Source organism: Bos indicus, chromosome 27 (genome assembly GCF_029378745.1).
Source record: "Bos indicus isolate NIAB-ARS_2022 breed Sahiwal x Tharparkar chromosome 27, NIAB-ARS_B.indTharparkar_mat_pri_1.0, whole genome shotgun sequence".
Lineage (NCBI taxonomy): Eukaryota > Metazoa > Chordata > Mammalia > Artiodactyla > Bovidae > Bos > Bos indicus.
The window spans coordinates 15350660-15416417 of NC_091786.1; the positions used below are offsets into that span (position 1 = coordinate 15350660).

Sequence of the window (65758 nt, forward strand, 5' to 3'; positions counted from 1 at the left end):
CTTTGTGACCCCATGGATTGTAGCCTGAATACTGGACTGAGTAGCCATTCTTTTCTTCAGGGGATTTTCCCAACCCAGGGATCAAACCTGTGTCTTCTGCATTGTAGGCAGATTCTTTACTATCTGAGCCACCTAGGAAGCTCTTTGCAATATATACTTACTGTTTAAAAAAGAAAAAAGAACTCATGGAAAATTTAGAAAACAAAAATCATTCCTCACCCATCTCCCAGGGGCAAATTGCACTTTTATATAAATCTTTCCTGCTTTGTTATATATATGAATATATGTACATATATATGTGTGTGTGCATGTATATATATCCCATAATTGGGATTCATATGTTTTCCTGTAGTCCTTTTTGGATTCAACATTATAATCATGAGATTTTTGTCCATCTTACTGAAAAAACTCTTTAAGGACAGTATCAGTAAAGGCTAATATGAATGGACCATGATTTCTCCAATCAGTTCATATTATTGAACATTTCAGTTGAGCTCAGTGTGAAGTGTAACAGAAGGGAGAGTTGTGTGTATGTGTGTCACTGGTTGAGTGTGTCATTGGTTGAGCTGCTGTGGTGTATCTAAAAGGAGGTGCGTGCCTGGACACCCTGCTCTGATCTCCTCGAGGGGACTGCTAAGGATGGATCTGCTCTCAAATGTCGTAAATCAGTGGCTGTGCGTTTGGTCTGAGCCTATTTTAAGGACTGCTGTACCTCCCTGCCTCCAGATAAGGACCAGCTCTAGCTGGAGCAGGAGGTCTCTCATTCCATGTGCCTTCCATCCAGGGGGGAGCATAATATCCTGATTTGCCTGCATGGTCCAGCTGATGCCAGTCATCCCTGCACAGTTACTAATAGCTCTCTTCTTCACCTTTCAGAGTGTTTGTATGTGGAAGATCAATCACACAGTCACCACCTATACCCCGCCTGCTTTACCCACCCAAGTTCCTGCCACGGAAGCATCTGAGGTGACAGTGTGCTCCTGTCCTCTCTGGGGCAGTGGTCCCCAGGGCTGCAGGGATTAGAAGGAGCATCAGGGCCATGTGGATTCCCTAAAACTGCAGCCTAACTACACTGGCCCTGTGGGTGTGCATAAAGCTTTCTACCTTCCAAATACACACAGCATATGACAAAAGCAGTTCTACTGGGCTGCCCAAGTAGTGCCAGTGGTAAAGAACCCACCTGCTAAAGCAGGAGACATAAGAGACATGAGTTCAATCCCCAGGTTGGGAAGATCCCCTGGAGGAGGGCATGGCAACCCACTCCAGTATTCTTGCCTGGAGAATCCCATGGACAGGGGAGCCTGGCGGGCTACAGTCCATAGCGTTGCATAGAGTTGGACATGACCGAAGTGGCTGAGTGTGCATGCGTGCATTGAGATTGGTAGAAATATGATTTTAGAGCTTATATTCTTATGTATGTTACATAGATTTATTACAATTCAAGAGTATAAATATTTATCTGTCTTATTTTTAGTTTCCTAACACAGCACACTATGCATACAATGGATGCTCAATTAATGCCACAAATTCAGTCTCTTAAGATCAACATTTAAAAGAAACAATAAAATTGGTGACAATTCTGATATGGAACAACCTCCTGCTAGACAGAACTAGAAGAAGCAACAGTTGAACTGGACTGTTGACAATGCATTTTGAAAGTGAGCACTAAAATGGAATATTTTGATATTTTTTTAATCTGAGTAAGTCAACATGGCATTCATTTTTTAAGAATAAAAATAGTTCTGTTTTTGTCTAGTATGAAAGTAAATATCACCAATAACTCCATCCTCCAAAATAGGCACTGCAAACATTTTGGTTCATATCCTTCCAGAATATGTACTATAAATGCAGTCACCAAATAGATGTGGGATGGGCCCCCATCCCCTCCCCTGGTGGCATCCAGTGGGGACAGAAAGTCCCACACAGCGTTCTCTATGTAAAGAAGTAGTTGGAAATCGGCCACACTTTCCCTCCCGCAAGCGTCCCTGCTGGATGCCCCTCTGCCACCGCCGGCTTCCACCATTGCCCATGTTGCCGTGTGGGGACCCACGCTGGGGTCCCTCCCGCTGGAAACTGGGCCGAAGTTCCAGGTGAGGATAGAGGCCTACGACCTCCCCTTTGCCACCTGATCCTTTTCATCTCCCCCAGAGTAGCACGCCAGACTGCAAGGTGAGAGCAAGCGTAAAAATGAATCGCAAGGACTCACCGATGTTTATAGCAGCTCTATTTACAACAGCCAAAGGTGCAAACAACTCAGATGTCCATCGACAGATGAATGGGTAAACCAAATGCGGCATATACACACAATGGAATATTATTCAGCCTTCAAGAGGATTGGAAGTTATGATACAGGCTACAACAGACATGAACCTTGAAGACATTACACTAAGGGAAAGAAAGGAAAGGGAAGTTAGTTGCACAGTCGTGTCTGATCCCATGGACTGTAGCCCACCAGGTCCTCTGTCCATGGGATTCTCCAGGCAAGAGTACTGGAGGGGGTTGTCATTCCCTTATCCAGGGGATCTCCTGACCCAGGGATCGAACCCGGGTCTCTTGCACTGCAGGCAGTTTCTTTACCAACTGAGCTACTAGGGAAGCCCCAAGAGAAAGAAACTAGACACAAAAGGACAAATACTGCATGATTCCGTTTGTGTGAGATCCCCGAAATAGGCAAGTTCAGACAGACAGGAGAACAGTGGTTCCCAGGGGTTGGGGGAAGGGGAGTTGCTGTTTAATGGGTACAATATTTCTCTTGGGATGATGAAATGCTTTGGAAACACAGTAGGCAGCAGTGATGGCTGCACAGCAATGTGAAGATACTTAATGCCACCGAATCTTACACTTAAAAAGGGTTAAAATGGCAAATTTTATGTTACATATATTTTATTACCAAAAAAAAGGAATTACAATATAAGAGAGTGAGTGCTCAGGTTCTACCTACAGACAGTCCTCCTCGTGGCCCCAGTGACCTAGTCACTCCTGGGGGATGCCCAGGGCCCTTCCACCCCCTGCAAACCTGGCTGTCTTATCCTGTTTGCACCCCCATGTGCCCTTCATTCCAACATAGCCCCCACTGCTGCCAGTGTCACTGTTTAAAAATTCATCCCATCCTCTGAACAACTCCACGCCTGCCCACAGGGTGCACCCTCGCTGTGGGTGCTTCTCCACACTCAGGGCGCCAGGTGGGCTGCAGGCCTGGTGGGGTTCTGGCTGTTCTAGTAAGACAAATACACCTCTTAGAGACAAGTGATTCTTCTTCCTGGACACAGCAGAGTTGAACCCATTCTGAGGAGCTCCTCAGTTAGTAAAGCCCTCGCTCTGCTCTTGAAGCCAGTGGTCTTCATCCTTCAGTGGAAAAGAGCTGGGTTTCTGATGTTCTTCTGAGGAATCTCTTGTTGGAATCACAAAAGACCTTATTTCCCTGTAACGTCTGCTCTTTCCTCCCCTAGGAGGGTCTCAGGACTCCAGGGCCATTTCGTGTAAAAGGTGGCAGTTTCTTCTGTCACACGAACAGAGAAACTCTGGCAACAGAGTTTTGATTGCGCCAAAGCCTCAGATATGCTGATGTGGGGGAGATGCAGAGACAGTCCAGTTGCCGGGGACAAGCCAAGCTCCTTAAAATCAAGGGATGTCAAAGGATACTTGAGAGACCATCCAGCCACAGTCTTGATCTGTCAGAGGCTCCATGGGAAGGAACTTGTATCCTGTCCAAAGCTGGGATCCCAGAGCATGTGCAGCAAAGTTGGATGGGCTTTGTAGGGCCTGACAGACACGAGGTCTGCACCGACTCCCCAGAAGACTAACTCCGCACAGCTGGGGAAGGAGGGGTGAGAGAGCCAGAGTCAGCAGCAGGATGGGCCTGGGGCTCTGAGTCTCTCAGGGTTGTGGGTGATGTGCCCTGACTCATCCCTAAAGTGGGGCCCAGGCACCCCAGGAAGGAGATTACTTGTAAAGAATTAACTAAACCAAAGGATGATATTCCTGGGAGTTCAAGTCACTGGGATAAGGAACCTGCTAAAAAGGCTAGTTTGGAGAGGTGGAAGGGACCCTCCCACAGGCTGAAGCAGCTGCAAGTCAGCAGAGTCAGGGCAGGTTACAGGAGAACAGACATCCAGGGTCGCCAGAAGTCATGGGTGGCTGGATCATGTGAGCAGCTCAAGAGTCAGGAGGAGGCAGGCCTCACCAGGGACACCCAGGGCTGTGAGACAATCAGGGCCACAGAGGGACAGCATGGTTATTTGTGAAACGCCTGTGTCTTTCTTTATCACCACACTTTGCCTTATCTTCAGTGTGCGCATGCTTAGTTGCTCAGTCGTGTCCTACTCTTTGCAATTCCATGGACTGTAGCTCGCCAGGCTCCTCTGTCCTGGGGATTCTCCAGGCTAGAATACTGGAGCGGGTTGCTACGCCCTCCTCTAGGATTTCTTCCCAACCCAGGGACTGCAGGTGGATTCTTTACCATCTGAGCCACCAGGGAAGCCCTTTCTCTAACCCTCAGAGAAGCTGGAAAAAGGATATTGCATCTTTCAGGGGCTAAATTTTGAACTGGGTGACCTTGATAAAAACTAAATAAACATCCTTCTGCTCTGTGGATGCTCCCTTATACATACAAATAAAAGCGAAACACAATAATAGCAATAAGGTATATGAAAGATCTGATCTAGACTCTGCTGCAGGGAGAAAGGCCTCTTTTAACATATTCATTTCTATCACCCAGGTCACTGCCACCTGAGTGCTATCTTCACAAGACATCATTTGCCCTCCATGTTTTCATCATCAGGTTATCATGCCATTTCTTTTGAAAGATGACATGATGTGCATTTGAACACAAAACCAAGGGGAGAAATAATGTATTTCTTAAAAGGGGGTAAGTGTACTTCTTTTCTCAAGCACCTTGAAAACAGACGGCCGTCTGTGTAAGCATTGCCAGTAAGCAGCAAGACACCCAAGGAAGGATCAAATGAACAGAAACCTTAGAATATGCCACACATTTTCTGCTCCCAACTGATCTAGCCACAGTGCCACAAGCATGGCTTGGGCAGCCCTCTCCCCAGACAGATAAGGGACGTAGTAAAGGAGCCTCCAGGGAACCAAGAGTGCCCACGTGTTGCAAGAGCAGAAAGAGCACAGAGGGCATGATTTCATCCCAGAATTTCATTGCTCGTTGGCCAATCTGTGTAGCTGGCATGAGACCCTTCCCACAGCCGGCCTGGCTGAGCCACAGGGCAGTTTCTAGGAACTCCAGGGTACAGTTATTGTGTTAATTTGTCCTCATACCCATGCCAGCATGGAGCCTCTGCTCTCTGACTTCTCAAACTGAACTGACAGCCAGGGCCGGGAAGTTGGCCAAAGGGGTCACAGGAACAAGTACCAAATGCAGCCAATTTCAGCTGGTGCGCGTGGAACACATTCACAAGCACATTCATGTCCATTCTGCTCCACCATTACAAGTCCCTGCCTTTGATGGGGGCTCGGGTGAGAGTAGGGCTTCCCTGGTGGCTCAGTAGTAAAGAATCTGCCTGTCAATACAGGAGATACGGGTTAAGTCCCTGGGTCGGGAAGATCCCCTGGAGGAGGAAATGGCCATCTACTCCAGTATTCTTGCCTGGAGAATCCCATGGACAGAGGAGCCTGGTGAGCTAGCAAAAAGTCCATGGGGTGGCAAAGTCAGACACTACTGAGTGACTGAGTGCACACAGGAGAGACTGTGGCTTTTATCCGTATTGCAGCATGCCTCCCATCATGCCTGGGTTGCCAGATGTTGGTGTCCTGGTGTCTTAAAATACTTTATTCCTCATTCTAGAGAAGAAGGAGATAGTTCATAGGAACAGAAAATGTTGTGTTAAATGGGAGAAGGTGGCAGAGATGTCCCTAAGAACCGAAGAGTGGCATCTGCTGTATCAATACTGGCTATAGCACTGTAATTCACTCATTCATTCATTGTTTTATTTTTTTAAATTGTATATATGTGTGTGCATGTGTGTGTGTGCGCTCATGAGGCACAGCACACAAAGGTGACTTCTTTCTGCGCTGTTTACCAGTTTACTTGAGGCCACAAGACTTTAAGTAGATGGATGGGTGGCAAGCTGGATTAAAGGAATGCTTAAGGCACAGTGGTTTATCTCTGGGCTGAAGACAGATTTAGGCTTTCCTGAAGTCTGTTTCAGTGCCGCTTTAGGTAATAGAGATGGAGGAGTGGACCTAGAAAGGCTGGAGAAGTTTTAAAAGAGAGACTGACTGAGGTCACCCATTAGAAAAAGGATGAAATCCTGCCATTTGCAGCAATGTGGACAGAGGATGGACCTTGAGGGCATTTGTGAAGTGAAATTTGAGGGGCCAGATCCATATGATACCACTTATATGTGATATTTAGGGGAAAAAAAACAACAGCTCATACATAGAGAACAGACTGATGGTTGCCAGAGGCAGGGCTGGGGGAAGTGGATGAAGATGGTCAAAAGTATAAACTTCCAGTTATAAAATAAATAAGAGACAGGAATGCAAAGTGCAGCATGGTAACAATAGTTAATAATATATAGTGCACTTTTGAAAGTTGCTAAGAGTAGATCTTAACATTTCTCATCACAGGAAAAAAGTATACCTATGTATGGTGATGGATGTTAATTAGACATTGTGATGGTTATTTCACAATATATATACATATTGTCATTATGTTGTATACCTAAAATTAACATAAGATGTCAAATTTACCACTTTTAACAATTATTTTTAGTAAATTATTAAAAGAGGAAGAGAGACTGAGGGAGCATAGCTGCCATAGGGAATGGGAATTTGGGAGAAGGGGGTTATGTTTCAGAAGGCTTTAAGGGGCTTTAGTGATTTGTGGTGTTAAAGCCCTCTTCCACAGGCCAAAGAAGCTGCCATTAAAAATCCATGTATTTAACACTGTAAAACGATGTAAACAAGAGGACGGGGCTACCTCTGACCTGGGGAGTCAGGAAAGACTTAAGAAGCAGCCTTCAAACTTGATCTTGAAGGGTGGGTGGGAATTTTCTAGAAAGAAAAAGATGAGCAGGGAAGTGGGTTTCAAAAGCAAACCCTGGACAGATGCTGGTGATTAATTTTTTCACCAGTCTGAGGAAAATAAGAAAAAAAAGGGTAATTGTTTCCAAAAGCTAGATATACTCAATTTAAAGAAATTTTGGTTTGAGATGAGGTTTCTCCCTACCTTTGAAATGTGACAGTTTTTCTTTTTCTTATGAAACCAAGATGGTAATGCTGTTAAGTCACTTCAGTCGTGTCCGATTCTGTGTGACCCCATGAATCGCAGCACGCCAGGCCTCCCTGTCCATCACCAACTCCCGGAGTTCACTCAGACTCACGTCCATCGAGTCAGTGATGCCATCCAGCCATCTCATCCTCTGCCGTCCCCTTCTCCTCCTGCCCCCAATCCCTCCCAGCATCAGAGTCTTTTCCAATGAGTCAACTCTTCGCATGAGGTGGCCAAAGTATTGGAGTTTCAGCTTTAGCATCATTCCTTCCAAAGAAATCCCAGGGCTGATCTCCTTCAGAATGGACTGGTTGGATCTCCTTGCAGTCCAAGGGACTCTCAAGAGTCTTCTCCAACACCACAGTTCAAAAGCATCAATTCTTCGACGCTCAGCCTTCTTCACAGTCCAACTCTCACATCCATACATGACCACAGGAAAAACCATAGCCTTGACTAGACGAACCTTTGTTGGCAAAGTAATGTCTCTGCTTTTGAATATGCTATCTAGGTTGGTCATAACTTTCCTAGGGCACCATTAACCAAGAGAAACAATCAGTGCATCCAGGTGTATCTGAGGATGTCTCAGATCTGAGTTGTAAAGGCTGCAAACAGCCTATCGATCCTCTAGACTCAAAAATTCCAGTTCCTCAGTCAACCTGAACAGTTCAGAGCACCAAGGTCTCCACCAATTCACATCAGCTAGGAAAATGTGCATTTGGGGGCATCAGTCAGGACTGGCAATAGGGAACGGTGGAGACTGTGGGAAACCAGAGCTCACATGACCTGTCTAAGGAGCAGCTGCTATTCTGCACCAGCCATCACTGAAACATGGGAAAGAAGGCAGGTCTTCTGATATTTTTTCAACAAAGCTGGAAACCTGGATTTGTGTTGTCAGCTAATTCAAGTTTAAAAAACAACCACAACATTATGGGAGTCAAAATCCATTCTATTTGCAAGCTGAACATATTTGACTGACCTTTAATCTGAGATCTTTGGACTGGGAATTAGATAACTATTAAGCTAATACAGATCCACAACAAAACCTCAAACAAGGAAGAAAAACATGAAGTCGTTCAGCAAAACGGTTAAGTTCTGAGTCATCTGTGATAAGAAATAAAAGGATATGAGATATTTTTAAAATTCAGAATTAACAAACAGCGATCTCAATTCTCCACCTCTGCTTCCAGAAGATGTAAAAATAGGTTTTGGATAGTACACTTGTAACCTCCAAGCAATGCTATTATAATGATGATCACATTTGTTTTTCACAACTGCTTTCTATGAAGGCAAGACAAACGTTATCATTCTCAATGGATTGATGAGAAAACGGAGGCAAAATGAGGTCTGCAGTTTCCCTAAGACGCTGAGTGTGGCGGGAGTGGGGCTGAAGCTACAACCTTGTCTGCTGTCACTACCCGAGACATCAGGCCACACAGCCACTCTGATGGGCTCCCCTGGGATGTGGGGATCATCAGGTGTATCCCCTCTCAGAACAGAAAATCCCTCTCTGCAGCTGATGGTCTCTGAGAATGGCAGAGAACAACAGCACGGGTAGATAGGCTGGGAGAGAGTGTCCAGGCAGCACAGGGCTCAACGGGAACGCTCATGGTCCCAGGCTTGGCACTGCCTCAACACAGGTGTGTGTTTGTGTGTGTGTGTGTTAGTCGCTCAGTTGTGTCCGACTCTTTGCAACTCCATGGACTGCACCCCACCAGGCTATTTTGTCCACAGAATTCTCCAGGCAAGAATACTGGAATGGGTTGCCATCCTCTTCTCCAGAGGATCTTCCCGACCCAGGTAGGAACCGCAGATGACAAAGCAGGTGTGTGGAGAGAGACCTCTCCTGTCTGCCTCCCTCCTCAGGGGCTGCCCTGTTCTCTCCACCTGCAGGAGGCCAATGGGATTCCTGTCTTCAGAACTGGGCAGGGGCTAGAGGTAGCACTTCTAGCTCAGTTGGTAAAGCATCTGCCTGCAATGCAAGGGACCAGGGTTTGACTCCTGGGTCGGGAAGGTCCCCTGGAGAAGGAAATGGCAACCCACTCCAGCATTCTTGCCTGGAGAATCCCATGGACAGAGGAGCCTGATGGGCTACAGTCCATGGGGTTGCAACAGTTGGACAAGACTGAGTAACTAAACCACCACCACCAGAAGTAGGGCTGCTCTGCTGTTCCCTAGGTTCCTAACTCTAGGGTAACTTATTTTGCTTTTAAAATTAATTTATTTTTAATTGATATATAGTTGATTTATAATATAGGGTTAGTTTTTGGTGTACAGCAAAGTGATTTGGTTGTGATTTGACTCAGGTGAGGGAAGACAAGGAAGAAAGTCTGGTCAGAGGGAAATGGCAGTTTGTGATTTAGTTTCTTCAAAGGCCTCAGCCAACCCTGCAAGGAGTTCTGAACCTCGTCAAACCTTTCCCGGGTTGTCCCGAGTTGGGGTGGAGGCCTCTGTAACCCACATGAGTCAGGCACTGGGCACAGGCTGCACCCAGGAAGGCAGGATGCATCCGGCAATGTGGGGTTTAGTCAAGAGCAAGAGCCTGAGAGGGGCTGACACCGGAGAGCGGTCTACAGGCACCAGTCCCCCTGCTGGTGGAACAAGCCCTTCAGTCTGGAGTGAAGATTGGGGAACGCAGCAAAGCATCCACTACAGATAGACTACCCACCAACCCAGGCAAGTTTCCATCTTCGCATGGAAAACACAGTAGAAGTGATGGATGCATAACTTTCAGGTATATAGGTCACTTCCTAATTTTCAAAGCACAAACAAAAATAAATGTATAACCAGGTAATTACAGAGTCACAGATGCTAATGGGCATTTTAGCATCCATCTCCTCCAATTGCTTTATTTATGAATGAAGCAAATTGAAGAACAGAGAGGTTTAATGCCTGCCCTAGGTCAAGGCAGAATCTAGATTTAAATTCAGGCCACTGGACTTCAAGTTCAGTGCCCCTGCCACCATGTCACCGTAAAGCACGTTGTAACAGGAACAGCAAATAGATTCCATCTTTCACGCCAACTCTAGTGAATTCATAGTGGCTGCTTGGGTGACTGTGTTGAGAAGGAAATTTCAAATTAGAGCTTCAAGAGAATAATCTCTCTAAAGTCCTGTTCTGGGTTCTATAACCTCCTTGGCCTAGAGATGAACAGAAAAACTACAAGCAAGTTAAAAACAGGACTTTTAGAGAAAAGCAGACTTATTATTCTGAATGGAAGAAGGCCAAATGTAATTTATTTATAACTCTAAGGTGTCTAGCTGGATTACTTTTATTCCCACAGAAGGTGGTTCCTTGAGGTTTATTTCCTCTTCCTCACTTGTCAAGTGAGGGTGATGTGGATGCTCTTTTTAGCATCCAGAAATCTCTGTTGATGAGATGAAGGCCTGGGTTGCTTCCTGGGACCACGGAGAAGACTGAGAACATTTCCAACCCCCCGAGATAACTATATGAAGGTGAGCAGGAGCACACATCTTCATTCTTCATAGAGATGAGAGATTTAGGGCTTCAGCACCAAAGTTTATGGGAATAAACTTTTTTTTTTTTAATGTTTTTACTGTCGTGAAATACACACAACATAGAAATTCGCATTTGGACCATGTTTCAATGTATAATTCAGTGTGTTAAGTCCATGTCAGTATTGCTTAACCACCACTACTCTCCGTGTCCAGAACTGTTTCATCCTCCCATGCTGAAACTCCGTACCCAATAAACACTAACTCCCCTGTCCCCTCTCCTCTCAGCCCCTCATAACCTCCACTCTATTGGGCGGCCCAAAAAGTTCGTTCAGGTTTTTCCATAATATCTTACAAAAACCTTAAACACATTCTTTGACCAACGCAATACTTTCTGTGTCTATGAATTGCCTATTCTAGGTATCTCATTTAAGTGGAGTCATATAATATTTTCCTTCTCTTTCTAGCTTATTTCACTAAAGGTAATGTTTTCAAGATTCATCCACATTGTACCTATGTCAGTACACACTCCTTTTTCAGGCTGAATACTATTCTGTTGTATGTCTATGTCACATTTTCTTTTCTTTTGTTTGGTTAGTGTGAATAATGCTCCTATCAACATTGGTGTGGGAATAATACTTTTTGCACCCAGTTCATGCCTGAAACCTTAGAATCATGAAATCACTGGAGATTACCTATTGCTCATCTTACAGATGAGGAAACAAAGGCCCAGAAAGACCCACCCCTCAATCGTGGCAGGTTTAACAGGAGACACCAATACCGTGAGATCTAAAACTTAGATTCACTATCTGGTACAATAATGGTAAAAACTATTCTTTATAATCTTTGTTCAGTTTATCTAGAACAGATAAGGAGAGGTAGGCTTTTAAAATAATATGACTTACTTATAACTGTTCAGTGTTTGTCAAGCCAAGTGCTCTAGCTACCTACCGTTTTACACAAGCCATCCTAAAGTTAGCAGCACACTATTTTGTTATGCTCACAAGTTCTCTGGGTCTGGAATTTAGACAGAGTGTGGTGGGGACTGCCTGTCTCTGCTCCACAATGTCTCAGGCCTCAGCTGGGGAGACTCAAATAGCCGAGAGCAGCTTGAACAGCTGGGCGCTAGAATCGTCTGAAGATGTCTTCATTCATAGGTCTGATGCCTGAGCTGGAATGCCTCAAAGCCTGGGCTGTTGACTCCTGCATCTACATTTGACCTCTCCATGTATATTGAGCTTCCCCACAACAGGGTGGAATCAAGGTATTCATGCTTCCTTAGGTGGCATCTCAAGGCTCCAAAAATGAATATCCAGCTAACAAGTTAGAAGCAGCATGAGCCTTTGTGACCTGGCCTTAGTAGTCATATAGTATCACTTTTGGGGCTTCCCTGGTGGGGCTCAGATGGTAACGAATCTGCCCTCAATGCGGGAGACCCAGGTTCAACCCCAGGGTTGGGAAGATTCCATGGAGAAGGGAATGGCTATCCACTCCAGTATTCTTGCCTGGAGAATTCCATGGACAGAGGAGCCTGGAAAGCTACAGTCCATAGGGTTGCAAAGAGTTGGACATGACTGGACGATTAAGACACACACACACAGTGTCACTTTCGTTGAATCCTATTAGTCAAAGAAGTCATAAGACTGCTCACTTTCAAGAGAACACAAACCCCATCTTTCATGGGCAAAGTGTAGTGATTTAAAACCACTGCACCAATGCAAGCTAGCATATATAGAATGGATACACAACAAGGTGCTACTGTATAGCACAGGGAACTATGATAAATCATAATGCAAAACATATAAAAAAGAATGTGTGTATATATATATATATATATATATATACACACACACACACCTACATACATACATGTATAAATGAATCACTTTGCTGTTCACCAGAAATTAATACAACATTGTAAATCACTATTGCCCCCTTTCAAGTGAACACCAACTGATTATTGCCTCCTTCAAAGGAGTCTCATGAGGATACCATGTAAATGCTCCAGGGCTATCATCCTTGCTCACAGCTTTCTGTTGTTGTTGCTTCGTCACTCAGTCATGTCCAGCTCTTTGTGACCCCATGGACTGTAGCCCACCAGGTTCCTCTGTCTTTAGGGATTTTTCAGGCAAGAATACTGGGCTGCATTGCCATTTCCTTCTCCAGGGGAGCTTCCCAGATCAGGGATCAAACCCATATCTCCTGACTGGCAGATGGATTCTTTACCCACCTGGGAAATCCAACGTTCCCAGCTTTCTGGGAGTGCCTTTTTGGAAACCCAGCTAGACTCTGCTGAATGTCCTTTTGACTTACTGGTGCTGGTGAGTCTTTAAAGGTGGATTTGATTTGGGGGCAATCCAGTGATGGAAGTGGATTATTAACAACATGCATCAAAGATTTCGTGAACCACCAGAATGTGTTGGGCAACAGGGAGTGACATATCAATATACAGTTCATTTTCCAGTCAAGAACTAACAGACTTGAAGCGTGACCCCTCCCCAAAGCTAATCAGATTGATTTTGTCTAGTACGTTTAGCAAATGTCCACAAAGGTACTTTCTAAAAATGAACACACTCAGCACCACTAATATTTTAGGCAACAGTCGTGCCCTTGCTCTCCCCTATTGAAGGAAAGCCATCATGTGAATAGGTAAATTCTGATCTCCTGGGACGTCCCTGGTGGCTCAGGGGCTAAGACTGTGTTCCCTATGCAGCGGGCCTGGGTTCCATCCCTGGTCGAGGAACTACATCCCACATGCTGCAATTAAGAGTTCACACATCAGAACCTAAGATCCCGCATGCCCCAGCTAAACCCCGGCACAGTCAAATAAATAAATGAATTAAATACTTCTTTAAATGTTAAAAAAGGATCACCTTCCATTTTCTAAATCATACTTTTCAGGATGGTAGTACACTAACTGGACACGAGCTATGCCTCCATTTGCTACTTTTATTCTGGAGTCATCGGAATGGTGGAGCCGTGTAAGGGAAAACAAGAAGACGTGTTCTTCTACTCAGGCAGATCACATCAGATCAGTCTTGGTCTGTTGACTGTCAGGCTGCCTTCCTGAGCATAGGCCTCAGGGCTTTCGTGTTTCAGAGATAAACGCTGTCAGAGAGCGTAAGCACACAAAGCCATCTTCCTACAGACCTTGGCCTTGGTGTCCGCCTCCTGTCTGTTTGGAGCCTTGTCCTAGGGGGCTGTCAGGTTGCCAAGGCAACCAGCAGTCCTCTGTGAAACGTTCCCAGCCTTTCCTGTGAATACTGAATTTGTGTCTGTAGCTTATTATCTGACTTTTTACATAAGCGCACAGTAGGTGTAGGTTGAAGAGATAATTTCCACCTTGCAAACTAAGTGATAGCCTAGAGGCTAGATCAATAAACAGGGCACAGAGGGATGGCAGAGCCCACGCTTTCCCACCCTAAAAGTGATTCACAGCTCTGGTTTTCAAGACAGCCCAAGCTGTATCACATTTTGCATCTGACTTGCCCAAAGGCTCAAAACACCAAATTTGGGTGTTTCTTCAACTATACCAATCATGGTGTGCTTAGTCACTCAGTTGTGTCAAACTCTGTGGCCCCATGGACTGTAGCCCGCTAGAGTCCTCTGTCCACGGAATTTTCCAGGCAAGAACACTGGAGTGGGTTGCCATTTCCTTCTCTAGGGGATCTTCCCGATCCAAGGATCAGACACAAGACTCCTGTGTCTCTGCATTGGCAGGCAGTTTCTTTACCATACAGTGCTACCTGGGAAGCCCTATACCAACCATAGAGTTGTCCAATTAATGTTCTGCATATTAGTCCTACTTGAAATGGGGTCAAAGAAAACAAAAAACCGGAAGAGTCAGGACACAGGCTTTGCTAAGACGGCAATCTGGCTACTTTGTTAGCCTGAGCCCTTAATCTGTCATGATGCTTCTAGAAAAAGGTGTATCATTGTGATAAGAGCACTGAGCTAAGGATGAAACCAGGCCTCCTCTTACTGCATGACGTTCTCATCTGAACCTCAGATCCATCAACAATAAGATGGGAATTGTTACAAGCTTCACAAGTCCTTTGTAATATTGGATGCATTCCACAGATTAAAAAAAAAAAAAAAACCTTTAAGATTGTTCACTTTAAAAATGATGTTCAGAAGCTTTTAAGGTTAATTAGGTCCCATTTGTTTATTTTTGCTTTTATTTCCAATATTCTGGGAGGTGGGTCATAGAGGATCCTGCTGTGATGTATGTCGGAGAGTGTTTTGCCTATGTTCTCCTCTAGGAGTTTTATAGTTTCCGGTCTTACGTTTAGATCTTTAATCCATTTTGAGTTTATTTTTGTGAATGGTGTTAGACAGCCTTCAGAATGGGAGAAAATAATAGCAAATGAAGCAACCGACAAACAACTAATCTCAAAAATATACAAGCAACTCCTACAGCTCAACTCCAGAAAAATAAACGACCCAATCAAAAAATGAGCCAAAGAACTAAATAGACATTTCTCCAAAGAAGACATACAGATGGCTAACAAACACATGAAAAGATGCTCAACATCACTCATTATCAGAGAAATGCAAATCAAAACCACTATGAGGTACCATTTCACACCAGTAAGAATGGCTGCGATCCAAAAGTCTACAAATAATAAATGCTGGAGAGGGTGTGGAGAAAAGGGAACCCTCTTACACTGTTGGTGGGAATGCAAACTAGTACAGCCACTATGGAGAACAGTGTGGAGATTCCTTAAAAAACTGGAAATAGAACTGCCTTATGATCCAGCAATCCCACTGCTGGGCATACACACTGAGGAAACCAGAAGGGAAAGAGACACGTGTACCCCAATGTTCATTGCAGCACTGTTTATAATAGCCAGGACATGGAAGCAACCTAGATGTCCATCAGCAGATGAATGGATAAGAAAGCTGTGGTACATATACACAATGGAGTATTACTCAGCCATTAAAAAGAATACATTTGAATCAGTTCTAATGAGGTGGATGAAACTGGAGCCTATTATACAGAGTGAAGTAAGCCAGAAGGAAAAACATAAATACAGTATACTAACGCATATATATGGAATTTAGAAAGATGGTAACAATAACCCGGTGTACGAGACAGCAAAAGAGACACTGATGTATAGAACAGTCTTATGGACTCTGTGGGAGAGGGAGAGGGTGGGAAGATTTGGGAGAATGGCATTGAAACATGTAAAATATCATGTAAGAAACGAGTTGCCAGTCCAGGTTCGATGCATGATACTGGATGCTTGGGGCTAGTGCACTGGGACGACCCAGAGGGATGGTATGGGGAGGGAGGAGGGAGGAGGGTTCAGGATGGGGAACACGTGTATACCTGTGGTGGATTCATTTTGATATTTGGCAAAACTAATCCAATTATGTAAAATTTAAAAATAAAATAAAATTAGAAAAATTAAAAAAAAAAATGATGTTAACCACATTTTTCAAGTAAAATACAAAACAAGAAACTCCCAAAGTTATTTTTGCAATTTAAGCCAAGCACAAGATGATAGAGATTCTCTTAGATCTTGAACAACCTACCATTCTCTGAATATCAGAATTAGGAACTAAAAAGCAGGGATTGATTCATAGGGATTAAGTACCTGAGGTTTACTTACTGCTGCTAAGTCGCTTCAGTCGTGTCTGACTCTGTGCGACCACATAGACGGCGGCCCACCAGGCTCCCCCGTCCCTGGGATTCTCCAGGCAAGAACACTGGAGTGGGTTGCCATTTCCTTCTCCAATGCATGAAAGGGAAAAGTGAAAGTGAAGTCGATCAGTCGTGTCCGACTCTTCGCGACCCCATGGTCTGCAGCCTACCAGGCTCCTCCGTCCATGGGATTTTCCAGGCAAGAGTACTGAAGTGGGGTGCCATTGCCTTCTCCGTTTACTTACTAGGTAGAGGCAATCCAGGAGCTCGCTTAGACTGTATTTTGCAAAGAGTAAACCAGTTACATACCACTTGAGACACTGGACACAGAGCACAAAGAAAGGGAGGCATATGTGCGCAGCAGGCTGCTGAAACAATCTTGAATTAGGTGAATCTGTAATGTGGTCTGAAAAATTCTCAAGCAAACTATTTTCTTTACTTAGGAAAAAAACAAAAAAACAACAACCCTACATAATAAGACTACTAACACTAGCCTGCTTGAATCCACTTGAGAAATACAAATAAGTCAAAAGAGTCAGAGCAGTTCCTTGGATATAGAATGAAAAAGCAAGAATTTTTAAAGATTATGGTCCTGACAAGTGTGGTGAGGTCATTTGGCATCCTGAATTCAAGTTTCCTCCTCCTTTCCCCCATTTCTCAATGCCTGACTGCCCAAGGAAGGGTCTTTGTTCTCCTTTCTTCTCTAAATTCTCATTTCCTTGGTGATTTCATCAATCCATAGCTTTAAATACTGTGCGTTTTCCTACCCTGACAACACTCAAATGTATATCTCCAGCTCAGACTTCTTCTAAAGGGTAAGCTGAGACGCATCTACTCAGATGTCAAAGAGAAATATCAAAGTTCACAAGTTTAACACTGCTTCCACCCTGAGAATTCCCCATCCCAGTTAGTGGCAACTCTATGTTTCAACTGCCCAAAACATTCTTGACTCCTTTATCTCATACACAGGGTGCAGACCTTAGGAAATCATGTTGGGTCTACCTTCAAAATATACTATGTATCTAAACAGCTCTTGCCACCTTTCCTGTGATGCTCTGGTTCAGGCTCTCAAATTCTCGCTTCAGGGGGACTGTTACAGCCTCCTGGTAGGTATCCCTGCAGCCATCCTTTAGTTTCTCATCAACACAGTTTACATGTATTTTCAACACGTTTAAGTTAGATCATGTTGCTTCTCTGTTCAAAATTCTCCAGTGGTTCCTTATTTCACACAGAGGAAAAGCTAAATTGGAAGGACTTATGCGAAGCTGAAACTCCAATACTTTGGCCACCTGATGTGAAGAACTGATTCATTGGAAAAGACCCTGATGCTGGGAAAGATCGAAGGTGGGAGGAGAAGGGGACGACAGAGGATGAGCAGGTTGGATGGCATTACCGACTCGATGGACATGGGCTCGAGTAGACTCCGGGAGTTGGTGATGCTGGCATGCTGCAGTCCATGGGGTCGCAGAGAGTCAGACATGACTGACTGACTGAACTGAATTGATAGATAGGGCATTAAGACCAGTTTCCATTATCTCCCCGACCTCATCCCCACCACTATCATCCTCCTCAAACCCTTCTCTCCCGTCACACCCCAGAGGATGCCCCACTTTGCTACAATCTGAGTTCTTTGAGGCAGGGAGCTCCGTACACGTTATTCTCCATTGTATCCAAAACTCACACAATGGAGTCTGGCATAGCAGTGGGCTGTCTAATAAGCATTTGCTAAATTGAGGCATGAATTTTGGGGGGTTTTAGCTCTGTTGCATGGCACGGGGGATTCTATTTCCCCAACCAGGGATCAAACCCATGCCCCACCCCCACAGTGGAAGCACAGAGCCCCTAATAACTGGACGACCAGGGAAGTCCTTGGATACACAAACTAACAAATACATAATTCTCAGGCATCACCTGAAAAGAGTGAAGGAAAGCACGCTCAGGAAAGTGCATTTCCTTACCTCTTTGACTCCAGAGCAGGGGTGGCCAACCTGTAGCATGCAGGCCCACCTGTTTTTGCAAATAAACATTTCCTGGAACCACGGCCAAGCCCATTTGTTTGCACACTACATGTGGTTGCTTCCCCATGCACTACACCAGCAGAGCTGAACAGGTGCTACAGAAAATGTATGGCCCACAAAGCCTAAAATATATACTATCTGGTTCTTTATAGAAAGTTTGCTGTCCCTTGACCTAGAGGGTGCATGCTGAAAGGGAGAATTCTTGCATGCACACTTGTTGTTCATACAAAAATCCAGCCACGAAACCCAAAGAAGAAAGCACACTCAGACTTGGGTAAGTGAGGTAGGCAGTGCATCAGTACCATACAAATATGCCTCAGCCTTGCTCTGGGGCCATGGCAAACCTAGACATGCTCCTGTCCCATGCACAGGCCATATTCTGTCTGTTGAAGTGGCAAAAAGTAGCCCTGTCTGCCCACACACGTCACCAATGGGAAGATGAGGGAAGTCAGGTCTATTATTTTTATATCTACATCCATTAATGTCTCAAGAGTTAAGAAAGTTCCCCTGCCTATTTTTAATCATGTTGCTACAGAAGGGTCATTTGTATCCTATTCTTTGACTCGATGACTCATTTCAGTTCCTTAAACTAGAGTCAGCTCTCATCCATCTTGAAGACAGCTGCTCAGAACACTGACTGGCACAATGGATGAGCTGGGAGCTCAGCAGGACTCGAACACCCAGACTTGCATGAGGTGAAGGTGGGCAGTGGGACCCTCTCTGAAACGAGCCTGTTTGGCAGGCAGGGACCCTGGCTGGAGGGCTTCCCCAGGAAGTTGTCCTGCCCTCAGGGTGACTCAGGGTTGGGACAGCTGTGGGCCTCTCCTGGCCTCCCTGGGGACTGCTGGGATGTGGAAGGACTCTGTATGGAGGAGGAGACTGAGAACCAGGAAGAAGATTATACTCTTGGTAATGGCAGAACCACACCAACCTCCCAGCACCCTGTGACCCTGGACCCACGAAATGTGGAATTTGCTGTTTTTGCTTTAGTCACTGAGGAAAAATATTCCTATTTCTCCACTTCTCAGGCAGAACTCTTCTTCTGGTTATATCTCCCATGGTCTTGGGTCCTCCCTTAAGAAGAAAGATAAAAATCTGTAACATGAATAAGAGAAGATCAATAGATCAAATGGTCCTCAAAGATGGTGCAACTATCACTTTATAAAACAAAACAAAACTCTGTAGACTTTGAGAAATGAAATGTTTCCTGCCATATCAGTAAACAAGGATGTCACAGTCATGAGCAATTGCAGCGCTCCAAAATGAGCTGGTGAGCCCTGAGAGAACTCAGGAAGGAAAGAATTCCTGCCATTTAGCAGCCATCAGACTTTAGCCACTCCCTATGGTGTGCCCTGAGTAAACTCCGGATGTGAAAACAAAGGGTACTGGCCCCAGATACTTGCAGCGCATATTCCTCTGAAAGGAATGATATCAGAGACCCCAGATTCTGGCATCTTCCGATACAAAGAAAGGGGCTTCCCAGATAGTGCAGTGATAAAGAATCCTCCTGCTAATGCAGGAGATACAAGAGATGTGGGTTTGATCCCTGGGTCAGGAAGATGCCCTGGAGTAGGAAATGGCAACCCACTCCAGTATTCTTGCCTGGAAAATTTCATGGACAGAGGAGCCTGGAAGACTACAGTCCATGGGGTCATAAAGAGTCGGATGTGGCAGAGCACACACACATACAGAGACAAGTGATAAATTCCTTAAATTGAGGTATCTGGTTTTCCTTTCATTAAAAATAATCTTTTGACATTCAGACTACCTGTTCTTTGTTGCACAACTTCTATGTAATCTGGCTCTCCACCCCTCCTTGGGACAGTTCTCTCAGGGTTATTTGAAATGCTGCTTCCTGGGCTTGAAGTTCTAAAATTTTTCACCAAATAGAGCAAAACTCTCAACTTTTAGATTGTGAATTAGATTGTGAATTTTTAAGTCTACAACTTCAATGCAAGGTGAAGACTTTCATTTAGAGGTAAATTCCACCTGATAGCCATAGAAAACACCAGATTAAAAGCAGATTTGAGGAACACTCAGAATTGTTTGTTTACCAGAAAGACAAGCCTTGAAAGAGAGTTAACCAAAACAACAGAGTCTGGAGTTCAGGTCCCTCTGGGTGGTGATGGAATCCTTTATTCTTTGGAGACTGATAAAACCAGGCTGGTTCAGCCAGTTTGATTTAATCTTATCCAAATCCAGAGAGCTGAGAAACTTCTAAAACCTCTAAATCTAAAACCAGAGAGTTGGGGAAACCTCTAAACTTCTCTTGAACTCCATGCTTCCAAGAATGATGACAGTTAAAAGGAAATTCAAGGAGAAAGAAGAGGTGGTCTGCGCTTCCAGCACTCTGCCCCGAAGCCTCTGTTTTCCACCCCAGCTATTGTTAATGACAATAGCTGATGCCATTGTCATTAACATCATGACTTAACAGGGGAGATGGCTTATTTTCCAACAGGAATGCTGGGGAACCAGAGGAGCTTCCTAACAACCTTTCAAAGTCACCTTGGACAAGACTTTTGCCAGGGGGATGTCTCTTTTCCTCTTTGGATAAAGGGAGATGAATGACGGGAAAAAACTCAGTGGGGACTTTCTTGCATGCATTACCTGAAAGTCAAGAAGAGAATAATCCCTAGACTCTGTTCTGACTACTTTTCAGGCTCCACCAGGAAATAATAAGAATTTACAGTCATCTACTTACTAATACACTAGAAGTTTATTTTGTTGGGAGCCTTAACTTGGCATGTGTTAAGTAATAAAGTTAACAACCTTTACAGAGTAAGTCACCAAACGCCGTGAGAGGAGAAAGTAGAAAAGACCCATGAGGGAAGACTCACAGAGATGCACAGATAATTCTATTTTTAAGTAAGGTGTTGAAGTTCTAGTTGCTTTTGACATTAGGAAACATACCCATACACAAAGTCACAAAGAATTGGGGCTGGAAACTAGGGCACTCGCATGATTATTTGAATGTACCCCATCACCTTCAACACAAGTGGTGGGAGTGCTATAGACTCCGCTGACTGAGGGGGGCACCGCCTTGCTCCTGGGAAGGTCTCTGGCCTACAGAGGAGTCTGTAGTAATATTCAGTATGAGCATTTTTAAAGACACTGTGGTTTCTTCTTAAGACATTTCTCCCTGGGGTGCCACACTGCTTCTGTGCCCCTACATGTTCTGTGCCCCTACACGTATCCAGGCCAGGGACCAGAACCTTCTCTGGGGAAACCCAGCCTCTCCCCTAATGCTAAGGGAGCCCCAGTCTCTTTGGAGTCTGGCAAACTCAGGAGCCTGGAGTTGTGGCCAGCCACCAGTGTGCTTCTGTCTTGGCTTCTGCAGGCTTCCAGGAGGCTGGGAAGGAGCTCAGTTCTGTAAGAGGAGAGGGCAGAGTGGTGAGCCTGTGGAAGACTTTGTCCAAACCCATCTCTCCACCCACAGCCAGTGCTGCTGGTTGCCCAAGTTTACCTCATTACCAGAACTGCCTGCTTCTGACAGTGGCATTTAGTTTCACAGGAGGGAGGTACATTCCTCAAATTAGCTGTGACTTGTACCTACTGTGCCCATTTTAATTTCAAAACACACTTCCCTCCTTCCAATTATCGGCAAGTTCCTCTGTCTGAGCCCTCTGGAAGGAAGGCTCCACCCCAAGTCATTTGTCCCCTGCAGTGAGGTGAGAGTGGTGGGGGCACGTGTGGTCTTGGTTTCTCACCACACAGGGCTTTCTGTTTCTGTCTGGTGTCTCCTGACTGGGCCCCCGTTTGCCCTGAGTCCTGCGCTGACCAACAGGACACACGGCTGCCTGACTTCAGACTGTCCTCCTGGGTCTGGCCCCTCTCGGCTCCAGGCTGAGGTTTCTCCCCTGTGAAGCTGGCAGCTGCACCCGTCTCCCCAAGAACAAGCCTGTGAACAGTGTCATGAGTGTGCTGTTCCCGGATGTGGGTGAGGACAGCCACCGCGGACTAGGAGAGGGGAGGCCCCTTTCACCTCCTCATCAGGATGGAGTGTGGCTTTCCCCTCCCAAACTGGAACCTTGGTACTTGTGAGCTGGAAGAAAACTTTGACTCACAAGTGAGGAAACCAAAGTCCACAGCTCAGGTCAAAGAGCTGAACTTGGCCTCTTGACTCTTAATCCATGTAAATTTTCACTGTAGTGAATTGCCTCAAGCTTTCATTTCTGGTCAATTAATCTCTTCATTCTAAAAACTCTTGGGGCTCACAGAGGGAGACAAACTTTCCAGTGGGTGATCCGGAGTGGACAGAGCTGGAGAGAGGTAAGGGAGGTTTCCTGCTGCTCTGTGCAAACCCCCCAAGTGCTCTTCTAGAGTCACCATCTCTGAGCCTGGCCCCAGCTCCCCAGAAACTCATACCTACCCGCCAGGGCCTGTAGGCCGGGGAGCCTCTCCGAGGTCTTGGCTGCTGTCCCAGCAGGTAATGGGGCTTCTTAGCTGATGAGATAGCTTCAGTATTAAAAGCTCCTTCTTAGTGATAGCTTTCCTGGAGAATGACCCATGTGCCCTCGGGCACCGACTAATTTTTTTGTTCCTTACTCCTTGTCTTTCCTGTTACCCATGACCTTGCATTAATCTGGCTAGGTGTTTGCTGAACTCCTGGTTGCCCAGCAGACAATACCTTTGACCCTCTGATCTTCTGTATGGCTCTGGCCTCACTCTGGACACTCAGGCTGTGACTGCTCACATCCGGGTCCTTCTCCAAGCCTGCTCTTCACCTGCACCTCCATCTTTCACAGCTCTCCCTACCCTGCCAAGTTCTGAGAACTGCTTGATTTCTATATGGGTTTAAACCAGCCTGACCTTAAATACAAAAGCCCGAGAAACAAGCTTATTGTTATTGTTGCTATGATTATGTCACCGAATAGTACCATGGAGCTGGTCTGTATAAAACTTGACATGTGAAATGCAAACTTTCCAAACAAATACACCAGGAGGTATTTGAATTTTTTACAAAAAGACTCGAAACATTGACAAGTTAGATTTGGAAGGGACATTAATAATACTTCAGTCTGGAGCACTTCCCAAAGTGCATTCAAGGAAAAAAAAAGAGGAACATACATTCATATATTACTCAATGAAAGAGTCCTGCGCTCAAGTGAAGACACAGCATATGACAGCCCTCTCACTGGGATTGAAAATATATGTTAGCAAATTAAAGACTTGGAAAGTCCTCCGTCAGTGAACCCTCTTGAATTCTAACTCGGTGTTTCCCATGTTAATTTGAATACAGAACCATCTCTTCTTCCATTCATCTTAACCCTATAGATTCTGTGTTCTGTGGATGACATGCCAGGAGATGTGACCGAAGTGAGTCCAAACCCTCTTCTAGCAGAGGAGGAGACACAGCCTTAATGAGGTTTCAGAGGCTTGCTCAGGGCTACACAGTAAGGACCAGGTAGAACTGACTGTTTCCGGAAGAAGACTTTCAAATTCCTGTTCCTGTGCTCTTTCCTCTAAACCCTGTTGATTCCTTTTTAACAAATAGATTCCTCTGAGAATTCCTCAAAATGTCAAGCATTCTCAGTTCTCTTAAAATTAAATAACCTGTGTCTCTTACGTCTGCCGCATTGGCAGTCAGGTTCTTTACCACTAGTGCTACCTGGGAAGCCCGAGTGATAATACAAATATATAAAGTAGGGAAATCAAAGTAATATTCCTTCAAACTGGGCTTTCTTTTTTTTCAAATTCAAAATCTATCCTGGAAAATGCAAAATAAAGCAATGAGATACCATTTCACATCTATTAGAATGGCTGATAACCACAATAAAAAATACCAAGTGCTGGCAGGAATGAGGAGGAACTAATTGGAACCCTGATACGTTGCTGATGGGAATGAAAATGGTGCAGCCTCACTGGAAAACAACCTAGCGGTGTCTTTTAAGGATCAACATTCACTTACTGTGCTTCATTCCTGGATATTACCCAAGAGAAAGAAAAACTTATGCTTACATAAAAATCTGTATGCAAATATTTATAGAAGCTTGATTCATAATTGCCCAACATTGGAAATAATCCAAACGTCTTATCAACAGGTGAATGTTTAAATAAACTCTCATAAATATCAAACAAGCTCTCATAAATACCCTACCAAACTCTCATGAATTCATACAATAGAATATACCCTAGTAATCAAACTGAATTAACTTTTGATAAATACAACTTCTCCAGGGCTTTGTGCTGAGGAAGGGGGGGGAAGACTAATCTCCAAAGGTCATATACTATATGATTTAATTTATTTTTTAATTGGAGTATGTTGTTGCTGTTTAGTCGCTTCAGTCATGTCCGACTCTTTTGCGACCCCATGCACTGCAGCCCGCCAGGCTCCTCTGTCCATGGGATTCTCCAGTCAGGAGTACTGGAGTGGGTTGCCATTGCCTTCTCCAAACTGGAGTATATTTTGCTTTAAAATGTTGTGCTAGTTTCTGTTGTACAGCAATGGTGAATCAGCTATTTTCATACAACATACACATGTACCCCCTCTCTCTTGAGCCTTTCTCCCACTGTCCCCAACCCACCCCTCACGGCACTGAGCTGAGCTCCCCGTGCTATCCTGCAACTTCCTGCTAGCTAGCTATTTTACACACGGTAGTGTATATACCGGAGAAGGCAATGGCACCCCACTCCAGTACTCTTGCCTGGAAAATCCCATGGACAGAGAAGCCTGGTAGGCTGCAGTCCATGGGGTCGCTGAGGGTCGGACACGACTGAGCGACTTCACTTTCACTTTTCATTTTCATGCATTGGAGAAGGAAATGGCAACCCACTCCAGTGTTCTTGCCTGGAGAATCCGAGGGACCTGGGGAGCCTGATGGGCTGCCGTCTATGGGGTCGCACAGAGTCAGACACGACTGAAGTGACTTAGCAGCAGCTGTGTATATACGTCACTGCTGTGTCCACAAGTCCATTTTCTACATCTGCATCTCTATCCCTGTCCTGCAAGTAGGTTCATCTGTATCATTTTTCTATAATATGTTTGTTTTTCTCTTTCTGACTTACTGTATGACTCAATTTATGTACCTTCTTGAAATGACAAAATCGGAGAGATGGAGAATAGATTAGTTGTTGCCATGGATAGGGAAAGGTGGGGCTGGGATAGTTCTCTGAGGTGGTGCTTACAGGTCTCGGCGCGTGTGATGAAATGGCAAACGTCGTATCAGTGCCGATGTCCTGCTTCTTGTACTATAGTTACGTAGGATGGAGCCATTGGGAGAAACTGGTCGAGGTCACAGGGAACCCCTTAGCACTATATTCGCAACTTCCTGTGATTCTATTTCAAAACAGAAACTTTACATACACAAGTATATACACCCATGCAGCCACCCACACACACATATGATACACAATAATTTGGATAGATCTCAAATACATTACACTAAACAAAGGAAGCGAGGCACAAAAAGCTGCGTGCATTCTGAAGGATTTCATTTTATGACATTCTGGAAAAGGCACAAGTTTAGGAGCAGAGAACAGATTAGTGATTTTCCAGGGATTACATGAAAAGCAGCAAGGGGGAGTCTGGGATGATGGGGCTGTTTTGTATCCTGATTGTTGTGGGGTCACATGAATCTATACATGTGTTAAAACTTATGGAACTATACATCAAAAAATTTTTCACTATTTGTAAATTTCAAAATAAATATTAAAAAATAGATTGTCCGTAAAACACAGAAAATTATAGTTTCTATTCCAAGAAACTATTGTGATGGCTTTTGCATAAATTATACATTTGGTTTTCACAAATTAAAGACAATACCCAAAGGCAAAAATCATTCCCTCTAGATTGTGTAATTAAGTAAAGGGTTATCTTTGCTTTTAATCTCTTCATTGTTTTAGATTTTAGCAATACAGATGAGTAGTTTTGATGGCTTTTGTTTTATTGGCCAGCCAGCTCCAATTACAGCTGGTGGTTACCAAAGCTTGATTACACCATGACATTGAAGCCTGAACAGGGTATGGGAAAGCTAACCTGAAACCAAAATAGGATTTGGGGGAAAAAAGAAAAAAACAGAATGGAAAGAAGGAGGGAAGAAAATAAGAAAGAAAGGAAGAAAGCAAGCTTGGGGATTAATTGTATTATCTGACTTCATTCCCTGTTTCTTTGAAAACGTTTTCAGTTGGCTCTCCCAGAGGCTCGGGTGTACATTCTGTTATTTAGCAGTTAATTCTTTGGACTCACTGGGATCTGAAATGTAATGTGTTTGTTCTCCCTTGCACCCCATCCCTGTGAGTTTCTCCCACCAGGTTTATTTACTCATTCTTTCATTTCTGTTGAATGCTTTCTCACCTGAGTGTATCAACAACAGGATAAGGCTAGAGGACAGGCAACCAGAGTTCAATCAATAGGACAGGTGACCGACTGGTCAACAACTTTGAATTTCAAGTCGCCACTCTTGTGCTCATATTTTCTTCATGTTATTTTTGGCTTGGTTCCACATCAGACAGTGTAAAGACTGAAGTCTAAACTGCTTTTAAGAAAAACCAGCTAATCTTTCGACGTCCAATCATCTTTCTGTAGTTCTCAAGATTTCCTTCTCAGCATCATGGCATAAAAACATTAAAAATTGAAATTGCAGCTGGTGTTCAATCATCAGAGGAAATGGAATTGCCACTCTGGTTGTGCCTTCTCCAACCTCTGAGCAGGTGCTGCTTCCCACGCTCTCTGCATCTATCACATCAGGGCTGAGCATCTCTTCACATTTAAAAATGGAACTTTCTGGCCCTGAGTTCAAGATGTCTCATATGATGTTGGTTGGAATTGTGCTTTAGAATATTTACCCCTTAGTTTCCTTTATTAGTTCAGAGAAGCAGGCTATGTGGGCCTTTTGACGTTTATTTATATGTTTAAACGTTGTATTAAAGTAATACCAGCGTGAATTTTAAAGAGTAAAATAGTTCTACAGTGTTTTGACAAAGAGTAGTTCCCCCACTACCCCTTCTCCAGAAGAACAATCCTCAGGTGTCTGAGTTGATGCTTTTGGTATTGATCTAAAGAATTCTTTAGCAACAAAGAATTTCTTTGTTGCTAAAGAAAATGCTCACTTACTGTTCTTGAAGGGTAGCCTGTAAGACATCCTAAAATATGTGGCTTTGGTATATTTGCTGCTTGGAGCTCTAGACACTGGGGAAACAGCAATGCAGGGAGCAGCTTTCTCTGAGCTCTCCCTATCTGCCTAAAGGAACCTCCAAAAGAAGCCAGTGGTCATGGATCCCCTCTCCAGGAGTTTCATCAGTCAAAAAAGAGGGACTCTTGTCACCTGAGAGGAGACTACAAGTTGTCACCACACCCAGACACATAACTATCATCACAAGCTATCACACCTCCTGTCTACTCTGGTAAAGGTCCATTCACCATCCTAAAAATCATTTCTTCTCCCTGAAGGGGCCAACATCCCTCCCTTCTCCTTTTCCTGTGAAGATGGCAGATAAGTTTGAATTTTAAGGCATCTTGGGGAGTTTCTCAGTTTCCCTGAATGTCTTCCAGGCATACACAATGCTGCTGCTGCTGCTGCTGCTGCTGCTAAGTCGTTTCCAACTCTCTGTGACCCCCTCTGTCCATGGGACTTCCCAGGCAAGAATACTGGAGTGGGTTGCCATTTGCGACTGCAGGGGATTTTCCCAACCCAGGGATCAAACCCACACCTCTTGTGGTGCACTGGTAGGCAGATTCTTTACCAACTGAGCTGCCTGGGAAGCCCTAGGCATACATGAGGTACACATGTTAATAAATGTCTGTTTTTCTCTCGTTCATCAGTCTTTTATTACAGAGGTCTTAGCTAAGAACTCAGAAAAGTAGAGGAAAAGTTATTTTCCCTCCTGCACAGTTTCCTTGATTTTTCACTTTTAAGCATCGGCTATTGACTTAGAACCAGAGATCAAATTGCCAACATCCGCTGGATCATGGAAAAAGCAAGAGAGTTCCAGAAAAGCATCTATTTCTGCTTTATTGACTATGCTAAAGCCTTTGACTGTGTGGGTCACAATAAACTGTGGAAAATTCTTCAAGAGAGGGGAATACCAGACCACCTGATCTGCCTCTTGAGAAATTTGTATGCAGGTCAGGAAGCAACAGTTAGAACTGGACATGGAACAACAGACTGGTTCCAAATAGGAAAAGGAGTTCGTCAAGGCTGTATATTGTCACCCTGTTTATTTAACTTATATGCAGACTACATCATGAGAAACGCTGGACTGAAAGAAACACAAGCTGGAATCAAGATTGCCGGGAGAAATATCAATAACCTCAGATATGCAGATGACACCACCCTTATGGCAGAAAGTGAAGAGGAACTCAAAATCCTCTTGAGATGAAATTGAAAGTGGAGAATGAAAAAGTTGGCTTAAAGCTCAACTTTCAGAAAACGAAGATCCTGGCATCCAGTCCCATCACTTCATGGCAAATAGATGGGGAAACAGTGGAAACAGTGTCAGACTTTATTTTTCTGGGCTCCAAAATCACTGCAGATGGTGACTGCAGCCATAAAATTAAAAGACGCTTACTCCTTGGAAGGAAAGTTATGACCAACCTAGATAGCCTATTCAAAAGCAGAGACAGTACTTTGCCAACAAAGGTTCGTTTAGTCAAGGCTATGGTTTTTCCTGTGGTCATGTATGGATGTGAAAGTTGGACTGTGAAGAAGGCTGAGTGCCGAAAAATTGATGCTTTTGAACTGTGGTGTTGGAGAAGACTCTTGAGAGTCCCTTGGACTGCAAGGAGATCCAACCAGTCCATTCTGAAGGAGATCAGCCCTGGGATTTCTTTGGAAGGAATGATGCTGAAGCTGAAACTCCAGTACTTGGCCACCTCATGCGAAGAGTTGACTCATTGGAAAAGACTCTGATGCTGGGAGGGATTGGGGGCAGGAGGAGAAGGGGACGACAGAGGATGAGATGGCTGGATGGCATCACTGACTCGATGGACATGAGTCTCAGTGAACTCTGGGAGTTGGTGATGGACAGGGAGGCCTGGCGTGCTGTGATTCATGGGGTCGCAAAGAGTCGGACATGACTGAGCGACTAATCTGATCTGACTGACTTAGCACTTTTCGAGCTAGGTAGGGATTTGGCTCTCTCTTCTCCCCAGACCCCCATGAAACACACGCACCCCCTTCCCATCCCCTTCCTTATCTTTGCAACAGTTATAGCATAGTTTTTGTTAGATCTTTATTCAGTGTTTATATCTTTATGATCACATAAATGCTACTCTGAGCAAAGTCCTGTAGCAAACTACACTGGCTTTTCCTATCCTAAATAACTTTCCCCTGGATAATAATTTCATTATGATAATGATGGTGATTAGTGCTTATCACAAATTCAAACACAAAGTCTTACTGAATTACACAAACATCTATGCTCTCAAGACATTGGGAGCAACACATATTTCACTGATTTGACCTTCTTGAAGAAATATCTCTTAGGCTCTCTGATAGGCTCCCATCTGGACTGTCTATTTCCAACAACTAGGATGGAACCACTATTCAGGGATTTTCCTTTACCACCCTCCTGGAGGTTCCCCTCATTTCACTCTTGATGAATCTCCTGTTCCTGGATCTTGTGTCTTCTTTCTTGGTTTATTCCCTTGCTTTGGCAAAATGTATCCTTTAGAAGCTTTCCTTTAGAAACCAAAGACATGTGGGATACACAAGTTTTGAAACATTGCCTTTCTAAAAACATCCTTATTCAAACTTCATACATAAATGATGCTGTGCCTACATATAGAATTCTAAGGTAGGAATCCTTTTTCTTCAGAGTTTTGAAGGCATTGCTTTATTTTCTTCTAGCCTGTGGTATTACTGCTGAGAAACCTAACGACATTTTAATCTGACCTGTCTATCCTTTAATCATCCCAAGATCCTCCCTTTATCCCAGGAGTTCTAAAGTTTAACTATCACACACCCTGGTTTGTGTCTGCTTTTCTTCCTGCATCTCACCCTGGACACATCTCACCACTCTAACCTGAACATTTGTTTGGGATTATTTTGTTAATGATTTCTTCCACTCCACTTTCTCGGTTCTCTCTTTCTCAATCTCTTATTATACAAATAATGAAACTTCCTGGATGAATCCTCTGTTTTTTACATTTTCTCTTTCATATCACTTTTGGGTTTTTGCTCTACATTTTCGAAGAGTTCTTCAGTTTTACCTTTCAATTTATAAAATTTCTATTATCATGCTTCTGAATGTTTAAAGCACCTTTTTCTTCAAAAGTTCCTGTTTTATATCTTTTAGCTACTGAATCAAGGTTGAAATATCTTTTTTTGTATTGCTGAATATACTAACCATCACTGATGGTTTCTTTAAAGCCTCCTTTTAGAAATGTCTCCACTGTTTTCATGTTGCTTCTTTATGCTCGTTTGTCTTGGTCTTAATCTCTCACATGAGGGTTCTCCTTACATGAGATAAATTTTGAACAGATGCTCATAAGAGTGATGCATAGTAGGGGTTTATGAGCAATGAACATCACCCTAGGGTGATCTGGCTCAATTGTTTCATTGGGAAACTCATAATCAGAATCTCTTAAGACTTAGTTCTTGGGCTGGTCTGATTCCCAGTGGACTTTTCCAATCTCAAACCTGGAGGACAAAAGCCTGGCTGATGTCAAACGACATCATATAAATGATAGAGTGATCATTCTGCAAAAGTTATGGTTTCTATAAATTAGGGAGCCTGGTGTGGTTAGAGCTCTGGATTGAGAGTGTGAAGTCTGAGTTCTACTAACAGCTTGGGTATAATCTATATGGTGACCTTGAACAAATCCCTTGATACCTCAGAGGCTCAGTTTTTCTCATCGAAAAAATGAGTGCTGGTTCTCAACTTCAATGTACATGAAAACCAACATTGCTATGTCCAGGATCCCATCTCCAGAGATTCTAATTTGTTTTTTCTGAGATAAGGCCAAGAACCTACATTTCTAACAAACATCTTGAGTGATTCTGATGCAAGAGGGCTGGTGACCACCCCAAACGGTGCATCAATTTAGACCTTCATTTATTTATTCAACAAACATTTATCGAGCACCTACCACAACATGTTTTAGGAGTTGGAGAAGTAAGAAGGGCTTTGCTCTCTTAGATTTTACACTCTCACTGGGGAGACAACCAAAAACACATAAATAAATAGATAAATAGTACCATCCAGCAGTAGTGATAACTACTGTATAGAAAGAGAAATGAAGGGATAGAGAAGGGTTGGAACGAGCAGTGGAGCCATCCTGCTCAAAGATGATCTATCACCCAGCACATGTACACCACAGTGTCCAAACATCACTCAGCAAGTTGTATTAGATAATTGTCCTGGCCTGTTTTTAGAGGCCACAGATGACACCAAAGAAGTATGGGATGCAGCTGGCTGCCTATTCTTCAGCAAACTCTCCCTGATATTGGCAAGCAAGCAGCAAACAATCCAGAAAGTATGTACATGCTCTGCATTGTGGTGCTGATTCTAAGTGCAGTGTAAGTTTTTCAAAGATGAGGATCAGCCTGGGCTGAAGTGGTTAGAGACGCTTCTTGGAAGGTGGTTCTGAGACAGCACTCAGGTGTGTTGATTCGGAACACAGATGGAAACCAGAACACCAGTGGGCTTTATAAAGATTTTGAGGTTGTTGATGAGGTTGGCAAAGACATTCACATCTAGAAAGGTTTGATATGTGTTGGTGTCAAAGGAGAAGGACAACCTTGGAGGAAGAGCAGGGACATAATCTACAAATGGTAAATGTAATCAACATTGAGTGAGTGTGTGCTCAGTCGTGTTGGACTCTTTGTGACCCCACAGACTGTAGCCCACCAGGCTCCTCTGTCCACGGGATTTCCCAGACAAGAACACTAGAGTGGGTTGCCATTTCCTCCTCTAGGGGATCTTCCCGACCCAGGAATCAAACCCACATCTCCTGTCTCCTGCACTGGCAGGTGAATTCTATACCATTGTGCTACCAATTCAACACTGCTATATGTTATATACAAAAATTGTTGAGAGTAAACCCTAAGAGTTCTCATAACAAGGAAAAATTTTTTTCTTTTTGTTTAATCTTATATGAGATGATGGATGTTCACTGAATTTATTGTGGTAATCACTTCAAGATGTATGCAAGTCAAGTTGTTATGTTATTCACCTTAAACTTACCCAATGCTGTATGTGAATTACATCTGAATAAAGCTGGAAGGAAAAGATAAATAAATACAGCTTTAGAAGGAAACGCACAACTCTGGAGGAAAAGCAGGGGATATAAGCTCTCACCTTGCCTTAGCCACAGACTAATTTTAGAGCCTTGGGCATATCATTCAGTCTCTCTGAAATTTAATTTCTTTACTCATGAAAGAAGAATAATAGCTTATATCAACCTCTCCCACAGGCATAGGATAAAGGGAGAAAGAAGCTGATAGCTGGGAACACGGTTTGGATAATAAAGAATAGTAGGAAGAAGGCTATTATTAAGTATTATCTTTAGGACTTCACAACTCAGAATTGGAAATCTCTCTGTAATTGCACCGTGGAGAATCTTGAAGCTATGAACTCCTTGTGCGCATCTTACCTTCAAACCCTTCAGATTCTGTGGAGAGTGAAACCTAGTTTCTACAGTTTTATCTTCCATTATATAGATTTAATATTCACCACCTACTTAGAGCCAGACATCCCTTCTCCAGTGGACCACATTCTGTCATCTAGTCCCTTAAATCTATTTCAGTCCAGAGCTCTGGGTCTCCAACTGGAGTACTCGAGGTGGGTGGGTAGAGGGCCACAAACTGTTCGTCTTCCATGAGCTTCAGCTTTGGTTCATGGAAAGGAACTTTTAATCCCATTGTCAGATTAAGTCAAATGTACTTCACTTGGTACCTTTGGTCTCCGATGCCCAAGTCTAAAAAGGAAATTATAATCTCTTTTAATACCAAATGGGGCTTCCCTGGTGGCTTAGCAGTAAAGAATCCACTTGGTAATGCACGGGACACAAGAGACGCAGTTCCATCCCTGGGTCAGGAAGATCCCCTGGAGAATGAAATGGCAACCCACTCCAGTATTCTTGCCTGGAGAATCCCCTGGCTACAGGAGCCTGGTGGGCTACAGTCCATGGGGTCACAAAGAGACTGACATGACTTAGTCACTAAACAACAACAAAAAATATCAAATCACCATGCTATGTACTCACAGCAGGTTGCTTGCTGGAACTTCTAAGGATTTCCTCACATACTCTAGCATATGTTACTCTGCTTTTGCTGCCTGCTCCCTTCTCCAAGTTATTGCCATGATGGCGCCTTTGACCTCTTCTGCAGCTCTGAGAGATATCTGCCCCTTTGGGCCCAGCTGTCCTTAGCTAGTGGCCACCACTGCCACCCACACTCAGCCTCATGGGAAGGGCAGTCCCCTCTCACTCCCCACAGCTCAACTGAGATGGTGTGCTGACTGTGGACCAGGTATTGCTAGAGCCTTGGAGTAACTGAAGGGCCATAACGAGGTGACATGCCTGCCCTGGAAGGGCTTAGCATTCTCCCCTACAGGCTTGGTCACCTGCATGGTCACCATTCTGCCCTCAGTAGGCTTCCTTGGGCACAGGGTGCCACACACCACCCACCGCCCACAGCCCACCAATGAAAGTCTTCAGGAAGCTCCACATCTGGCCATCAAGACCCAGAGGGGGAAAAGAAATCCACTTACCCCAGTCTCAGTCACCCTCTTTTCCTATTCTGGGATTAAACTTTTTTCAGGATTACTAACAGTAGGAGCAGGGCTTCCCAGGTGGCTCAGTGGTAAAGAATCCATCTGACAAGCAAGAGACATAGGTTCGATCCCTGGGTGGGGAAGATCCCCGGGAGAAGGAAATGGCAACCCGCTGCAGTAGTCTTGTCTGGAAAATCCCATGGACAGGGGAGCCTGGTGGGTTGCATGGGGTCCATGGGGGCACAAAAGAGTCAGACATGGTTTAGCGACTAAACAATAAACAGTAGAAGCACCCATTTGTTCAGAAGAAAACATCCATTCCTGCCCACAAGATCTGATCACTGCTGGCCAATAGGAGTCAGTAATGAACAGTGCATTTCACAGAATCCAGCCCATTCAGTTTCTGGTGCCATCAAGAATCAGTCCAAGGGGACAAATATTGTCCACATATGAGGTACCTAGAATGGTCAGGTTTCTAGAGACAGAGAGTAGGTGGAATCAGGCTACCAGGGGTTGGGGGAGGGGGCTGAGGAGTTAAGATGTAACAGGCACAAGAGTTTCACTTAGAGATGATAAAGTTGTTCTGGATGAAGGGGATGGTTGCACGGTAATGTGAAGCTACTTAATGCCACACTTTAAAAAATGATTGAAATAGTCATTTTTATATTATATATTATAAAAATATAATATATAATATATACATTTATATATATAATATATATATAAATATATTATATATTTTCATATTTTACCACAATTTAAAAAGAGAAAAGAATTAGCTCGTGCTGCACTGTGCCAGTCTAGACCAGTTCTTGTCCTCTTCTCTCTCTTGGGTGGGAGGTGACACGGAGACCAGGCCCCCGGGCAGACCCCAGCTCTCCCGTGAGCATGCCTGGACTGAAAGGCATGCAACAGTTTCCAAGAATAACAAATTTTTCCTGCTCAGGATAGCACCTGTTTACACATGGGGAGAGCTTTTTAGTTTATACTCTAGTGAGCTATCAAAACCTGCATGATTTAAGTTTAGTGGTGCAAACTTAAATTCAAAGAAATTTCAGCCTTCCCTCTGGCTACACTCTCCTTCCCTTTTGGATTATGTGTTCTCTGGCTTTCAGCCTTCAGGAGCATTTTAATGGAAAGGTTTGGGAAGGTGGATCCAGTGTCAGCTTTGGCTGGAACTGCCTATTCTAGGGAAGTCCCAGGTGGAAATCTTCCTGGATGGACGACCCACCTAGAAACCTGGGAAATACTCACTGTTGAACAGCTTCTATTCTCCCTTTATGCTCTTTAATTACAGAGACTCTAAAGGGAGTTTACACAAGAGGAAGGACAAAGAACGACTTTTCATGCTGCAAGGAAATATCACGAGGAGAATTTGCCAGTGTGGTTTACAAACCCTGCCCTGGAAAGGTGTAGTCAACACACTCCCGTCTGGCTGGGAATGCCAAAACCCTCATCAGCCCTCAGTAGGCCACAGTGGAGCTCTGGAGTTCAACACACTCACCAAAGGAAAAGAGAATTCCAAGACGTTGCTGAATTACTCTACAGTGGTCATGACAGGTTCTCTCAGGCTAGGATTCTCTTAAGCAAGAAAAACTGAGTGCTGATCTAACCTGGACCTAAGTTGATAGATTTTGTCTACTACTACTACTAGTATGATTGTCTGCTGTCCCAACTTTCTGAGAAATTTGTAAGGAAATTAGCTATTTTTCTGCTTGGCTGCCCAGCATCTAAGCATTTGCATTTCAGAACCCCTCCAACCCTTTATTGAGGCAAAAGTTTGCCTTACAGGACAAAGGAAGGAAATGCCAGAGACTCACTTCCCCAGACTCCCTAGAAGGTCAGGCAATGACCTAGTCTCTGCCCATCAGAGGGTCCCAGCCTCAGCCTTCCACTAGAAGCTAGTGAGGTGAACAAACAGGCACGAGGCAGCATCCGTACTGATGGTGCGCAAGCTCTGGAAGCACCCTCCAGCAGCGTTCCTCCCAGTGGCCATCACAGGTTCCAGGTGCGATTTCAGCAGGTGTCCCTGGCTGTTTCGTCTCCAAGCCTAACTCTCCAGCCCGCCTGCTAATTCTATCAAGCACTCAGTACCCTCTTTCAGAAAGTCCCTTACTGCTAAAAATAAACCAGAGTTACTTTCTGTGGCTTAAAGCTAAAAGTCCCAAATGAAGTATTCTTCTTGCCTTATACATAGTGTTGTATAAAAGAGAATCTTTGTTTTATTTTAAACCTTCATTTTGCCACAAAACATGGAACATAGTAGGGTGCTTTTAAAATGATACTCGATTCTCTAAAAACATCAATAGTAAGAAAAGATCCTGATGCTGGGAAAGATTGAGTGCAGGAGGAAAAGTAAGTAAAGTTGCTCAGTCGTGTCCAACTCTTTATGACTCCATGGACTGTAGCCTACCAGGCTCCTCTGTCCATGGGATTTTCCAGGCAATAGTCCTGGAGTGGATTGCCATTTCCTCCTCCAGGGGATCGTCCCAACCCAGGGATCGAACCCGGGTCTCCTGCATTGTAGACAGACACTTTACCTTCTGAGCCACCAGGGAAGTCCAAAAGGAGGAAAAGGAAAAGGGGGTGACAAAGGATGAGATAGTTGAATGGCATCCTCGACTCAATGGACATGAGTTTAAGCAAACTTAGGCAATGGCACCCCACTCCAGTACTCTTGCCTGGAAAATCCCATGGACGGAGGAGCCTGGTAGGCTGCAGTCCATGGGGTCGCTAGGAGTTGGACACGACTGAGCGACTTCACTTTCACTTTTCACTTTCACGGAAAGGAGAAGGAAATGGCAACCCACTCCAGTGTTCTTGCCTGGAGAATCCCAGGGACGGTGGGGCCTGGTGGGCTGCTGTCTATGGGGTCGCACAGAGTCGGACACGACTGAAGCGACTTAGCAGCAGCAGCAGGGAGGTAGTGAAGGACAGGGAAGCCTGGCATGCTGCAGTCCATGGGGTCGCAAAGAGTCCGACATAACTGAGCAACTGAACACAAATAAGCCTACATTTCCTAAAACACAGACTGTGAAGGAGGAGAGGAAAGGCAGATGAATGGACATTATAAAGATACAAAGTATTTCCCAGTAGGTCTGAGGAATCAATGTACCTAACAAACGATATCTAAAACTCAGAGAATGCCAGACAGCAGGAAGCTCCCAGGTCAGGGCATGCAGGACCCAGAGGGAGGATCAAGAGGAATAAGCTCCTGGTTCTCCTCTTTCTTGCTCATCTGTCCTCTCCTAGCATTCCTAGGACAGTACAATACCCATCAGTATAAACAGAGCAGTGGGGCTCTTGCCTGGGGAAGTGGGACCTGTGGGAACAGGCAGAGAGTGAGGCAGAGCACTTGCCTTCAAAACTTTCGACCCTGTGCAGCCACTACGGGAAACAGCATGGCAATTCCTCAGAGAGCTAAAAATAAAATTACCATCTAATCCAGCAATCTCATTCCTGGGCATATATCGAACAAAATTGTAATTCAAAAAACACATGCACCTCTAAGTTCACAGCAGCACAGTTCATGACACCCGAGACATGAAAACGACCTAAATGTCCATCGACAGATGGATGGATAAAGGAGGTGTGGCACATATATACAGTGGAATACTCCTCAGCCATAAAGAAGAATGATGCCATTTGCAGCAACATGGATGAAACTGGAGATTATCATACTCAGTGAAGTAAGTCAGAAGGAGAGAGGCAAAGCCCGCATGATATCACTTATATGTGGAAACTAAAATATGGCATGAATGAACCTATCTACAAAACAGAAACAGGCTCATAGACATGGAGAGCAGACTTGTGGTTGCCAAGCAGGGAGGAGAAGGTGAGGGATGGACTGGGGGTGAAGGGCTGGTAAATGAAAGCTATAACATTTAGAATGGATGAACAACAAAGTCCTACTGGATAGCACAGGGAACTGTATCCAATCTCCTGGGATAAACCATAATGGGAAAAAATATAAAAAAGAATGTATATATTGTATACTTGAGTCATGAAGCTGTACAGCAGAAATTAACACAACATTATAAATAACTGTTTAACCCACTGTGTCCCCAGGTCCCTTCTCTGCCTCTGCATCTCTATTCCTGCTCTGCTAATAGATTTGTCTGTAGCACTTTTCTAGATTCCACATATATGCCTTAATATATATGGTATTTGTTTTTTTCTTTCTGAAACCGAAGCCCCACGGGACCACAGACATGAGCCAATCACAGGCACTATGAGCTCACAGCTGGGAACAGCCCTGTTTAGGCCCAAAGTTTTGTTTTGTTTAATTGAAATACAGTTGATTTATAATGTTGTGTTAAGTATACAGTAGCTGTCTTTGGTTGGTTTCACTTAGCAGAAAGTGTAGGCTTGGGACTTCCCTGGTGGCACCGTGGCTAAAGACTCAGCCCTCCTCCCACTGCAGGGGCTCAGGTTTGATCCCTGTTCAGGGAAGTAGATTCCACACATCACATCCGAATGCCACCACTAAGACCCGGAGCAGCAAAATAACTAAATAAATAATAAACAGAAGTTAAAAAATAATGAGTAGTCTCCTCTTAGAACCACAGTCTAGAGGAAGAGGGGCCTACCTTGTCCTGCAGGCAAGGAGCAGTCATGCCCCAGGACAGGGAGGGGCTGGGGGCTGGGGGAAAGTCCTTCCAGGTCACTGAGAAGAAAGTGCCAAACTAAGCCCTGGCACTGGCTTGGTCCTGGCAGAAACAGCTAGGTACATGCGAAGTGCAGGAGATGAATTTCTAGTGCAAAGAAACTTGGCCTCCAGGTCATGAGGGCCTCACGGCTGGTCATGCCTCAGCTGAGAATTAGCCTTCCCGTCAGGCACTGGCGTGATGGCCCCGTACCAGAGCCCAAAGTGGAGAAGCCACCCCAGGAACACCTTGTCAAGGGCACCTTCTCCTTAGCTGCCCCGGGACACGACGGAGCCAGACCCACCCTCCCAGGCTTGAGACTCTGAAGGCATGAGGGGTCACCCGGATTACCTGACAGCATTATGGGATTTGGAGAAATTCTTCTTGTCCCTGTGGACACTTTCCAAGTGGAGTGCTCCCATCCACGTCTTTCCCTACTTGCGACGGGGTTCAGCCCAGAAGGTAAACCACTAGAGATTTGTTGTTTGTTTTGAGATTGTGGCTGGGGTGGGGGGGTCTCTTCCAGACTTAGCACCCTCTTTTGGAAGCAATGGTTAAGTGTATGAGCATAAGCTTAAGAAAAAATAAAACGATATTAGTCTTAGAAATCCAATTGTAATCATCACTGTTGCTTATGTGGCAATCAAGTACCCAAGAGGCACACCAGTCTTCTAGAAGGGCACTGTGGCTGGTAAGAGAACAAGGCCAGCCGGTCACCCAGGATCTGGAAGGCTGTCTAGATGCTCCCGCATCTTTTTCAGCTTGCTTGTGGAATATGAACTGAGTCTTCTGGACTCCTGGGATTACTAGGGAACTGAGGAGCAGGGAGGACCAACCGCTGTCAGCAAGGCCTCCTTTAACTAGAAAAATAAAAGGGGAGTCTGTGATTACATCCCTTGTAGGTCATAAACACCCCAAGCAGCTTATATTTTTATATAAGCTTTTATATAAGCTTATATTTTATAAATATTTAAAATATATGTTTATATTTTTTTCTAAAACATCTACAATGAACATGTTTTGTAAATAGGAAACAAAACATAATATAAAATTGGTCTTGAGAAGAATAAAGATAGTTGTTACTACTGGCAAAAAAAAAAAGTCAAATTTGTAATTATTTCAAGGTATATTTTTCATAATAGCAAAAAAACCCACTATAAACAATCCGAATGCCTAACCTTTGGGGTACTGTCATACATTCATCAGAAAGAATATAGAGCCATTAAAACAATAAATATACGATCGTGTCAACACAGGGAAAACACACAGGAATAAAAAGAACAAAGACACACACATTCATTGATTGCTGCCATGAAAAGTCATGTTTAGACAGTGATAAGAATGAAAAATAACAGAGGTTGATCCTTTCAAGCAAAAGGATCCTTTGTGGTCAGGGGAGATATGAGGTGTAAGTCTCCATAGAAAGCTTTTTTATTGTTTTGTTTTTAATAGCAAATCAAGTTGATATGGCCTCTGTTAGGGACAGTGAAACCACATTTTCCCCAGGATTCAAGCCTTCAGGGCTACCTCAGGCAAAAGAGGAACACAGAAGTAAATTTATGCTCCAGCCCTCACTTCATCCTACCTCGGGCTCCTCTCTTTCTATCTCTGTCTCTATCTCTCTATATATATCTCTCTATCTCTTTCTAGACCAAGTTCACTAAGTCCATTCACTCAGGTATTGCCCTCTGCTCCTTGACTGGCAGCCAATGTGGATGACTTAACTTCTGCTCACATATAATCAGTTGGGATACACCAGAACATTATCCTTCTTAGAAAATATTTTTCTTTCTATATGAAATTATTTTTGACTCTCCCTCTCCTTCAATTTAAAAAGTAACAGGCACCTATTTTAACAAATATATAAAGTGTACAGATTATATTGGGCAACACTGTGTTGTATTTTGGGGGCCTGCCACATTCACAGCCATTCCTAGGAGTTCCTTACCCATGGCTGGCCATGCCATGTGCCCTGTGGCTCTGACCCCCGACCCCCAAGACCAGCCACAGCTGGCTGGACCAGGGTAGATACCTGACTCAAGGGTAGCCAAACCCTGGCTGGCTAGGATCTATGGGGTGGACTCCTCCAAAAATCTTACCCTAGTTCCACTGTGACTCACTGAGCCCATCACGTCCTCTCTTGGGGAGTCAATGTGAGGCATACGGGAGCAGAAAGTGGGTAGGTAGGAGGAGCGTTAGTCTAAGGACATGCAGAGAGAAGGAAGGAAGCAAAGGGTGGAAGAAGCAGGACTCGTGCACGAACAAGAGGCACAGAGGAGAATAAAGGGAAACAGAGTGTAGCTGGTGGTAGGAGGAGGCAGAAAGACACTAAGGCCTCCTAGCTTCATGAAGGAAGGGGCCACGTCTGCATTGTGCCTGGAGAGAAACAGGGCCTGGCACACGGAAGTCATGCAATGGGAGTCTGGACTGGCTGACAGGAAGGATGAGAAACACGGACAGGGAGGGGAGGAAGGAGGCCTGAGGAAGCAAGCCAGCACCTCTGCAGAGCTCTGGATGGGTGACTGCCTCCATCTTCCCCACGTGGCCCCCATTCCAGTCTCCCGTGCAGACTGGATTCCTGTCTTCCTCGTTGCCCCACAGTTCCTTACAGTAAATCTCATTCTTCCCATTCTTAAAATCTCAGAGAGTCCAACAGAGAAATGTAAAACAAAGAACAAAACAAAAAGTCCTCTGTGAGCCGGAGATAATCATCCTGAAAACAGATCTCGTGTTCTGTTATTTTTATACTAAACAAGTGAAGTATTTCCATACTATAAACCATCCTTTGAAAACATGGTTTCGGTGGCTGCACTTTGTCCTTTCACTCTAAGGAGTATTAGGTGTTAGATGTTAGACACTGAGGTTATTTCTGAAAGTTTGCTGCACGAATAATGCCCTGCTGTCCATGCAAAGACTTGTGTGTGTGTGCTTGCAGCAGCTCTATTCCCAGTGCCAAACATTACAAGCAGCCCAAATGCACGACAAGCTCTGGTACATCCACACGGTGGGATGTGACTCAGCAACAAAGGGACAAACCACCGATGGACACAAAACTGTGGATACACGTCAGAAACACTCTGCTAAGGGGAAGTAGCCAGACAGAAAAGGCTACACGCGTGTGGGATTCCACGTAGTCAACCTTGATGGAAAGATAAAACTATAGGATGAAAAGCCCATCAGTGGTTGCCAGGGACGGGGGCTTGCAGTAGGGACCTGATGATGACAAAGGGCAGCCCAAGTGAACTTCTTGGAAAGATGGAAAAATAGTTGATAGCACTAGTTTGGAGAAGGAAATGGCAACCCACTCCAGTGTTCTTGCCTGGAGAATCCCAGGGACAGGGGAGCCTGGTGGGCTGCCGTCTATGGGGTCACACAGAGTCGGACACGACTGAAGCACCTTAGCAGCAGTGTTTACACCACTATATACATTGACATAGTTCAGCCAGCTATACACTTAGTAAGAGTAAATTTTATGGTATGTAAATGATGGAAAGTGAAGTCGCTCAGTCTTGTCTGACTCTTTGAGACCCCATGGACTGTAGCCCACCAGGCCCCTCCATCCATGGAATTTTCTAGGCAAGAGTACTGGAGTGGGTTGCCATTTCCTTCTCCAGGGGACCTTCCCAACCCAGGGATTGAACCCGGGTCTCCTGTATTGTGGGCAGATGCTTTACCATCTTAGCCACCAGGGAATTCCCCCCAATAAATAAATAAATGATACCCCCAATAAATATGACCCTCCTTCCCCAAAGGTAATAGTGTCATGCAGTAAGTCCCTTCTACACGTCTCTTTCTGAATATCTATGAGTACATCATTTGGATAAATTTCCAGAAGCAGAATCACTGGATCAAAGTGTATGCACAGTGTAAGCACAGTTAATTAAAAACTAAATTTAAATAGCCACCTGAGGCTAGCAGCTACCGTGTTGGCCTGCACAAGTCTAGAACACAACTGACCCCTGACTGCAGGAGCAGTGGTGGCCAGTGTCCAGTCAGCCTGACCACAGGGCCGAGGCCTGATTACTCTCTGGCTCGTACTCCAGGGTCAGGACCCAGGGTCCCATCTGCTCCTGGTACTGGAGTTGGAGTACCTGGCTGTGTCCCCTCCCTTGATTCTCTCCCCCTTGCTCCTGGGTGCCTGCCCTGCTCGCCACAGCCCTCCAGGGACTGGGCGCTTGATGCCTGGGCAGCTTGGATGCCAGGCCTTCGGGTACCATCCTCTATTCACCCACATCTGCCTCCAGCCCCCTTAGGCTAGCTGTCTTCTACCTGTCTGGGCTTCTGCCTCATTCACTGCTGGGACTTGCCTCTCTAGAAGCCTGGCTCACGCATGGCTATCTTTGGGAGGGGAAACTTGATTATCTTTTTTAATGATCTCTCTCTCTTCTATATTTTATTCCAAGTGTCAACCGTTATCTTTGAAAACTGACCCTGTCCCTGGAATAGCCTCCTGAGTCCTGATGCCACCCACACCCAGATGTGTCAGAGGGCTGTGTGGAGAGAGCGGAAAGCATGGGAAGACCAGCAGCGGTGCACACAATGTTCTCCTTCAACCCCACCGGAGCCGGGCTCTGCTGAAAGGGAAACACAGACAGACGCACACGGACGATCTGGTTTAAAAGGCGTCCCTTAGCCATATCAGCATGAAGTACCCCCACAGGCACCTCCCTGCCCAGCTCCCAGCCGCCTCCCCACGGTGGGCGCCATCAGCCCCCAGGCCCTAGGCACAAGATCAGAATCCTACGAGAGCTTCAGCTGCTCTGCAGCCCCCAGGAATCCCCATAGCTTGTACAGAGCCTAAGCTCCACTTCGCTGTTACCACACTTCCCTGGACACCCCACCTGGGTTGTCCACAAGCAATCCTGGGTCACTTGCCTCAAGTAGGACCTCTCATCTCCCTCAGAAGCACCTGTGCGGTCCCCCAAGCTGGTAGCTCAGAGTCAACCCTCCTCTTTCCTCCCCTTCATCCTCTGCCAACTGGCATCCAAGCCCAAGGATGCTGAGTCAGAAACACCACTCAGCTGCACCTCCCTCCATTTCAGGCTTCCTTCTCCCTGCCAGCTCACTGCAGAAATCCTGCAGCCAGCCTCCCTGCCTCCAGGCTCCAACCCTTCCACCCTCCCTTTTGTCTAAGAGTCAGTCTTCCTGACGTCAATTTGCTTAAAAGCTTTCAAAAGATCAAACTCTCCAGAGGGGTAAACAAAGCCTTTCAGTGACTGCCCTCCAGACTAACCTGAGGGTCCTTTCTCCCGCCATCCCCCAGACTCTCAACTCTCAGCTTCCTTTAGCTGTGCTTCAGGTGTGCACACTCACACCTCCTCTTCCCTCTGCCTCACACACGCCCCTTATCCATCTGGTACACTTGATCCTTCTTTGAGACTCTTAGAGGTTAAAGCGTCTGCCTGCAATGTGGGAGACCTGGGTTCGATCCCTGGGTCAGGAAGATCCCCTGGAGAAGGAAATGGCAACTCACTCTAGTATTCTTGCCTGGAGAATCCCATGGACAGAGGAGTCTGGTGGGCTACAGTCCATGGGGTTGCAAAGAGTTGGACATAACTGAGCAACTTAACTTTAACCTATGAAACTCCCTAGCAGCTACACCTCTTAAATAAGTTTGTCTTCATGTGTGTGTGAGTGTGTGTATGCATGTCCCACTAAACTCTGAGTTCCAGAGATGGGGAGTGCTGTCTAGCACAGAGTGGAAACCATATACCTGGCCTGACTTGATAGTATCAGTTCTTATCCGTGCAGACTTGAGCAGCTCCATTATGGCTAAGACAGGGGTTTAGAAAAGTTATTCTAACCACTGAAGAGGTGCAAGGGTAGGTAGAACAAGAGGCTACTTGTCCAAAGAGCCCCTTAACACTAGACATCACTGATTAAGCATTTATACTAGAGGTCAGATTCTGCACCAGACACTTCTCACACTGCATCAGTGCATCCTCACTACAGTGCTGTGAAGACAGATGCAGTAACACATTTTTCAGGAAACCAAACGCTTCAGCACAGGAGCCTCGGGGAGGCTGAGCCACATGCCCAAAGCCTGGACTGAGCTATTGCACTGTCGAAGCAGCGGCTCCAGAACGCATCCTTTCCTCTCTGAGAGTGGTGGTGTGGATCCTGCTCCAGCCAGGTGTCCTTGAGGAACTTGCTAGAGCTTAGGGGTGGCTGTGGGAAGGAGAAGGATGCTGGCTGGGTTGGAAAATGCAGGGAGATGGTTTCTCCTGCAGTGGCATTCTGACTGGTTGAATGCAGTTGTTTCTTTCCATCTTGAGCTTCTTCTGTAATGACCAAGTGCATCCTGAGAGATATCCAGGACCTCAGTGATCCAGCCAGCTGACCTGGGATTAACTGTGGCTTGGTAGCAGGGGCTGCAGCTCTCCTGTGAGCAGGTATGCTCAGTCCTGTCCAACTCTTTGTGACCCCATGAACTGTAGCCCACCAGGCTCCTCTGTCCATGGGATTCTCCAGGCAAGAATACTGGAGTGGATTGCCATTTCCTCCTCCAGGGGATCTTCCCGACCCAGGGATCAAACCTGCATCTCTCATATCCCCTGCATTGGCAGGTGGGTTTTTTTTTTTTTTTAACCACTAGTGCAACCTGAGAAGCCTGTTTAGGTAGAAGACCATCCTTTAAAAGACACGTATGGTCTGTTTCTGTCCATCATCTGCAGAGGCCTTCCCCTGACAAGTGCGGGTCTAGAGCAGCTCCTTACAAGATGTGTGTCCACTCGCCCTCTCTCCAGGGGCCATCCTGCAGTTAATCCTGCTCCATATCTATTCTTGGCCACATTCATTTTCGCGTGGTGGAAATTAGGTTTTGACAGGGTTCCTTTCACATTTACTCTGCTGATTCCAACGACAGTCAGACCCCTCGATGATAACTCTTCTCTGTATTAATAGATGGTTCTGCCAGAACACAAAGCTACTTCAGTCTTTCCCTCCCCCTCTTTCTGCCTCTCCTCATGAGACAGGAAAGCATCAGATTTGTTCAGCCCTTTACCTTTATTCCAAAAAAGTGCAAGGAAGCAGCGCTCTAGATACAATTTGCTACCAGGGCGACACCTAGCGGTGAGAGAGTGAACTACAACAATGAGGGGTTAAAAATACCGTTAAAGGAAGACAGCACGAAGTCATGTCCCACTCTTGGGATCCCTTGAACTGAAGCCCGCCAGGCTCCTCTGTCCATGGGATTCTCCAGGCAAGAAAATTGGAGTGGGCTGCCATTTCCTTCTCCAGTGCCATTTTCTTCTGCCACTTCCCAACCCAGGCACTGAACCCAAGTCTCCTGTACTGCGGGCAGATGCTTTACCTACTGAGCTATACAGGAAGCCCCAAGAATACACTTAAGTCCCCTACATAAAAGAGAGAACTTCCCTGGTGGCTCAGACAGTAAAGCGTCTGCCTGCAATGCAGGAGACCTAGGTTCGATCCCTGAGTAGGGAAGATCTCCTGGAGAAGGAAATGGCAACCCGATCCAGGATTCTTGCCTGGAGAATCCCATGGACAGAGGAGCCTGGCGAGCCCCAGTCCATGGGGTCCCAGAGACTCAGATACCACTGAGCGACTTACACTTCACTTCTTCACTACATACAAAGTGTTCCATTGTGAGGGTACCTTCCTAAGTCCAACAAAGTTAGCCTAGGTACCCAACTAATACAATAGGCTATTCAGTACTGTACTGTAATAGGTTTATAATACTTTTCACACAAATAATACATAAACAAACACAAAAAATAAAACATTTTTAATCTTACAGAACAATACCTTGAAAAGTATGGTAGAACAACAGCTGGCATACAGGGGCTGGCATCAAGTGAACAGGCAAGAAGAATTACTAACTGGAGGAGGGAGAGGAGGTGGGAGGTGATAGATCTGAAGGATGCTCATCAATAGGAGACGAGGGCAAGCTGCAATTTCACTCTTGCTTGATGTGGATGGCACAGTTTCTGGTTCCTTGCTGAATTCAACTTTATCTCCTCTCTTTAAAACAAACAAACAAGCAAACAAAAACAACCCAGTGATGTCTGGGTTTAGTTCAATTCAGTTCAGTTCAGTTGCTCAGTCGTGTCTGACTCTTCAGATCCCATGGACTGCAGCACGCCAGGCCTCCCTGTCCATCACCAACTCCCGGAGTTTACTCAAACTCATGTCCATTAAGTCAGTGATGCCATCCAACCATCTCATCCTCCGTTGTACCCTTCTCTTTCTGCCTTCAATCTTTTCCAGCATCAGGGTCTTTTCCAATCAGTCAGTTCTTTGCATCAGGCAGCCAAAGTATTGGAGTTTCAACTTCAGCATCAGTCCTTCCAATGAATACTCAGGATTGATTTCCTGAAGGATGGACTGGTTGGATATCCTTGTTGTCCAAGGGACTCTCAAGAGTCTACTCCAATGCCACAGTTCAAAAGCATGAATTCTTCTGCGCTCAGCTTTCTTTATAGTCCAACTCTCACATCCATACATGACTATTGGAAACACCATAGTTTTGACTAGATGGACCTTTGTTGGCAAAGTAATGTCTCTGCTTTTTAATATGCTGTCTAGGTTGGTCATAACTGTTGTTCCAAGGAGCAAGCGTCTTTTAATTTCATGGCTGCAGTCACCATCTGCAGTGATTTTGGAACCCAAGAAAATAAAGTCTGTCACTGTTTCCACTGTTTCTCCATCTGTTTGCCATGATGTGATGGGACCATTGCCATGATCTTAGTTTCCTAAATGTTGAGCTTTAAGCCAACTTTTTCACTCTCCTCTTTCACTTTCATCAAGAGGCTCTTTAGTTCTTCACTTTCTGCCACAAGGGTGGTGTCATCTGCATATCTGAGGTTATTGATATTTCTCCTGGCAGTCTTGATTCCAGCTTGTGCTTCATCCAGTCTAGCATTTTTCATGATATACTCTGCATATAAGTTAAATAAGCAGGGTGACAATATACAGCCTTGATGTACTCCTTTCCCGATTTGGAACTAGTCTGTTGTTCCACATCCAGTTCTAACTGCTGCTTCTTGACCTGCATGCAGATTTCTCAAGAGGCAGGTCAAGTGGTCTGGTATTCCCATCTCTTTTAGAATTTTCCACAGTTTGTTGTGATCCACACAGTCAAAGGCTTTGGCATAGTCAATAAAGCAGAAGTAGATGTTTTGGGGCTCCAAAATCACTGCAGATGGTGACTGCAGAAATGAAATTAAAAGACACTTACTCCTTGGAAGGAAAGTTATGACCAACCTAGACAGCATATTAAAAAGCAGAGACATCACTTTGTCAACAAAGGTCCATCTAGTCAAGGCTATGGTTTTTCCAGTGGTCCTATATGGATGTGAGAGTTGGACTATAAAGAAAGCTGAGCGCTGAAGAATTGATGCTTTTGAACTATGGTGTTGGAGAAGACTCTTGAGAGTCCCTTGAACTGCAAGGAAATCCAACCAGTCCATCCTAAAGGAAATTGGTCCTGGATGTTCATTGGAAAGACTGATGCTAAAGCTGAAACTCCAGTATTTTGGCCACCTGATGTGAAGGACTGACTCATTTGAAAAGACCCTGATGTTGGGAAAGATTGAAGACAGGAAGAGAAGGGGACGACAGAGGATGAGATGGTTAGATGGCATCACTGACTCAATGGACATGAGTTTGAGTAAACTCTGGGAGTTGGTGATGGACAAGGAGGCCTGGCGTGCTGCGTTTCATGGGGTCACAGAGTCAGACATGACTGAACGACTGAACTGAACTGAACTGAACTGAGATGTTTTTCTGGAACTCTCTTGATTTTTCAATGATCCAATAGAAGTTGGCAATTTGATCTGGTTCCTCTGCCTTTTCTAAATCTGGCTTGAACATCTGGAAGTTCATGGTTCACGTACTGTTCAAGCCTGACTTGGAGAATGTTGAGCATTACTTACTAGCGTGTGAAATGAGTGCAATTGTGCAATAGTTTGAACATTCTTTGGCATTGGCTTTCTTTGGGATTGGAATGAAAACTGACCTTTTCCAATCCTGTGGCCACTGCTGAGTTTTCCAAATTTGCTGGCATATTGAGTGCAGCACTTTCACAGCATCATCTTTCAGGATTTTAGCACCATCTTTTAGCTCAAGTGGAATGTCTGGGTACTAGCTCTTCTTCCTCATCTTAGATAACATGGTAAAACTGGAATGCCTTCTGAACAGCTGCTACAAACTTCCCTTGCCATTCTACATTCGGGTCCTATGCCTCAAAACTAACAGCGCCTCCTCAAATGAAGAAAACCTCCTTCCGTTTCCTGCGTCATGAGTCTCTTGGTTTCTTCAGTTACTTCTTCCTCTTGTCTCTCTTCATCCTTCCTCTGCGCCTCCAATTCCATAGGTCTTTGTAAGTAAGCTCCTCTTGTGCACAGCAAGGAGTTCAGTGAATTGTCCTCTTGCAGATCCAGCTCCAGCTTCTTGCTGAGGGTCACTCAGTTGCTGAAGACCTCCTTGGACTCCTCACCCACCTTCTCAAATCCACGAAAGTCACGAACAAACTGCAGGCAAAGGTTCTTTCAAACGCCATTCGTGGTGACGGCTGTGACCTTACACCTAGCAAAGTCAATGTTTTTTATGGCCTTGTAGATCTTAGAGTCCTTCTGAAATTGTCTTGAGGTTGCTCCTGATTTGTCCCTGGCCTTTATGCCTGACAAAAAGTGTGGCATAAATAATACTCCTTTTTAAATATGTATTATTTTTATATATTTATTTGACTGTACCAGGTCTTAGTTGCAGCACTTGGGATCTTCAGTCTTCACTGTGGCATGTGGGCCCTTTGAGCTGTTGCATGCAAACTCTTCAGTTGAGGTATGTGGGATCTAGTTCCCTGACCAGGATTAAACATGGGCCCCCTGCATTGGGAGTATGGAGCCTTAACCACTGGACCACCAGGGAAGTCCCATAAAGAAAACTTCTTGAAAGTCACTATCACTCCCTGGTCCATAGGTTGTATGAGTGTGTAGTAGTCAATGGCAGAGGCATTACTTTGACATTGGGATGAAAGTCATCCATGAATGCGGGGTAGCCTGGAGTACTGTCAAGCAGCAAAAGAATATTGAATGGGATGTCCTTCTCCAAGCAATATTTCTCTACCTCTGGGATAAAGTGGTGGGAAAACCAGTCCTAGACAATGGCCTGTGTAACTCAGGTTTGGGGTTGTCATTCTACTCAGCAGGAAGAGAGCCCCTGGCTGTGTTTCTAAGGGTTTTGGGGTTCTGTGAATGATAAACTAAGGGAAGTTTCAGCTTCATATTACTGAAAGTATTGCCACCAAACAACAGAATAAGCCTAATTCCATGGGCCATAGTCCATGGGGTCTCAAAGGATTGGACACGATTGAGTGACTTTCGCTTTCACTTGCTGCTTTACAGCCTGGCATCAATCAATTTTTCCTCCTTACTGATGTAACTTCAGTCTGGCATCCTCTTCCAGTACAGTCCTATCTCATCCATATTAAAAACCTGCCTTCATCAATAGTTTCTCCAAGTGTTGGAGGAAATTCCCAGGCAGCTACCCCATCTGCACTCGCTGCTTCTCCACTTATTTTTACATTGTGAAAGTTGGCTCTGATCTTGAACCAATGAAACCAGCCTTGATTGGCGTTAAAAGATGTGCCCTCTGATTCTTAAGTGCGTTTCTTTTTTAAGTCTTCATAAAGGCTTTTAGCTTTCTGTTGACTCAGCATTAGGCTGAATGGGATGCTGATGCTGTGATTCCGCATCCACACACTGAGAAGTTTCTCCAGCTCCTCCATCACTTTTCCACACTTCTTCAGTATTATTGTCGACGTCATCAGCACAGCAGACTTCACATGTTCCTGGATCTTGTCCTTGTTCTTTATATTCTTAAAAAGTTAATGTTGGTCATGCTGGGTTTTCACTGGTGTGTGCAGGCTTTCTCTAGTTGCAGCGAGCAGGGGCTACTCTCACTGTGGTGCACAGACTTCTTACTGCAGTAGAGTGGCTTCTCTTGCTGCAAAGCACAGGCTCCAGGTGCACGGGTTTCAGTAGCTCTGGCTCACAGGCTCTAGAGCTTGGGCTCAGTAGTTGTGGTGCATGGGCTTAGCTGCCCCTCAGCATGTGGACTCCTCGTATATCAGGGATCAAACCCACGGCCTCTGCATTGGCAGGTGGATTCCCAACCACTGTACCACCAGGGGTGTCCTTACCTTTGTTCTTTAGAATCATACCAGTGGTTGAACAATTCATGGTATAAGAATGAGCAATATCTACCATCTTTTTGCCTCACTCCTCTCTCTCAATTATTTTTACTTTTGTTTCCATCATTACCACTTGGCGCTTCTTAGCAGTACCAGTTACATCACCACTGCTTCTTACCCTTGCTTCCAGACATCCTGGGCTCCAAATAAAGATACTGTACTACTGGACTTTATATAGTACTGTGCAGTAAGATACACAAAAGCCCAACCACTTGTAGAGAATGCATGCATGTGACAGTGTATGCCAGACACAGGGACTAACTTACGTGATTAGGCACACAAAAGCACATTGGCATCTTTGAAAGTCTACAACCTGAAGGTTTGTATATAGGGGACTTACTATAGTCTTTTTTTTTAACAGCTTTGCTGAGGTATGACTGACATACAAACATTGAATATGTTTAAAGTGTACCACTTGATCCTTTGAAACATATACATCATGGAATGATCACCCAAGCAAGCTAATTAATTTATCCATTGTCTCCCTATAGCTACTGTTGACCAAAAAAAAAAAAATTCAACAAACATTCAAGATGAGAGAAAAGAGAATTTTATTTGAGCCAAACTGAAGACTGCAACCTGGGAAACAAGAGTCTCAGACGCTCTGAGAACTGCTGTGCTGACCAGGTATTAGCACATTTGTGCAATTTTGAGACAAAGAAATTGTGTATCTTATTGACAGGTTGGCATTGTGTACATAGTTCATCAAAGATTTTTTTTTCAATTATGCATGTATAGACAAGTCTTTGGTGAATGCCATCCCTTGTATGAGATGAAAAAGAATACATTAATCATAGAATTACAGTGCTGGTGTCTGAAGAAAGAGGCCAACTTTTTCTCAAAGGTTAACTTCATCTCCCTGCTTTGAGGTCTGGTTAATGTATAATATAGATGAACAATAAACATTGGGAAAGGCCTGCCACAAAGACTTTTTTTTCTCTGTTTTCTTTCTTAATTTGATTGTTCTCCCATAGGAAATTTGTCATTTTACTCATCGCTACCATTTTCTTTGGGGCTTTTTTTAGGGAGGGTGGTGGTGGTGAGGGGGTCAGGAGGGTGGTGAATGTAGTGAATACACTATATTCACTGTGTATATAGTGAAAACAATTTATATCTTCTCTCTTAGCAGATTTCAAGTATACAAAACAGAAATTATTAACTATAGCCACCACGATGCATAAGTGAAACTTTGCACCCTTTGAGGTTAAGAATATTCTTTTGAATCTTTCCTTTTCCTAGTATCTGTAAATTGTATCACTTAAGATGGAATGCTACCAATCGGAGGCTCACCACATTTTAAAAATCTGGCATTTCTAAGGAAATTGTCATTGGTCATCCTTTCCACTGCATTGGGTCCATATGTTTTAAAACAAAACAAAAGAAAACTCTTACTTTCAAAGTTCTTTGTCACAATCCCTCACCAAAGTATTTTCAGGCACCTTGTAATTTGGGGGCAGGAAGAGTGAGCAAAAACAGAGGGAACGAGAGTGACAGCTCCTTGCCAGGGTTTGGGGGACAGATTCTGGTCCCTGCTCTGTCCCACCGAGCACGCCCATCGAGGGCAAGTCACTGACCTCTCTGAGCCTGTTTCCTTGGCTGTCAAGTGAAGAGGTTGAACTAAAGGATCTTTAAGTCTCTTTCCAGCTTTAAATACTTAACTGTATGATACATAATCATAGAGTGGATCATTATTTAGACCTCTTGTGGGTAGAGGCTGAAGGTGGAAGAAAATTAGAATCTGTCCTTGGTAACTTTCTGGTTCCTGAGCACTAGTCATGTGGGGAATGGGGGAAAGGGCCGAAGGGTCCTCCACTTCTATTTTGCTGCTGCTGCTACTGCTGCTAAGTTGCTTCAGTCGTGTCCGACTCTGTGTGACCCCATAGACGGCAGCCCACCAGGCTCCCCGTCCCTGGGATTCTCCAGGCAAGAACACTGGAGTGGGTTGCCATTTCCTTCTCCAATGCATGAAAGTGAAAAGTGAAAGTGAAGTCGCTCAGTCGTGTCCGACTCTTAGCGACCCCACGGACGGCAGTCCACCAGGCTCCTCCCTCCATGGGATTTTCCAGGCAAGAATACTGGAGTGGGGTGCCACTATTTTACAAGCTTGCTAATGAATTATTCATGTCTCACACATAGGCCTAAGCGGGTGGGGGGTGGTTATGGCTGGTTTGACCTCTGAGATCCTCGGAGATAAACTGGGGAAAGGGAATGTTGTTTGCTAAGAGAAGGTAGAGCGCAGGCTTTTCAGATGGAAAGGGAATTTACACATTATCTAATCCATTCTCACCTACTTTCAGACCAACAAATTCAGACTGACTTAAGTGGCTGGATCAAGATGACAAAGCTAGTTGGTTGCACAGTCAAAACAGTCCACTGCAAAGAAAAGCTGACCTGAATAGCCAGAAACGTGTGGTATACATAACCCTACACATCCAATGGTAGAGAGTCTGGTTTCCACATTAACGTTCACAAAAGTCATATAATACTATGTCAAGCTATGGCATGTGTTAGAAGGCTTTACTTTGTGCACGCATTAATTGCAAGCAGCCCCCCAGACGTCCTCGAGAGAGCAGGAGACAGAGGTGGTCCCCAGAAGAGGGAACAGACAACTCTTAGGAAGCTATTTGTTTCCTGGATACAGAATTTGATCAAGGACAAAGACCCCATCCTCCAGAATCCTGAACCAAGTAACAAAACATTCCATCTAAAGCTTTTCTAATACTGTTTTTGAACTTGAAAATTAATTACCACTGAATGTTTTCCCTGAGGTTTTGCATATTGAAAAGACATCAACGTGACCAGCCTCAGCTCTCTTTCTCTTCCCCCTCGACTCTTTTCCAACCAAGCTGATGGCCTCCATCCTGACTGAATTCAGCAGTCACCCTCCGGCCTCAGCTGTTCCTCTGCCTGGAATGACAGCCTGCCATAAACTACCTGACTCACACCTCCTCCTTCAAGTCTCCACTCAAATGTCATCTTGCCAGGAGACTTCCTTTATATCTGCCCAGTTAATCCACAATAGAGGAGAACCAATCAGGTCTCAAAAACAAGCTCAGAACTACGTTAATGAGGAAATGTTTTACAGACCATACATTTGTTCATTTGTATCCAGCTGTCACACATGCATTGGACATGTGCTTTTAGCAGTAGACCCAAAGCAAACAGTGATACATTTAATGCTCAAAATTCTCCAAGCCAGGCTTCAGCAGTATGTGAACCTCCAGATGTTCATGCTGGTTTTAGAAAAGGCAGAGGAACCAGAGAACAAATTGCCAACATCCACTGGATCATCAAAAAAGCAAGAGAGTTCCAGAAAAACATCTATTTCTGCTTTATTGACTATGCCAAAGCCTTTGACTATGTGGATCACAATAAACTGTGGAAAATTCCTCAAGAGATGGGAATATCAGACTACCTGACCTGCCTCTTGAGAAACCTGTATGCAGGTCAGGAAGCAACAGTTAGAACTGGACATGGAACAACAGACTGGTTCCAAATAGGAAAAGGAGTACGTCAAGGCTGTATATTGTCACCCTGTTTATTTAACTTCTATGCAGACTACATCATGAGAAACGCTGGGTTGGAAGAAGCACAAGCTGGAATCAAGATTGCCGGGGAGAAATATCAATAACCTCAGATATGCAGATGACACCACTCTTATGGCAGAAAGTAAAGAGGAACTAAAAAGCCTCTTGATGAAAGTGAAAGTGGAGAGTGCAAAAGTTGGCTTAAAGCTCAACATTCAGAAAATGAAGATCATGGCATCTGGTCCCATCACTTCATGGGAAATAGATGGGGAAACAGTGTCAGACTTTATTTTGGGGGGTCTCCAAAATCACTGCAGATGGTGACTGCAGGCATGAAATTAAAAGACGCTTACTCCTTGGAAGGAAAATTATGACCAACCTAGATAGCATATTCAAAAGCAGAGATATTACTTTGCCAACAAAGGTTTGTCTAGTCAAGGCTATGGTTTTTCCAGTGGTCATGTATGGATGTGAGAGTTGGACTGTGAAGAAGGCTGAGTGCCAAAGAATTGATGCTTTTGAACTGTGGTGTTGGAGAAGACTCTTGAGAGTCCCTTGGACTGCAAGGAGATCCAACCAGTCCATTCTGAAGGAGATCAGCCCTGGGATTTCTTTGGAAGGAATGATGCTAAAGCTGAAACTCCAGTACTTTGGCCACCTCATGCAAAGAGTTGACTCATTGGATAAGACTCTGATGCTGGGAGGGATTGGGGGCAGGAGGAAAAGGGGACTACAGAGGATGAGATGGCTGGATGGCATCACCGACTCAATGGACATGAGTTTGAGTGAACTCTGGGAGATGGTGATGGACAGGGAGGCCTGGTGTGCTATGATTCATGGGGTCACAAAGAGTCGGACACGACTGAGCCACTGAACTGAACTGAACTGAACTGAAGGCAAATATAGAATAGATCACTTGAAAGGTAAAGAAACTTAACAAGCTGTTATCAAAAGCAGTATCCCAAGAAAACTATGGAGGAAGAAAGCAAATCCCTGTTATTCAACAAAGATGTCTCAATGGTCAGTGCAAGTACTCATACACACACACATACAAACAGCAATCGTGGTCTCACAAAGATCACACAGGGTGTAGCCCAAAGATTTCATTCTCTCTCCCCCACAGCACACTCAAGGTGGCTCACAATGAGTGCATAGAGTTTTCCCACTCTGCGCAAGCCAGGATGGCTCACCCCAAAACAATACAGACAAAACCACAAAAGACAAGGGACCTTCCTGGTGGTCCAGTGGTTAAGAACCTGCCCTTCTACTTCAGGGGGCATGGGTTTGATCCCTGGTTGAGAAACTAAGATTCCATATGCCTTGCAGTGTGGCTAAACACACACACACACACACACACACACACACACACACAACAGACAAGCTATGGCGACACAGAATCAGAGGAGGAATAGTCTAGAAATTCCACTTCCAGACAGAGGCCTCCAAACAGATTGGCTCAGTTCTTGAAAGACAAGAAACCCAGAGTTGGTTCTCAGGGAGCCCAGAGTGGCTGGCCCACATGGAGTGGAAAGAATTCCCAGTCTTTCTATCCCTGTGACAAAACAGCTCTAGATGGAGAATACCATTCAAAGACCACCCTTCCTCATTTTCAATAATGTGCGTCAGCCAGTCAAGATTATAACAGACTCTCACTCCTTCTTCTTGGTCATAGGTTTATAGCTATAGGTTGACCAGTCTGCCTTAGTTTTCCCTTGGCGGGAAGTCGGGGAAGAGGGGCTATCAGATGAAATTAAAGGAGCACTTTCCATATTTGATCAAGAAACACTCACGCACGAACTGAAAACAAAGCAGAGCCCTTGCCAGAAGACAGAAGGCTTTCCCAGAAAAAAACAGCACACAGCTCAAAGTGGCCACTTCCAAGCCCCATTTATCCATAACTTTATTCAGAGTGGCACCTTGCAGATGGGATTTCCAAAACGGAAAATCTCAAGATGAGAATTGAGTGTTCCCCAGATGGAAACAAAAGTCCATCAGAGGGACAAGGTGGATGCAGCCTTGGAGTGCAGGCCAGGGGACTTAGCCAGAGTCTGGCACAGGTGTCACAGTGTCAGACGCTATTTTTTCTCTTCCTCAAAATAATTCCTTGGGGTAGCAAGTCCAGGGAAGTCCAGGCAGGAGGAAAAGAAGAACATTCTCAAGGCAAAGAGGGCCTCAACAGCTGCTAGGGCAGTCCCTCTCCTGCCTCTACTCCCATCTCAGAGTTCTATGAATAACTGCTGGGGTAGGAGACAAGGCATGACTGGGGCTCGGCCTTTCCAGGCAAGGGTCTCAGGCAATCTAGCCTCTAAAGAAATTCACCAACTCTCCATGCTCTCGAAAGAAGCCTGTGTGGAGAAAAACCTCAGAGCATCTGATCATGTCAGGGGACACCCCTCCACTCTGGGACTCTCCCTGACTGAGCTCCAGATTGGATGCCAAAATTGATGTCTAGGATATCTGGGTGCACCCTACCTGTAGGGTCACAAGTATCCTTGTAAGAGGAAAGCAGAGGGAGATCTGACTACGCAAGAGGACAAGGCACTTTAATGGCAGTGAGTGAGGTCAGAGGAAGGGGACCCAAGTCCAGAAATACAGTGGCCCCTAGAAGCTGAAGTCAAGAGGGCCTTAGGAAGCAACACTACGAACAAAGCTAGTGGAGGTGACGGAAATCCAGTTGAGCTATTTCAAATCCTAAAAGATGACGGTGCACTCAATATGCCAGCAATTTGGAAAACTCAGCGGTGGCCACAGGCCTGGAAAAGGTCAGTTTTCATTCCAATCCCAAAGAAAGGCAATGCCAAAGAATGTTCAAACTACTGCACAATTGTACTCATCTCACACACTAGCAAAGTAATGCTCAAAATTCTCCAAGCTAGGTTTCAACAGTACGTGAAGTGAGAACTTCCAGATGTTCAAGCTGGATTTAGAAAAGGCAGAGGAACCAGAGATCAAACTGCCAATCCACTGAATCATAGAAAAAACAAGAGAGTTCCAGAAAAACACCTCCTTCTGTTTCATTGACTACAATAAAACCATTGACTGTGTGGATCACAACAAACTGTGAAACATTCTTCAAGAGATGGGAATACCAGACCACCTGACCTGCCTCCTTAGAAATCTGTATGCAGGTCAGGAAGCAACAGTTAGAACTGAACATGAAACAACGAACTGGTTCCAAACTGGGAAAGGAGTACATCAAGGCTGTGTATCGTCACCCTGCTTATTTAACTTAAATGCAGAGCACATCATGCAAAATGCTGGGCTGGATGAAGCACAAGCTGGAATCAAGATTGCTGGGAGAAATATCAATAACCTCAGATATGTAGATGGCACCACCCTTACAGCAGGAAGCAAAGAGGAAAAAAAGAGCCTCTTGATGAAAGTGAAAGAGGAGAGTGAAAAAGCTGGTTTAAAACGCAATATTCAAAAAACAAAGACCATGGTATCCAGTGCCATTACTTCATGGCAAAGAGATGGAGAAACAATGGAAACAGTGACAGACTTTATTTTCTTGGGCTCCAAAATCACTGCAGATGGTGACTACAGCCATGAAATTAAAAGACACTTGCTCCTTGGAAGAAAAGCTATGACAAACTTAGACAGCATTTTAAAAAGCAGAGACATTATTTTGCCAACAAAGGTCCGTCTAGTCAAAGCTATGGTTTTTCCAGTAGTCATATGTGTATGTGAGAGTTAGACCATAAAGGAGGCTGAATGCCAAAGAATTGATGCTTTTCTAATTTTTTTTCAACACTTTTTTTGAACTGTGGTGTTGGAGAAGACTGTTGAGAGTCTCTTGGACTGCAAGGAGATCAAACTAGTCAATCCTAAAGGAAATCAATCCTGAGTATTCATTAGCAGGACTGATGCTGAAGCTGCAGGACTGATTCGAAGAGCTGACTCATTAGAAAAAAAACCCTGATGCTGGGAAAGATTGAAGGCAGGAGGAGAAGGAGATGACAGAGGACGAGATGGTTGGATGGCATCAGCAACTCGATGGACATGAGTTTGAGCAAGCTTGGGGAGATGGTGAAGGACAGGGAAGCCTGGCGTGCTGCAGTCCATGGGGTTTTGCAGGGAGTCAGACGGGACTGAACAACAGCAACTAGAAGCTGAAAAAGGTGAGGAGACAGATTGTCCCCTGGAGTCTTCAGGAGGACCAGACCTTGACATTAGCTTGGTGAAAATGATTTCAGACTTCTGACCTCCAGAGCTATAGAGAATGAGTCTGTGTTGTTTCAGTCCACTAAGCTTGTGGTGATCTGTTACAGTAGTAAGAGAAAATTAATGCATCCAGGCGATGAGAACCTCCCAGCTCCCTCTGAGAAGTCTGTGCCACCTGGATGAGGCCACAGCGTACCAGTGGTGTGACAGGCTCAGGTGTGAGACTCAGTCATCCCACGCCACCAGCAGCCACCCAGAGGTCTCCTCCGAGCATTGCCCTCTACACAGAGTCACAAGGAAGGGGTGGGGCTTCCCTGTTCAGAGATAAGAACACCTGTGTGTCCCATGGGTTCATTGGTCTGTCTTTGTTTTGAGATGCAGGCAGGACTGGCAGGCAGCACCACGCCTCACCTGTGATGGTGCCAAGGAAAACCAACTGGCGGTTTTCTTTGGCAGATCACAACTTAGCCATTGGATAAAATCTGAGTCGAGCTAGTTAGAGCCACCCAGGAACAGGACGTACTTGCTTATTAAACATTTCAACATTGCCAGGGTGCATTTTCCCTCGTACGTTCTGGAACACTTCTTGATCACATCATCACTCTCGCATAACCTGCACTGATGTTTCATAACGTAACACTTCACCAGCAAACCTGAAGCCCTGGAAGGTTATTTCACCTGAAACCATCAAAAATGTCGAGTCAGAATGCATTTCTTACAGGTCTCTGCAGGGTGTCTCTGGCTTAGCTGCTACTTCGTCTGTAGGACGTAGGCTACTGGGCAACATTGAACTAGGGTGAATGAGCGAAAACCCAGCTCTGTGACCCCGTGGCTGCAGGCTTCTGTGTTCTTGTGAGTTCCCGAAGCTGGGGCTGGAGTTGGGAGCCATGGTGTCTGAGGTGACCCTCTGTGACCGCTCAGCAAGCCCAGGAACAGAGGCCCAAGATGGATTACACAAGGGCCGAGCAGGTCAGCAATGCCACTTAGAGTGGTTTGAAGTGGAGTGTGAACAGTATGGCAGACCCCCATCACCAGAAGTGATCGCATGACCAGATATAAGCACATCACCGAAAGTGAAACCAAGAGCGACCAAGAGCCGGGATGTCACAGCAGAGGTTCTCAGGACACGGCACTGCAGTCTCCTTCCTGCCTCTCCTTCAGGAGGACCAATCCATGCAGCCCTCCAGGCTGCACAGACACTAGGGACCCCAGGTCCCCAGGTCTGGGACCAGGGCCCCCCCTTCAGAATGTGGGTGTTGAGTTGCACAATTTAAATCTCTTAGCCTGGGACTTGGTTTCTGAAGCACTGGCAGACCTTTCCCGCCTCACACAGACCTGTAGGAGTCTCAGGTGAAATTCTTGCAGCCACTAAACAGCAACTAACAGAGATTACAGAGCCAGACTGCCTGCGTTTGAAAATCCAGGCTCTTCTCTTTACTGCTACATGACTGCAGCAAGCTGCTTAAACATCTCTGCTCCAGTTTCCTCATCTGTGAAAAGAGAATTAAAAATACTATATAAAATAGTAAAATGTGGCTATTCCTGGCTGCTGCTGACTAGCTGCCAAGTCATGTCTGACTCTTTGTGACCCCCCGTGGACTGTGGCCCTCCAGGCTCCTCTGTCCATGGGATTCTCCAGGCAAGAACACTGGAGTGGGTTGCCATTTCCTTCTCCAGGGGATTTTCCTGATCCAGGGGTTGGACCGGCATATCCTGTATCTCCTGCATTGGCAAGCGGATTCTTTACCACTGAGGCACCTGGGAAGCCCACAGCAGAAGTTAACTCTCTGAGTTCTGGAGGCTAGAAGTCCACCTTCGAGGTGTCAGCAAGGCTGTGCTCTAATCTCCTCTACGCCTTTCTCCCTGCCTTCCTTGTCTTACCCACTGTCCTGGGTGATCTTGGGCCTGTGGCGGTGTGACTCCAATCTCCACCTCTGCTGCTATACATCATCCTCTCTATGTCTTCACACAATCTTCTTATAAGGACAGTAGTCATAATGAAGGGCCCACCAGCCTGAAGTCATGTTAACTCATTACATTGCAGTGACCTTGCTTCCAAATAACGTCAGGACTCAGGGGTTAGATGACATCATTTGGGAGGACACAATTTTAACAGCGTCTTTGCCCTCACTGCCCAGGCATTTATGGTCAAAGACAGTTATGTTAGGTATTCCTCTCTCATATCCCTTGTCATTTCTCTTTCTTATAATGTATTTGAAAATATTTTTAAGTGATAAATCATACAGACCGATGCACTTGACTAATACAAAAGTAGGTTTTGTTTTAATATCCATCATTTATTTCTTTGGCTTCCTCAGGTTGCAGTTGCTGCATGCCAGGTCTTTGGTCTTCATCGTGGCATGTGGGATCTGCAGCATGCAGAATCTAGTTCCCTGACCAGGAATCAAACCTGTGCCCTCTGCATTGGGAGCACACAGTCTTAGCCACCAGACCACCAGGGATGTTTTAGTTAAATTAAAGCAGTTTGGGTTAAATTAAGCTCTGTAAAGTCTCTTACTGAAACACCTGGCTAAAATAGAGTATATAATTCCCCCCCTTTTCTAATTCTCTTATTTTTCTGCAATAGCTTCATTTGTCTCAGCAACCTTTCAGTCTATATTTTCTACAACAATTCCAATTTAGTGAAACTTCTCAATAAAATTGGCACAGAGATCACTTAAATGCAACACAATTGTAACACTTCTTAAGGCTTATCAAGCAAATAAATCCACAAATAAGAAAATCTCTGGGCTTCCCTGGTGGCCCAGTGGTTAAGAATCCGCCTTGCAATGAAAGGCACACTGGTTCGATCCCTCATCTGGGAAGATCCCATATGCTGTGGAGCAACTAAGCCTGTGAGCCACTACTCCTGAGCCCACATGCCTTAGAGCCTGAGCTCAGCAACAAGAGAGGCCTTTGCACTGAAAAGCCCATGCACCACAGCTAGAGAGCAGCCCTTGCTCGCCACAACTAGAGAAAGCTTGTATGCAATAACAAAGACCCAGCACAGCCAAAAAGTAAAATAAATAAATCTTTTTTAAAAAGAAAAAAAAAAAGAAAATCTCCTTTGTCAAGCATCCCAATTTAGGAATCAAAAAATCTGCCACTAACCAGTGGAGATCGAAAGTAAGAGGCTGGTGGAAACTTGGGCGGGGCGGGGTGAGGTATGCAAGAGGGCACAGAGGTCTGGAGAGAAGACCAGGTATGAGGGCAAAAGAGGAATGGGCCGGAGGGACATCCCACCATTTCCCTGTGGATGCCACGCCACTGACAGGAAGGACACCATGATTTCATCATAATTTCATTTTTAGCAGAAATATGTCCTTCCCCCTTCTCTTCCCGGTAACTAAATGTCCGAAGAAGGAACTTGAAACCAAGACTGGCAAAGGAAATAGCATAAGAGTTGGAACTGGAAAACAACAGCTGAGGTAAAAGCCAGTGAGAAGGACAGAGCCAGGGCGGAAAGCATCACTGTCCTGGAGTCAGATTCATTTTCTGACCCATCACGAGAGCTGGGGTCCGGCCAGAGGGTTTCAGAGCCACTTTCACAAGTAGGTGTCAAGAGGACAGAAAATGAAGGAAAACTCAAGACAGGACATGAGAGAGGAGAGTTTTCTCTCAACAAAGACACCAGAGGAAAGAAAGGTAGGTGACAGAGGAGAAGAGAGAGGCACAGATCTGTGATATGAGACAGCCACTCTGCGACACTGACACGGAAGCTGTGTTTGCAACAGAAAAAGAGGGGACAGCTATTAAGGGGGTTAGGGTTCAAGATAATCCCAGCCAATACCTACTGAGCAGTAGCTAGGTGCCAAGCACTGCCTTAGAAACCCGGAGAGGAATGGGGACAGATGTGGTATCTGCTGTCAAGGCTTTTACTGTCGGACGTGCAGCTCAGTAGAGATAACTACCATGTTGGAGGTATGATTACAGGACAGTGAGAGAGGAATGCCAAGCATCTCCTGGGTGTGTCTCAGAAGGCACAAGGGAGCGCAGACAGAGAGACTGGGCGCCACCCAGCAGGAACCTCTGTGAAGGCCTTGGGTGCCTCCGAAAGGCCTTTGGCCTTTGTCCTAGAGTCAGTGTGGAGCGCTGGCAAATTCTGTAGAGGAAAGCAACGCTATCTGATTTGTGGGACAGAAAGACCTTTCTGGACCCTCTTGGGAGGTTGGCATAACAGGGAGAGAGGGCCGAGGCAGGAAGGCTTGAAAAAAAGGAGAAATTCACCTCTGAGAGAAGAAGGGACTCCTTGTCGGAGAGGTGTGGAGAGGAAGGAAGAATGAATAGAATTTGGGTGTGTAGAGAGGGAGAGGGTAGTGTGTGGCAGGGGAGGAGTTCCCGTGAGCGGTCACCATTTTCTTTGTGAAGTAAGACACCAGACGTCTCCAGAGACCAGCGTGTCAGATGGCGCCAAGACCCTGTAGAGCGAGTCCGGGCTGACGAAGGGCTGGGGAACGAGAGTAGCTTTGCTAAGCAGGCTTGAGGGCCCAGTTAGGGTTGGAGGCCATCAAAGGGGAGTGGTGATTTTGGATTTATTCAGCATTACCCGGGTCCCGGGTTTAAGGAGGAAGATATAAAAGCTGAACTGACGTCACACTTGCTGATCTGCCAAAGAAGAGGGACAAGGCTGTTGACAGAGTGGATACAGGGGGGTTGAGATGATGCATCACGGAGTCTGGGCTGGAAAGGAATAGATGCAAAGACGAGAAGGGGCTCACCAGCCTGGAGAATGTGGAGGAGACACGAACTCGTGGTCAGGGATGGGTGGTGGTGCTTCTCTTCACAGCATTGGCCTCAGAAGACTGAGGGAAAGTCATCCTGTGATGGCGGTTCTCTGGCGGCAGGTGCAGGCTGCGTGAGAAGGGACCCCGGCTACTCGGTTCATTACTGTGCCCCAGGGCCTCGCTCAGTTCCTAGAGTATAGTAGTTGTGTTTATGCGATCGCGTCTCTGGTGATGTGGAAACAGAACTGCAGAGTTAAGCCAATGTGGCTCACGGCCCTGAGGTTGGCAAGCCGTGGGATGTGAGCGAAAGAGCAACTCGCCCGGAAGGGGTCTCCTCAGACCGGGGCTGGGCGGGGAGGACTCGACTTAGCACCGACAGGGCGGAATGGAAGACGCGGAGGACAAAGAATAGGGTCGCAGCGACTTCTCCCGAGGACCTGACTTCTCCTGAGGAAGGACAGGGGAGAAAGAAGGGCCAACGAAGGGGTGGAGGTGGTTGGAGATGAAGGGAATGAGAGGCCAAAATCAACTGGTTCGATTTCTGGCTAGAACTTTGTTCAGAAAAGCATTTGAGATGGCTGTGGACTCCGAATGTGGAGAAGACTCTAATCCCTGCTTGCATCTGGTTGTGACACTGACTGGAGAAGTGCTGGCTGAAAACAGGAGCAAATGTCACCCAGGCCAAGGTAATCATCATGAAGAAAATGCTCTCCACACAGCACATTTCAATTTTAGGCAGAGATTATCTGTGAAAATCAGTTATGATACAACTGCTTCATTTCATCGTTTCAAAATTCCTCCGCAAATACTTTTCTGCCTGAGTGCTGAATCAGATCTGCCTTTGCAAATAGCACTTATGTAATTAAGCTTATGGTCCAATTGCTCAACTGCAAATGTCTTCTGAGTAAAAAGATTATGATTATTTTCAACAAGCTTGTGACCAAATTGGTTTGAATGATTTTATTCTAAAGATTATTCTGTGATTCCAATCAAAAATTAGATTATTTTGATTATTATTAGGTTATTTTGATTATTCTTAGATTGATTCTAATCACTTACATTTTACCAAAGAAGCAGTTTTAGGATTTGGCACGACCATTTTTTATTTTCTAATTCATTAATTTCTGCTTTTTATCTGTTTCATTTCTTCCTTCTGCTTTTCCTTGGCTTATTTTATTGTCCTCAAAATGTTTTTTTGAGTTGGATACATAATTCACTTCTTTCTCTCTTTTTGGAATGATTTAAGTACTTTATAAACTTTCCCATGAACTCAGCTTTATCTGTATTCTATAGATATCTGTTTCATTATTGCTGTTTTCTAGAAATTTCATGACTTTTATTTCCATATCTTCTTCATATCAAAATATTTAATAAAGGGATTTAAAAAAAATTTAACAGAAAATTCAAAACATACACAAAATACAGAGAATAGTATAATGAATTACTAGGTACTCATCACCTACCCCCAATAATTATCAATATATGATAAATCTGGGCTCACCTTACCCCAAATTCCAGACATCTTATCATTTCCTCTGCAAATATTTCAGCATGGAAACTGAGAGATTTTTAATTTCCTAGTGGAAGGAACATTTTGTTTCTGGCTTTATTATTAAGATCTGGTCTTATTGCATGATGATCACCGAATATTCTATGCACTATTTACACTCTTGGAATATCTGGAATTCACAAGTATTACATAGGCACTTGTGAAGAAGGTACATTCTCTAGTTCTAGGACAGAGTTCTATCGATAGCTAGAAGTTACATTTATCTTACTTAGTGTCGTGGACTAGAAGTAGTAAAAGCAGCCTTCTTATATTGCTTGTAATTTGCTTTATGAATGGAGTTGCTATGTTATCCAGTGCAAAAATCCCCATTACTATTATAGCTTCTTGTAATTATACCTATTAGCATTACAAAGTACCCTTACTTAATGGGATTTTTTTTTGAAGGGGTGCTGAATTCCATCTTGTCTGATAGTAAGAATGAGCTCTCTTCTTTCTTTTTATTTGCTTGTTACACTATTTCAATTTTGATCATACCTTCAATTTCAATTTTGATCACACCATTCTTAAACATCTTAGGACTTTTATCGTATGTTAGCAGTCGTAGCAGTCACGTTTTTTAATTGCAAGCAACCAAATCCACTAAAGCGTTTAAACAGGAAAGGTTATTGGCTGGCTTATAGTAGTTCCAGGAGAGGCAGAGATTAGTACACGGGGCCACGGAGCCAGGAACAAAGTCTGACTGGAGCAGTCCAGGTCAACTCCCATGCCCTGATTTCAAGGGAAACTGAGACATTGAATTCTGGTTTCTACTCTTGATAGGAGAATTCATAATGTGGAGATTTCCCCCCAATATAGGAGGCCTTGTTGGCCACAGTATAATAAATACCTTCTACAGCAGTGTCACTGAAGTTTCAGATACAGAACTTTAACTCCTCAGTAAAAACAGTCCAAGAATCTATAACCACATTCCC

At 44.8% G+C, this 65758-nt stretch overlaps 1 long non-coding RNA gene across 1 annotated transcript; it reads right to left on the bottom strand.

The window, feature by feature from the left end:
• Nucleotides 1-21186: 21186 nt before the first annotated feature.
• LOC109553371 (uncharacterized) lies at nucleotides 21187-23412 on the bottom strand. The gene is made up of 2 exons (XR_002180016.2): nucleotides 22718-23412; nucleotides 21187-21715 (listed from the first exon to the last, which is right to left on the bottom strand). It is a non-coding gene; the product is annotated as an uncharacterized lncRNA (long non-coding RNA).
• Between the last annotated feature and the right edge of the window lie 42346 nt (nucleotides 23413-65758).